Source organism: Gossypium hirsutum, chromosome A12, assembly GCF_007990345.1.
Source record: "Gossypium hirsutum isolate 1008001.06 chromosome A12, Gossypium_hirsutum_v2.1, whole genome shotgun sequence".
Taxonomy (NCBI): Eukaryota; Viridiplantae; Streptophyta; class Magnoliopsida; order Malvales; family Malvaceae; genus Gossypium; species Gossypium hirsutum.
The window spans coordinates 97,701,798-97,773,886 of record NC_053435.1 but is presented as its reverse complement, the minus strand read 5'-3'; the positions used below and the strand labels follow the sequence as shown (position 1 = coordinate 97,773,886).

The 72,089-nt window shown below is 34.1% G+C and overlaps 1 long non-coding RNA gene, 2 other non-coding genes and 1 pseudogene across 3 annotated transcripts; 2 read left to right on the top strand and 2 right to left on the bottom strand.

Annotated features, from left to right (window-relative positions):
* The first annotated feature begins 4,192 nt into the window (after positions 1–4,192).
* LOC121212031 (small nucleolar RNA R71) lies at positions 4,193–4,299 on the top strand. Its single transcript, XR_005907243.1, has one exon. It is a non-coding gene; the product is annotated as a small nucleolar RNA R71 (small nucleolar RNA).
* A 2,323-nt stretch (positions 4,300–6,622) lies between these two features.
* Positions 6,623–6,729, bottom strand: LOC121211776 (small nucleolar RNA R71). Its single transcript, XR_005906994.1, has one exon. It is a non-coding gene; the product is annotated as a small nucleolar RNA R71 (small nucleolar RNA).
* Positions 6,730–45,154: 38,425 nt separating this feature from the next.
* LOC107934260 (uncharacterized) lies at positions 45,155–45,988 on the top strand. The gene is made up of 2 exons (XR_001693849.2): positions 45,155–45,321; positions 45,623–45,988. It is a non-coding gene; the product is annotated as an uncharacterized lncRNA (long non-coding RNA).
* A 13,941-nt stretch (positions 45,989–59,929) lies between these two features.
* LOC121211452 (uncharacterized) lies at positions 59,930–66,641 on the bottom strand (annotated as a pseudogene).
* Positions 66,642–72,089: the final 5,448 nt, after the last annotated feature.

Genomic DNA, 72,089 nt, shown 5'->3' with positions numbered 1-72,089 from the left:
TTTTATCAATGTTTACCACAATATCACAAATTCACAATAAGCTGTCTTCCTGAGAAACAGTCACCAAATTATTCATAACTGGAGTTACGAAACTCCAAATCAATTGCCGTAAAATTTTCCTGAAAATAGACTCATATATCTTTTATCCATAAAATTTTCAAAATTTTTAGTTTGGCCAATCAATACCAGATTTTTCTTAAAATTTCCCCTGTTTCACTGTTTGACTAATCTGACCACCCTTTACTACGAATCAAATTTCTAATTGTACAGAAGTCAAAATATGTTCTCGTTGATTTCATTTGAAACTAGACTCATTCAGCTTTAATTACATAATTTATTCAGTTTCTAACTCAACTCCCACAATTTATGCTGCTGCTGTCCCAAGCACATTTATTACCAATTTACTCTTTCACAACTCTTTGCATTCATATTATTTAAACATGTATATCACCAATCAATTTCATCACAATTTCACTTAAGCATAATCTTAATACAATACATCGTGCTCAAATCATTATTCAAGTTCAAATTCGGCTAGCACACATATACATACTAGCAACTAAGTATTAACATTGCATTTCATACTATAACCGAATGTATAGCTCATCAAAATATATTTATTCATGTTCCCTTAACACATATTGGTCAACTAGATCATGTATTATTCTTTGGCACATTTGGTCATTAAAGCAATCACCTATTTAACTTTCAAGCATTTTTATACTAACATTTCTCCCAAGGCCAAATTCATATACAACCTTTAGTACTCATTTAAAGTTTATATTTTAAGTAATTTATATACACAACATTAGCCAAATATCCATTTACTAAGCATTTTAACTAATTTTTCTTCAACTATCCACATATTCGGCAATCACATAATCAAACACTAAACCTTAACTTCCAAGCCAAAACAACTAGCAAACTCAACACATCCAACATAAATTTCCATGTTAATGACATCAAAACAACTACTAAGAATTTCAAGCTCCTTGGCTGAATTTCAATCTTCCAAAATAACAAAAATTTGAACCATGAAGTAAGTAGAATTCAAACTAACCATTCAATTTATGCATGAATTTCTAAGAGTAGCATTGTACATACCTTAATCTAGCAATCTCCTTAGCCGAAAATTTTAACAACAAAAGGAAATTTCTTCTCCCCCCTTTCCTAGCTACAGCAATGGAGGAATAAAGATGAACCAACTTTGGTTTCTCCTCCCACTAACACATTATTTTTATTACCCATACTCTTTTATTCATCTTTAATTCATTTAATACATTTTTTTATTACATATTTCTCACCACTAATAAATATAATAATATTAAACCATGCATATAATGCCCATACTTATGAGCTTGGTCGGCCACTTGCATTAAAAGTGGCAAATTGACATGCAAACCCACTTATTTGCATCATTCAATAATTAATCACTTAAAATAAGCCACACATATATTCAAAGCTTCTCACATAAGTCCTTTTTATTTAGAAACACATTCAAATTGACAAAAATCAAAGCATTCAAATTTCACACATGCATGATCACATATTTTTAGACATAAAATATTATATTCAATTATTTCTGCAACTCGGTTTAGCGGTCCTGAAACCACTTCTCGACTAGGGTCAGAATAGGGCTGTCACACTAAGGCCACGCACGTCCACTCTGAAGGTGAGCCTGTGTTTTTCGAATTTGTGCAATTGAGGTCGTGCTTGGCTACTATCCTACGCCCGTGTGTCTTGGGCGTGTGTGGCACACAGCCATGTCGAACGGCCGTGCCTAGCCTTGTTCGCTTCTCCCACACCCGTGTTTTGTTGTCCACGGCTTAATGGCATGGGCGTGTCTCATACCCGTGTCAAAGAAACAGAATTGAGCCTTGCCCCTGGCACGCCCGTGGTCACCTATGAAGTTCACCCCCGGCCATGTCGCACGGCCGTGGGGATTTATCACATCCCGTGTTTTAGGGAAATCATGTCCTGCTTTCACACGGCCGTATCGCACGGTTGTGTCTCTTCCCCTGTTTGGCCACGGCTTTAGGCATGCCCGTGTGCCTGGCCGTGTGTGCTGAAAAACTTTGCAATTCAAAGATAAAGTTAATAATTCAAAGTGTTAGAAATTAAAAATAAAGAAATCAAAATATGTTGGTGCTTGGGTTGCCTCTCGAGAAGCGCTTATTTATAGTCTAAGCTCGACTTACCTCTCTAGTGAATGATAATGGTGGTTCGAGGAGTTTATACTCCTCGTTTCAGCTATCAATCTGAAAATAAGGTTTTAAACAAGTGTTGTTTACCTTAAAAGTGCCGAACTTGGGATGACTCACCTCCACTGTACTGAATGGGAAAATGCTGAGTACTGTAAAAAAGATTTCTTTATTCGGTGTGGTAGTGACAATGTGGGGATCTGTGGCATCTAACAACACTTTATCTCCAATTTGAAGTTGATTTGGAGAGGTAGCAAGCTCGTTCTGGCGTAATTTTGGTTTATCGCGTGTTTTCAGTTTATGTGTTCGCCATTCATCTAGCTCCTTTATTTGCAGCCGTCGTTTCTCATGGACATCTTTGTTCTCTACATGATAGTAGTGCACTATCTCTATTGTCTTGATTTGAGGAGGTTCCTGCAAGGATGTTTGAATATTAGTTTTATCATCAACAGGTTTTATAGCATTATCTTGAGTTTTAGAGGTTTTGACTGAGTCACGTGCTTGGAGTGTTACTGCGTTGTCACCTGCACGAAGTGTTAGCTCTCCTGTACCTACATTAATAATGGTTCTGGCAGTTGCTAAAAAGGGGTCGTCCTAAAATTAAAGGTACCTCTTTATCCTCATCCATATCTAAAACGACAAAGTCTACTGGGTAAATAAATTTATCAATTTTAACGAGAACATCTTCAATAATACCCTTAGGAAATCTAACTATTTTGTCAGCCAATTGTATGCTCATCCTAGTCTGTTTGGGTTTATCGAGACCTAGTTGTTTAAACATTTATACGGCATAACATTTATACTTGCCCTTAGATCAGCTAAAACATTATTCACAGATAAACTACCAATTAAGCAAGGAATTGTAAAACTCCCTGGATCTTTTAATTTGTTAGGTAGCTTATTCTTTAGAATAGCTGAGCAAACTGCGTTGAGTTCCACATGCGATGTAGCGTCTAATTTTCTTTTATTGGTTAGAAGTTCCTTTAAGAATTTTGCTGAGTTGTGGCATCTGCGAAAGAACTTCAATAAAGGGTAAGTTAATATGTAATTTCTTTAAGAGTTTGACAAACTTACCGAATTGTTCTTCTGTTCTGTCTTTCGCCATCGTTTTAGGATATGGCACACGAGCTTCATAATTCGTACTTACCTGTTTAGGATCATTATTGTTTACCTCTTCTCAACCTTTGTTCATCGCGTTGTCGTGCTGTAATTCTGGCTCCGGTGCAATGAATCCTTCCTTATTTTGAGTACTAATTGCATTGAGGTGTTCCCTCGGATTAGATTCAGTATTACTTGGTAAGCTACCTTGTGGTCGTTCGGAGATTAGTTTGGATAGTTGGCCTATCTGAGTTTCGAGCCCTTGGATCGATGCTTGTTGATTCTTAAGTGCTATCTCGGTATTTTGGAAACGAGTTTCTGACACTGATATGAATTTTTAGAGCATCTCCTCAAGGTTTGGTTTCTTCTCTTGTTGATAGTGTGGCTATTGTAAACCCGGAAGATGTTGTGGTCTTTGATTTCCTGGACTGCCCCATGAAAAATTTGGGTGGTTTCTCTAACCTGCATTATAAGTATTATTGTATGGGTTGTTTTGAGATTGGAAGTTATTGTCACCCATATAGTTGAGTTCTTCTTCTTCGGCTGTAGGATTGAAGGATCAATATTCTGTATGTACACCTCCGCCACTTGAGTCACACCTCATTACTGGATGTACCTGCATAGAACTAAGTAAACCTTCAATCTTTTTATTGAGAAGTTCTACCTAATTAGATAGCATGGTGACTGAATCGATATTATAAACGCCGGTTGTTTTCGTTGGCTTTGTCCTCATAACTTGCCACTGATAGTTATTCAGTGACATCTCCTCTATAAATTCATAAGCATCTTTCGGTGTTTTATTGCTGATGGTTCTGCCAGCAACTGCGTCAACCATTTACCGAGTCGAGGGATTCAGACCATTGTGGAATGTTTGTACTTGCAGCCAAAGTGGTAACCCATGGTGAGGGCACCTTCTCAGTAAGTCCTTGTATCTCTCCCATGCATCGTAAAGTGTTTCTAAATCCATCTATACAAAAGAATAGATATCATTACGTAATTTAGCCGTTTTAGCCGGCAGAAAATATTTTAGGAAAAATTTCTCGGTCATTTGTTCCCAAGTAGTGATAGACCCTCGTGGTAACGAGTTCAACACTGTTTAGCTTTGTTTCTCAGTGAAAAGGGAAACAACCGAAGACGTATGGCATCATCAGAAACGCTATTGATTTTAAATGTATCGTAAAATTCTAAAAAGTTCGCTAAATGAGCGTTGGGATCTTCATCCTGCAAACCATCAAACTGAACGAATTGCTGTATCATCTGAATAGTGTTAGGTTTTAGTTCAAAAATATTTGCAGCCACAACAGGTCTAACTATGATAGATTCAGTTCCTATTAAAGAAGGTTTAGTATAATCATACATAGTACGGGGAGCAGGATTTTGATTAGCCGCAATTGCAGGAGGTAGCTGATTGCCTTGGTTTTCAGCCATCACATCGGTTGGAGGTTGAATATTGTCTCCTTGCTCGATCTCTGTGTATCTTAAGCTGTGCCTTATTTTTGTTTGATTTTTTTGAATTGTACGATTGATTTCTTCGTCAAAAAGTAATGGTCCTGACGGGTTTCTTTTAGTCATAAACTATAAAAACCTGCCAAGAGAGAGAAAAAGTAAATTAATAAATAATAAAATAAAATAAAATTGCAAGAAAAATAAATGGCTAAAGTAAAAAAAAATAGAGTTCCTAATATTTCAGTTCCCCTGCAACGGTGCTAAAAACTTGATCGCGTGATTCGTAACAAGTAATAAATATTTGTAATGAATATCAAACTTAGACTAACTATTATCACGACGAAAAGGCAAGCGCACCTATCGAACAATAGTATAGTAATGGCAAGACCGGGATATCGTACCCAAGGGAACCAAAAGTACTAGTAATAACTATCTTTTTATTATCTAACCTAGAAATAAAGAGGGGTTGTTTATTAACTAAATTAAGAACGCACAGAGAAAAGAATTGGGGAATTGCTTTTAGGAAAGTCGAATTGACTTGAGACAATACCTAAGGAAAAATCCACCTAGACTTTTCTTGTTATTCTGGCTTCGAACCGGACTATGTATTCATTCAACTTGTTCCGTAGAGATCCCTAAGTTATGTTATTATCCCTATTCAAGACTAATAATGTCTAATCCCTAGATTGAATAACCGAGACTTTTCTCTAATTAACATTCTAGGGTTGCATTAACTCGATCTATGGATCCCCCTATTAGGTTTCACCCTAATCTGGTAAAATCTTGTCACCCTATTTCTAGGCGCGCAATCAACTCTGCTTAATTATGACGAAAGTACTCTTAGACAGGGTCTATTCTTCCTCTGAATAAGAGCATATCTTGAATCAGTGTCCTGGGATATCAAAACAAGAATTAAGAACACATAATTAAGAACAAGTTAAATATTTATCATACAATTTAGAAAATAATAACAAGATTTGTCTTAGGTTTCATTCCCTTTAGGTATTTAGGGGTTTAGTTCATAACTAAATAGGAAAACACCTCAGAAGAATAAAGAATACAAAACATAAAGAAAACCCAAAACTCCTGAAGGGAAATTGAGGAGAGATCTTCAGTCTTGATGATGAATACGGCTTCTGAGATGGATCAATCGACTTCCCTGGGGTAATTCCTTACCCCCCTTCTCCGTCTCTCTTTTCCTCCTCCTCTAGTGCGTATTTATAGGCTTTGGAATGCCTAGAGACCCTCAAAAGTAGTCTTTTCCGAATTGGACTTAACTTGGGCTCAGCAAGGACACGCCCGTGTGACGTGATTGCCACACCGTGTTCGATCCGTTAAACTGCACACGGCCGTATGGGTCAATGGCCAGGCCGTGTGAATCGTGAAAACCTTGGTTGACACCCTCGAAAGACACGAGCGTGTGAGATGCCGGTGTGGTAAGGCTTAGGCCGTGTCATCTTCTCGATTTGGTCCATTTTGTCCCTTTTTGGCTCGTTTTTGGCTCCTTTTGACTCTTGGTGCTCTCCTGAGTGCAAAACATGAAATTAAAGCATTAGGAGTATCGAATTCACCAATTTTAATGAGAAATCATCTATAAAATGCATTAAACATGGGGTAAAAATATGTATAATTTATGGTTTATCAATGGTTTGCAGGACGAGGATCCAAATACTCATTTGGCAAATTTTCCGGAGTTTTACGACACATTTAAGATCAATGACGTTTCTGATGATGCCATTCGCCTTCAGTTATTTCCTTTCTTGTTGAGGAATAAGGCTAAACAGTGGCTGAACTCATTACCACAATGGTCAATCACTATATGGGAACAAATGGCCGAAAAGTTTTTACTTAAATATTTTTCACCGGCTAAAACAGTTAAGTTGAGGAATGATATCTCTTATTTTATGCAGATGGACCTAGAAACACTCTATGATGCATGGGAGAGATAAAAGGATCTATTGAGAAGGTGCCCTCACTATGGGCTACCTCTATGGCTACAGGTTCAGACGTTTTACAACGGTGTGAACCCCTCAACAAGACAACACATTGACGTATCCACCGGTGGAACTTTGAATAACAAAACACCTGAAGAGGCTTACGAATTTATGGAAGAAATGTCACTGAATAACTATCAGTGGCAAGTCATGAGAACAAAGCCAACAAAAGCAGCCGGTGTTTTCAACCTCGACGCAGTTACTATGCTATCTAACCAGGTAGAACTATTAAATAAAAAGATTGATGATTTGTATGGTTCTACTCAGGTACATCTAGTGATGAGGTGCGATTCAAATGGAGGAGGAGTACACATAGAATATCAATCCTTCAACCCTAGCATCGAGGAGGACCAAGTTCAATATATGGGTAACAATAATTCTAGACCTCAAAATAACCTATATAGTAACCATTATAATGCAGGTTGGAAGAACCATCCCAATTTCTCATGGGGTGGTCAAGAAAATCAAAGGCCAAAACATCCCCCAGGTTTTCAATAACCACCTTACCAGTAGGAAAAGAAGTCGAACCTTGAGGAGATGCTAACGAAATTTCTCTTAGTGTCAGAGACTCATTTTCAAAATATCGAAACAGTACTCAAGAATCAACAAGCGTCGATTCAGGGGCTCAAAACTCAGATAGGCCAACTCGCCAAATTGATTTCTAAATGACCACAAGGTAGCTTGCCGAGTAACACTGAATCTAACCCAAGGGAACAGCTCAATGCGATTACCATTCAAGATAAGGAAGGGTTAGTTAAACCTGAACCAGAATCGAGGCAAGGAATTGTGGTAAGTAAAGGTAAAGGCGAGGAAGACCACAGTGAGCAAAAACCAGTAAGTAAAGAGTACAAACCTCGCGTACCATATCCTAGTGCGACAAGGAAAGACCACACAGACGAACAATTCAGTAAATTCCTTAGATTATTAAAGAAATTACACATTAACTTACCATTTATTGAAGATCTTTCACAGATGCCAAATGTAGTTAAATTCTTAAAGGAGCTTTTAGCAAATAAGCAGAAGTTAGATGAGACGTCGCATGTAGAGTTGAACTCAGTTTGCTCAACCATTCTACAGAATAAGCTACCCAACAAATTGAAAGATCCAGGGAGTTTTAGATTCCTTGTTTAATTGCTAGTTTAAACGTTAACAATGCTTTAGCTGATTTAAGGGCTAGCATTAGTGTCATACCCTGAAAAATGTTTAAACAAATAGGTCGTAGGAAACCCAAACAAACTAAGATGAGCATTCAATTGGCAGATAAGACAATCAGACTTCCTAGGGTATTATTGAAGATGTACTTGTTAAAATTGATAAACTTATCTTCCCTATTGATTTTGTTGTTCTAGACATAGAAGAGGATAGTGACGTGCCTTTAATTTTAGGAAGGTCCTTTTTAGCAACTGCTAGAACTATTATCAATATTGGTACAGGTGAACTCACACTTCGTGTGGGTGATGAAACAATCACTTTTCAAGCTCGTAATTCGAGTAACAAATTGACTATTGATGGTGGTTGTATAAATCATGCTACTAATACTAATCATGTGGTGTAACCTTTTTTGCAGGAAACACGTCTGAAGAGCATACATGATCCATGTTCAAGTAACAACAAAGGACTCATCTATGAAGAATGAAGGCGAAACGGCCGTGTGCACCTGGTACATGATATTCGCAACAGGTTTTAAAAATTTATAATTAAGCGTTCTTGAAACTAATTATTATCACGATGAAGGCAAGGGTACCTATCGAACAGTAGTATAGCTTTAGCAAGATCGGATTGTCGAACTCAAAGGAACCAAGAGTACTAGTAATTACTTTCTTTTTATTATCTAGCCTAAAAATTAAGGGATTTGTTTATCTAAATTAATTAACTAAACTAAGAGTGCACAGAGAGAAATTGGGGAAAAGCTTTTGGGAAAATTCGATTGATTAAGACAATACCCAAGGAAAAATCTACTTAGACTTCACTTGTTATTTGACTCTGAATCAGGCGATTTATTCATTTGACTTGATCCATAGAAATCCCTAAGTTATGTTATTATCTCTCTCGAGACTAATAATGTCTAACCCTAGGTGGATTAATTGAAATCTCTTTTTAATTAACACCTATTATTGTATTAACTCGATCTATGGATCCCCTTATTAGGTTTCACCCTAATCCAGCAAAATCTTATCACCCTATCTCTAGGCGTGCAATCAACTCCGCTTAATTATGACAAATTTTCTCTTAGACAGGGTCTATTCCTCCTTTGAATAAGAGCATTAACTCGAATTAATATCCTGGAATATCAAAACAAGAATTAAGAACACATAATTAAGAACAAGTCAAATATTTATCATACAATTCAGATAATAATAACAAGATCCGTCTTAGGTTTCATTCCCCTTAGGTATTTAGGGGGTTTAGTTCATAATTATAGAAGAAAAAATCTCAGAAGAATAATGAATAAAAAACATAAAGAAAACCCAAAACCCCTAAAAGGAAATTGAAGGGAGATCTTCAGTCTTGATGATGAATCCGGCTCTTGAGATGGACCAATCGGCTTTCCTTGAGTAATTCCTTGCCTCCTACTCTGCGTCTCCTTTCTAAGTGCCTCCTCAGGTGTTTAAATAGGCTTTAGAATGCCTAAGAGCCCTCAAAATTGGCCTTTTTTCGAATAGGGTTATACTTGGGCTCGGCAGGGACATGCTCGTGTGACACGCCCGTGTGCGATTATTTCAGCCCGTGGTCAAGGCTGTTGAATAGGCACGGGTGTGTAGTCTACCCGTGTAAGTCGTGATTCGATCCTGCCAAAGGGACATGGCCGTGTGACATGGCCGTGTGAGGAAGTCCAGGCCATGTTAATTTCCCATGTAGGTCTATTTTCTCCATTTTCAGCCCGTTTCTCGCTCTTTTTACTCTCCTATGCTCACCTAAGTATAAAACATGAAATTAAAGGATTAGGAGTAATGAATTCACCAAATCTAAGGAGAAACCATCCATAAATGTGCTGAGCATGGGATAAAAATGTGTATAAATTACGGTTTATCAGCACCAACACGCCCAAAGAACATAGGCATGGGCCGAATTGCAAATGCGCCTAAATTTGAAAATCACGAAACATACGGGCTGAAATAAGGGCACACGGGCGTGCCCCACGGCCGTATGCCCCAATATCTATATAAACCCCCTACTATTCATCATTCCCTTCCTCAAAACCCTAACCCTAACTGCCAAAATCTCTCCCCTCCCACCGACCGACCACCCCTAAAATTTTCATCCTTCTTTCATTCTCCTTCCCCTTTCCCCTCTTCTCACCCTTGCAAGAATCACACGGCCTCAATTCCCACGCTCGTGGCCGACCCCAACCACACCCCACAATCACGCTGCCACTCCTCCGGCCATCAGTCCTCCACTAATGGTTTTCTCATCTCTTTTACTTCTTTTTGATGCTTACTATCATGATAATATCAATTTTTAACCTATTAGTTACATTTTGCTACTAATTTTTTATCATATCATCCTCATTCTTAGGATTTATTTCATGTATTTTATACCATTTTCTTACCATTGTTAGCTACTTTAATCTTTTTCGTGATGAATCTAGTCATGCTGTCACTATGCCATTTGCCATAACATTTCTGCCATCAAGTTTGATTGTTTTTGGTTGAGTCTTGCTAGTGTTAGTAGTTTTTGGTAGAATTTTTTAGTTTAATTCTTGGTTAATTTCTTGTCAAATTTGTTAGTATATGCTACATTTTCTATTCATTAGGATATAAAAGTAGTTCTTCTTACAGGTATATAATGTCAAATCCACGAGGCAAGAAGACTACCGTTCCCGCCTAGAAGAATTGCAAAGGAGCAACATCCTCCTCGGATCCTACCACTGAAATTTGGCACCCATTCCTACAGTTTCCCCTGGGACCTCAGGAGAAACTCTTTTAGATACTACGGGCCCGACCCCTAGGTGTGGACCATTGCATTAATTAGGCTGCACTCGAGCAGATCTAACTCGCTGACACTGTCCTGGCCCTCCTGATTACTGACCCGTGGGGGCTCTTCTTCGAGATCATCGAGCCGACGTACCTCGAGCTCACACTCGAACTCTACTCAACCTTCCATCTTCAAGTTGTTATGATAGAGTTGGATGATCCTGGAATGGTCCAGTTCTGTCTCGGCGGTTTAGTTCGCCAGCTGAGTGTGCCTAAGTTCGAAGTCGCACTAAGACTATATACAGAGGAGTTCATGGATGACGATGACTTCGACAGCCTCCATCGCCATATCCACTACTCTCCTTCAAACTGCTGGAAGGCCCTAGTCCTTGCTTTGGCCACTTATGACCCCAGTCACTCCAAGGCATCGGCTCTCGCCCCATCCCTAAGATACCTACACGCCATCCTAGCCCATACCTTGACAGGACGGTGAGAGAGGACCGACATCGGCAACACTAACAACGCCTATTTTTTATGGAACATGACGCATGGGCATGTATTCGACCTTGCCTATTTCATTGGCCTCGCCATTCGCCATCAGACGGAGCGGCATAGGAAGGGAGTCATTTGCATCGGCCCTTATGTGACTCGCCTGGCGCGGTACCTTAGTCTCCTCAACATGGCGACGTAAGTATCCTCCCTCACCCTCATCGGTCAGATGTCCCTACAGGGCATCTCAAGTATGTTCTATATGAGGATGATCGAGCGACAACGTGGATTTGATCCTCCTCAGTACCGCCTAGTCCAGTTAGCTGAGAAGGAGGACCCAGAGGACATTACTGATGATGTCCCTCCACCACACGAGGATCCAGCCTCTCAGCCACCACCTATTCATCACCCAGTTCATGCGGCTGCTTCACTCTCTGACAACTCTGAGTGCCTAACTCGATTCGAGCAGTAATATTTTCAATGCTTCGATCATATTGATACAACATTACATCAGATTTGTCGGCACCTTTACATCTCATTGCCACCCCCACCTCGCAAACCATCCGGAGATAAGGATTTTTAAAGACGTTACTTTATTTTTAGTTGTTTACTTTTATCTTTATTTACCTTTTTAAATTACTTTTTATTTTATTTTTAAGACCATTTTACTTTATCTTTAGGTTTTATAATTTATATTAAGTAATTTATATTTTCGGCCATTTTTTTACGAGTAATCATGCTACTTTATATTTCCTAAAGAGTTAATAATTCTATCGCAGTTATGTAGAGCTCCAAAGCTCACTATTACTTAGGAATTTACAACTCCACTAGAAAAGGTTCTCCACGACTGCCATGTCCTGCTCGACCACGACCATATTGATCGCGTGATTCATAACAAGTAATAAATATTTATAATGAAGATCAGACCTAGACTAACTATTATCACGATGAAAAGGCAAGCGCAGCTATTGAACAATAGTATAGTAATGGCAAGACCAGGATATCGTACCCAAGGGAACCAAAAGTACTAGTAATAACTATCTTTTTATTATCTAACCTAAGAATAAAAGGGTTTGTTTTAATTAACTAATTTTTTAAACTAAGAACGCACAGAGAAAAGAATTGGGGAATTGCTTTTGGGAAAATCGATTGATTTGAGACAATATTTAAGGAAAAATCCACCTAGACTTTACTTGTTATTCTAGCTCCGAATTAGACGATTTATTCATTCAACTTGTTTCGTAGAGATCCCTAAGTTATGTTATTATCCCTATTCAAGACTAATAACTTCTAATCCCTAGATTGAATAACTGAACTTTTCTCTAATTAACACTCTAGGGTTGCATTAACTCGATCTATGGATCCCCTTATTAGGTTTTACCCTAATCTGGCAAAATCTTGTCACCCTATTTCTAGGCGCACAATCAACTCCGCTTAATTATGGCAAATGTACTCTTAGACAAGGTCTATTCCTCCTCTCAATAAGAGCATGTCTTGAATCAGTGTACTGGGGTATTAAAGCAATAATTAAGAACACATAATTAAGAACAAGTTAAATATTTATCATACGATTCAGAAAATAATAACAAGATTTGCATTGGGTTTCATTACCCTTAGGTATTTAGGGGATTTAGTTCATAACTAAATAAGAAAACATCTTAGAAGAATAAAGAATACAAAACATAAAGAAAACCCAAAACTCCTGAAGGGAAATTGAGGAGAGATCTTCAGTTTTAATGATGAATCTGGCTTCTGAGATGGATCAATCGGCTTCTTTTGGGTAATTCCTTACCCCTCTTCTCTGTATCCCTTTTCCTCCTCCTCTAGTGTGTACTTATAGGCTTTGGAATGCCTAGAAACCCTCAAAAGTGGCCTTTTTTGAATTGGACTTAACTTGGGCTCGGCAGGGACACACCCATGTTAGATTACATCAGGCCGTGTTCGAGCCTACCAAATTGACACGGTCATGTGGTCTGCCCGTGTGAGGAGGTCCAGGCCATGTTGATTTCGTACTTTGGCCAATTTGCTCCATTTTTGGCCCGTTTCTCGTTCCTTTCGCTCTTCTATGCTCTCTTAAGAATAAAATATGAAATTAAAGCATTAGGAGCATCGAATTCATTAATTCTAATGAGAAATCATCCATAAAATGCATTAAACATTGGGTAAAAATATGTATAATTTACGGTTTATCACATAGCTACCACCAAATATAATATTCTTTTGGCGCAAGACTTGTGTACTAACGAACCTCTACCACCACCTAAGTATCCTCCTCCAGTCTCACACTTGCCTTAGCCGACTACTCTCCATGAATCCAATTCAAGGATTCCATTTAACATTCAGGAAGTTTCACTTCTCTCCTTATTTTATGATCTTATATCTATATTTTTCAGTAAATCTATCTTTGTACATTAAGGACAATGTACATCTTAAGTGTGGGGGGTTATTTATATCATTATCAGAAAAATCCATGAATTTTGTCTTGTTCTCACGTGAATCACTCATATCATTATTAGAATGAATTTTGATTAATTTATGATTTTTATTGATATGTATTAAATTAAAACATAAACATTTATGCATTGATTGTTTAAACTTTAAGGAATTAAAGAATCAAGCATGATAAAGTTGATTTTTGAGAATTAAAAATTTTTAGGTTGTTTCCCCAAGTTTAGGTATTATCTTGAGTTGAAATTCACAGGTTTAAGATAAAAAAGCCATAATGTTTGTGAGATCTTGAGCCTTTAGAGCATATATTATTTCTTTCATGCTCACTTTTATTGTTGCTTTGAGTGCGTCAATATTGAATTGTTATTTTAGAACTTGCGTCAATTATGTATTTTAAGACCACACCATTTGATTTGATATGTCGAGATGATAAAGGCACTTAGGTTTAACCAACTCACTCCATAAAAGCCTACCTTCATAATTAACCCTTAGTGAACCCCTTTGAGCCTAACAAGTCATTCATTGATTTACCCTCAATATTAACCCATAACCCATTATTGTTGAAATCCCCTAATTTGATCCTTATTTTTGTCGAGATTTGAATTGAATTATTGCTTAGCTATGTTTTATTTTTCTTTGTAATAGTTAGCAAAGTTCTATGTTATTTGATTTTATCTTTAAAAAAAATTACAAACATACATATTAGTAGTAATTCTTTGTTTTTGAGCTTAAGTATTTAATTCCATATTCCATGAAGAAAAGCTCAATTCTAGGATCTTCTAATTAGGAATGTAATTTGTAGTTTTAGTATTTTTATAGTTAAGTAATTTTTCAATTCAATCTCGATTCTAACCTTTTTCTTTCAGCTTGTGACCACACCCCCTAACCAAAGCCACGTTACAACCCTTTAAAGAGCTTTTGATTGATGTATCATTTCAATATATAGTGGTGGATATTTGATTTTCACGCAAGCCTATGGTAATAACTTTTCATATTGACTGTTGATTGCTAAATTTCTTGTCCTTAAACACCTCGAGTGATTTGAGTGAATCTTTAGTAAGGATGTGAAACTCTGTGATATTTTGAATCAAATGCCATTACTTAGATGAGGGGAGACACCTACGTTTTCATGATAAAATGCTCAACTTGGAATGTTTGAAACTTTGATGTTCTTCAAGTTGAATTTTCAATGTATGATTACTTATGGATTATTTTGAGATACTATTGATGAAAATTATAAGTTGAGAAGAATTTATTTTGATTGTGAGTTGAGGATTTTGCTTGAGGACAAGCAAACGCTTAAGTGTGGGGGTATTTGATAAGTCGTAATTTATACATATTTTTATTCCATGCTTAGTATATTTTTGGATGAATTATCATTAGATTTATGGAATTCGATGCTCCTAATCCTTTAATTTCATGTTTTATACCTAGGTGAGCATAGGAGAGTAAAAAGAGTGAGAAACAGGCCAAAAACAGAGAAAATGGGTCAACGTGGAAAATCAACATGGCCTGGATTTCCTCACACGGGCAGTTCACATGCCCGTGTCTATTTAACAGATTGTAACACGGCCAAAGCCACCTCACATGGGCTGTCACACGGGCGTGTCCTTGTCGAGCCCAAGTCTAATCCTATTCGGAAAAAGCCACTCTTGAGGGTTTTGAGGCATCCCAAAGCCTATATAAACACCCTAGGAGATACCTAGAAAAGACACACGGAGTAGGAGGCAAGGAATTACTCGAACAAAGCCGATTGATCCATCCCAGAAGCCAGATTCTCCTTCAAGACTGAAGATCTCCCTTCAATTTCCTTCAGGGGTTCTTGGGATTCTTTATGTTTTGTTATCATTATTCTTCTGAGATGTTTTATTTTACACTTATGAACTAAATCCCCTAAATACCTAAGGGGAATGAAACCTAAGACGGATCTTGTTATTATTTTTTGAGTTATATGATAAATATTTGACTTGTTCTTAATTATGAGTTCTTAATTCTTGCTTTAATATTCTAGGATATTGATTCAAGTATTGATGTGCTTATTCAGAGGAGAAAAAGTACCTGTCTAAGAGTAGATCTACCATAATTAAGCGGAGTTGATTGCACCGCTAGACATAGGGCGACATAATTTTGCCGAATTAGGGTGAAACCTAATAAGGGAATCCATAGATCGTGTTAATGCAACACTAGGGGTTTTAATTAGAATGAGATTTCAATTAATCAACCTAGGGTTAAACGTTGTTAGTCACGAGAGAGATAATAATATAACTTAGGGATTTCTAATGATCAAGTCAAGTGAATAAATCGTCTGATTCAGACTCAAATAACAAGTGAAGTCTAAGTGTATTTTTCCCTTGGGTATTGTCTAAATCAATCAGTTTTTCCCAAAAGTATTTCCCAAATTTTCCTCTTGTGCATTCTTAGTTTAGTTAATTAATTTAGATAAAATAAATCCCTTTATTTTTAGGCTAGATAGTAAAAAGAGAGTTAATACTAGTACTTTTAGTTCCTGTAGGTACGACATTTCGGTCTTGCTATAAACTATACTACTGTTCAACAAGTGCGCGTGCCTTTATCGTGATAATAGTTAGTTTCAAGTACAATCAATTATAAATATAAAACTTATCACACACATTAGGGACTAAAATGTAAAATAAATGAAACATATGGGCTTATATGAATGATATGAGAATTAAGGCTAACATGGGTATATGTAAATTTTATGTATTTTGTGATTTTGTGAAATAGGGAGTAAGTTGTCAAAATATGAAAATGTGAGGGCTAATTTGTAAAATGCCCTAAATATGTGTTTTTGGATTGATTTGAATGAATGTGAATTTGAATGAGTTAAATTTAAATTTATATAGATCAAGAACCAAAGAAAACATAATTAGATTGGAGAAAGTCGAAAGTCGTTGAGTAGCCGATTCTATTTATTCGAGTCTGTATGAGATAAGACTATATACAAATAAATGTATTTGAAATGGTTTATTTATGCTAATATGCTATTGAATTATGTTGAATGGCTATTTTCCTGGAATATGAGATATCTGAGAAAGTATCGATAAGGTTCCGGTGTCCAAAAAGCCTCGTACAAACCATAGGAATAGTTAGGATACATATGTCATGAAATAGGATTTTCGATATGTGTTATTGTGTAAGACCACGTCTGGGACGTTGGCACCGATTTGCTATTTACGTGTAAGACCACGTCTGGGACTTGGCATTGTATTTAATTTCATGTATGACCCTGTCTGGGACAGTGGCATCGATATTTGATTACATGTAAGACCACGTCTAGGACGTTGGCATTGTATGAGTTTTCTGAGCTATTCGCGTATCCTTATGGTTCCGAACGGTTCAACAGGCATTCCGAGAAATGAATGACTATGTGAATATGTATCCAATTCAGGTACGTTTGAAATGTACATTATGTTTGAGAATAAGGTAAGTACAAAGCATATGTATATATGTGAACTTATAGAAGAAGTATGAGGTATGTGAAAATGGAATATGTTAAGTATAAGTGAATTATGCATATATGAGCAAATGATTATGAGCCTTTGAGCTAAATGAAAAATATGAACTTATCATTATGATATGCCATGATTTATACAATTCAATTAGATTATAATTGTGGAATTGGTAAAAAATGTGGTGTGAAATTGAATGTAAATATCAAGGTTATAAATCATATAATTTGGTATGTTTTTGGCTTATGGAATGATATGATTTTGTATGTTTTTCAAGCATGAAATATGTTGATAATGATTTGATATAAATGGTATATGTTTTGGTTGAGAAATGGTTGAGAATTTGGCATAAAATGTTGTGGTTTTTATGATTGGAAGGAGGACCCTTAACGGGTGGCATTTTGGCCTTATAAAGGGCCTATTTTTTCCCACACGGGTAGGGATACGAGCATGTGTCTCAGTCGTGTTGCTCGAGGGTCATTTCTAAATGAGCCTGGGTAGACTACACAGTCGCACCTACGGGCGTGTGCTTGGCTGTATAGCTAAATCAGTTTCGACCATGGGCTAGACTATGGGCGTGTGACTGGTCGTGTGACCCAAGTCAGTAGCCTCCCTAATTTTCACATGGCCTAGCACACGGGCGTGTCATGTAGCTGTGTGGACAAGTGATAAGTCATAATTTATACATATTTTTATCCCATGCTTAGCACATTTTGGATGAATTATCATTGGATTTGTGGAATTTGATGCTCCTAATCCTTTAATTTCATGTTTTATACTTAGGTGAGCATAGGAGAGTAAAAAGAGCTAGAAACGGGCCAAAAATGGAGAAAATGGGTCGACTTGGGAAATCAACATGGCCTGGACTTCCTCACATGGGTAGACTACACGCCCGTGTCTATTTGGCAGTCTCTAGCATGGCCTGAACCAACCCACACGCCCGTGTCTATTTAACATATTGCAACACGGCCTAAGACACCCCACACGGGCGTGTCCCTGTTGAGCCCAAATCTAGTCCTATTCGGAAAAGGCCACTCTTGAGGGTTTTGAAGCATTCTAAAGCCTATATAAACACCCAAGGAGGTACCTAGAACAGACACACGGAGTAGGAGGTAAGGAATTACTCGAAGAAAGCAATTGATCCATCTCAGAAGCCGAATTCTCCTTCAAGACTGAAGATCTCCCTTCAATTTCCTTCAGGAGTTTTTGGGTTTTCTTTTTGTTTTGTTACCATTATTCTTCTGAGATGTTTTCTTTTACACTTATGAACTAAATCCCCTAAATACCTAAGGGGAATGAAACATAAGACGGATCTTGTTATTATTTTCTAAATTGTATGATAAATATTTGACTTGTTCTTAATTATGAGTTCTTAATTCTTGCTTTAATGTTCTAGGATATTGATTCAAGTATTGATGTGCTTATTCAGAGGAGCAAAAGTCCCTGTCTAAGAGTAGATCTAGCATAATTGAGCGGAGTGGATTGCACGCCTAGCATAGGGTGACGTGATTTTTCCGGATTAGGGTGAATACTAATAAATGAATCTATAGGTCGAGTTAATGCAACACTAGGGGTTTTAATTAGAATGAGATTTCAATTAATCAACCTAGGGTTAGATGTTGTTATTCTCAAGAGAGATAATAATATAACTTAGGGATTTCTACAGATCAAGTCAAGTGAATAAATCGTCTAATTCAGAGTTAAATAACAAGTGAAGTCTAGGTGGATTTTCCCCTTGGGTATTGTCCAAATCAATCAGTTTTTTCCAAAAGTATTTCCTCAAATTTCCTCCTGTACATTCTTAGTTTAGTTAATTAATTTAGATAAAACAAACTCCTTTATTTTTAGGCTAGATAATAAAAAGAGAGTTAATACTAGTACTTTTAGTTCATTTGGGTTCGACATCCCGGTCTTGCCATAAGCTATACTACTGTTTGATAAGGTGCGCTTGCCTTTGTCGTGATAATAGTTATTTTTTAGGAATGGACATTCATAAATTATAAAACTTATCGCGATTTGTTCACATCAACAAGTCAGTATGTATGCCCTGTTTTGACACGGCCTAGACACACGGGTGTATCTAAAGTCGTGTGAGTCACACGGCCTGTTCACACAGGTGTGTGACCTGTGAAACTTTAAAAATTTGTTTAAGTTTTGAAAAATTTTGTATGAGCTCGATTTAGTCCCGACCCCTTTCTAATGCATGTTTAAGGTCTCGATGACCTATATAAGAGACTCTATATTTATATTTGATCTTCGATGCTATGATTTTTGTGAAATGATTTTTGAATGTTCCGATATGTTCGGTAACGCCTTTAACCCTAGTCCGGCGACGACTACGGGTTAGGGGTGTTACAAAAATATACCAAACACAAGCCGTATAAGTGGCTAATCTCAACAAAACAATTATATGCCAACATTGACCAAATTAACCTATACATGGCATTATAACCGGAATTAATTTACTGAAAGTATCAAAAGGACTGATGGATAGTGTGAAATAGCTCCGATCAACTTTCAACTCGTATGAGCTTCTAAATTACTATAAAACATAGAAAATAACACAGAGTAACCATTTAAGCTTAGTAAGCTTGTATAACACAGGATTTAACTTACCATATATCCATAAAATAGGTAAGTAAACAAAACATATCTCAACCAATTTGGCTAAAAGCCTAAACACATGATCACCAACATATTAGTCATGAAAGTCACATATAAGATCCAACACACATGGTTGAATTCATCAAACAATCATATTTCATGTACTTCATGTAAATATTAGTAATAGCTCATATCGAACTCATATAATCTCGTAGCAGAACTGTTCCCGTTGAACCATTTAGAATATCGTTGGATACATGGGTAGTACACACGAAGTGTACTGAACTGTAATCCGTCAATTTATGTACATGTATGCTCATACGAGTTGTAAACGGTAAGCTTCTTCGAGCCGAATAACGGGAAGATCATGCGAGCTGAATAATGGGAAGCTCATGCAAGCTGAATAACGGGAAGCTCATACGAGCTGAATAACGGGAAACTCATGTTAGTTGAGTATCAGGAAGCTCATAAGAGTTGAAATCGGTGACCCTAATGACATGTCATTTGTATCCTGTGGATTCTTAAGGTTCAAACAGGGCTCGGTAATTGTCGAATATACAACCGGTATTTATTCATGGCAATTATACAATTCACAAACAAATAATTCAATTAAAAACATATAAATTTACAATTTAATTAAACGAACTTACCTCGACAAGTATACGTAGATACGAAGGCGACTAATCATTTATTTTCTTTTTACTTCGATCTAACTCTGTACGAGGTCTGACAGGATCTATACGAATGAATTTAACTTGTTTCAATATAATTCTCATTCAATTTAATCCAACATAGAATTTTGACAAAATTATCATTTTGCTTTACACTCTTAATTCCATTGTAATTTAGTCCCTAGGCTCGAAAAATGAAATTCATACAATTTAATCCTTACTTAAGCCTAGCTGATTTTATATATAATAATAACAGCCCATGTATTTCACAAAATTCACAAATTTTACCATAAACTTATCATCTTTTTTAATTTAATCCCTAATTGATAATTTCATCAAAATTATCTTTAAAAAAGTTGTTTATCTAACAACAACCATTCATTTTCTATCATCAAACTTCAAAATTCAAGCATATTCATCAATGGAAAAACCCTAATACTTTAACAGTTTTGTAAATTAATCCCCGAACTAGTTAGATTAAGTTACTACGATCTCAGAAACATAGAAATCATAAAAAACAGGACAAAGATTCATACTTAATTGATCAAAATAAGCTTGCCTAAATTTTCAAGCTTCCATGGCTATTTTTTCTTTTGGTGGATGAGATTAGAATGGATTATTTTATATTATTTATTATAACTTTAATCACTAATTTCCAAAATTAACCTTAATATTTCATTCAATTTCCAATGATGAATATTTATACTTAACCACCAAGCACTTAAATGGCCTATTTACTATAGAAGGACCTCAAATTTAAAATTTTATAGCTATTTAATACCTTTTGGCTATTAGAACACAACCTTTGCACTTTATGCAATTTAGTCCTTTTTTATCAAATTAGGCATGTAAATGGTAAAATTTCTTAATGAAATTTTTATATTATATTTCTATCATATTGTAGACCGTAAAATAATATTAAACTAAATTTTCTAACTTCAGATTTGTGGTCCCGAAATCACTGTTCTGATTTACTGAAAATGGGTTGTTACATTCAATGTCATAAAGAAAATCAAGTTTGCAAAAAAAAAAAGAGACCAAATTACACAATGTGTAAATGTTGAGGGTTAAAGTTACTATTATGCATATTTTAAAAGTTGCCACCATTAGCTAACTGGTGACTAAAAAAGAAAAAAATGCATAGTTGGGTGACCATTTTGTAAATTTTCATAGTTAGGTGACAAAAATAATAATTGAGTGACTACTAGTGTAGTTTACCTTAATGTTTAGCCCGGATGGGTAACTTGATACTGATGTATATGATTAGCTTGGACGAGCATCAAATGTTATTTGCATATGCACATTGAGTTCTTTTACGAGGTTTCATCAGGTAAAATAAAGATAAGAATTGTGGAATTATGATCCCAGTGTTGACAAAGGATGAATATGAAATGCATATGTGAAGTTGTTGATTTGAATTTGGCCTATTGTCATATGAGGCTTATAAGTATGATCATAAACCAAAATCTCACCTATTTGATGTTGTTCTATTGTGCCATGATAGGGGAACTGTTTTGCATAATGTACTGTATGTATTAAATGATTAAGACAAGTAAATTGTTTATATTGTATGAGCTTACTAAGTATTCTTAATACTTACTCGATGTTACTACTTTTTTTTGTAGATTTTAGATGTTCTGAATGTGTCAATTAGATTAGTGAGAAGCTCAAACCCTTCGTCTCTCGATTCGGTAGACTTTTGATTGTTTCAAACTTGGTTATATGTGTCATGTACATAGGATGGTCAAGTACTTGTAATGCAATGTATGTGTTTTTGGTATTATTGAGTTTTGAATATATATATATATGCTAACTTAAAGAAATCATGAATGGTTGTTTGCAAAGTTTTGGTATATAGTAATGCAAATGTGAATGGCAAAGCTTAGAAGATGATATGCATATGATCTAGCTTATGGTATGAAATGATTAATAGTTATGGTATAATTTGTGATTACTTCTGTTTGAGGTTAGCGTTTGGTGCCAAATGTGGCATATTGGTTGTATACTTTGGGAGTTGTTGTAATTTATATTTTGGCTTGAAAATGTACAAGTTTTGGATAGGTTTACATTGGTTGAAAGATGCATTTTAGGTCAGTTTTAGAAGTTGAATTGTACTATGCATCAAATGGCATATTATTGCATTACACTGGCTGATATATGACCATGTACTCACTGGAATTTAGGGGGAATATGTACACACCATTTTTAATTGTCACACGGGCTAGCCACACGCCTGTGTGAGTATTATAGTTTTGATAACTTAACTTTTCACACAGCTTTAGTTAGTTACACTGCCTAGCTACACAATTGTGTGACTTTTGTTGAATTTTTGCACTTTGATCCACACAGTCATAGTTAGTTAGACGGTCTGGATACACGGTCGTGTGACTCCAATGCTACACGATTTCAACTTGTTAACTAGTCATGTGTCCCTTGTTTGCAAAAATTAAAATACTTTTTGTTAAGTTTTCAATTAAGTCATTATTTGTTCCGGGATTAACTTTAGAGTTTTCGTAAGCTCAATTTAAACCTGATTTTGTTTGGAAAGCATGATTTGTATCAATGTATGAGAATTATTAAATGTTTTAAATGGATTCTTGATTTAAAATTGCAAGTAATTGTTCTGTTATTTACTATAGCATCCTGTAACTCGACTCTGGCGATAGGGATGAGTGAGGGGTGTTACAATTCTCTAGTCAATTTAAGATTAAAATTAAATTTTTAATAAAAATAGTGAAGAAATTAACATTTATTTATAGTGTAAGTGTGACTATGTGAGTGTTCTTTAGCCAATATTGTGAGTGTTCTTTAGCCAATGTTGGATTAAACTTAACTTGTTAAGGGATTAAAATTAATTTTTAATAAAATAGTGAAGAAGTGAACTATGAAAATATTCTCTAGTCAATGTGGAATTAAAATTAAATTTTTAATGAAATTAATGAATAAATTATTATTTATTTATAAGTTAAGTGTGAGACAGTGCGTGTTCTATAGTCAATATTGAATTAAAATCAACTTTATAATTTTTTAAATTATATCTAAAATTATGTATCTTTTTTTCTAGGTTATTTCTGAGCCAATAGAACTCTTTCATATAAATATATTATTATATATCAATAATATATAAATAATTTTAAACTATAAGCTCTTCTCATAAGTTAAAAAAAAACTCTAGAAAGCTTATAAAAATAGTGAAGAATTTTATACTTATTTAATAGTGTAATTGTAAGCTACAAGAGTGTTCTCTATTTGATGTAGAATTAAAAATTGATTGTATAAATAATTACCACATGTCAATAAAATGAATATGACACATGTTAAAAAAATAGATTGTTCATATAAGTTGAAAACTTAAAATCTTGTAATATAATATATATGATCTAGTTAAAAAGATAATAATTTATTTATCATGTCATCATTCTGGAGCCCTATTTATTTGAAAAAAAAATTAAATATAGGGGATAGTTTCTAAAATAAATATAATTTTCTGTAGGATAGTTTTTAAATAAATATTATAAATAATAAATTGAAATGACAAGATTAGTTAAAATAATGATTAGAAAAGAGATGGCATAAGAAGTAAAGATGGGAAGAGAAAAGCATGAGTCTATTATATCTTAAATTATGAAATACATGGTGGAGCTTGAGTTTGATGAATACAGCCATTGCCCATTGTTGTTGAACAGCTAATGTGGGGTCTTTCAACTAAAAAAAAGGTTGATAAATCCTATCTCAATTTAGGACCAACCTTGGGAATCTGCAATATCCTCTTTCTCTTGCAATCTCTTGCCTTTTAATATCTTGTAATCTACCAATCTGTTTATGCCAAATTATCTCATATGCTTTACCCTGAATAAAATAGTCGCAAGACCTGATGATTTTAGTTGGAATTCACTGTTATTACCAGCATTGAATTGAGTAGCTAATTCAACCAATTATTTCAATTTTCGGCACTCCTTACTTAACATTAACTTTCTACCTGATTCCCATTTTGAATAATGATAGATATCATAATTTCTATATTTATATCACTTTTCTTAATTTATGTTTTTTTTATTTTAAACATCCCGTTTTGTATTAAATTAATTTAAATTTTAATTGATTAGGCATATATTATTTATAATGTGTATTTATACCCACTTAAAATTCAAACCTGCTTAAGGACAGATGGTGTGATCAAAGTGGATAACGGATTTATTGTAACTGGAGGAGTATTGCGGGATCGGAGTTAAAGGTGGATCATTGGTTATAATAGCTATTTGGGATTTTGTTTTGTTATTGAGGCTGAGCTATGGAGCATTAAAAATGGTTTAGAACTTCTTTTGGAACGGAGTTATGATAGTGTTCTAATTCAGTTCGATAGCATAGAGGCAATAAATGCAATTCAAGGCCAGGCTCCTAATGGTTCAGATTCAATATTGATTAGGAGAATTCACCAGCTCTTATCTAGAATAAAACATTGAATCATTTGACATATTCTTAAGGAAGATAACAAAGAAGCTGATGGAATCGCTAAATTTGTACAAGAAAAAGAAAGAAGGATTACAAGTATTTGAGGCTTCCCCTTTAGGAAATTAGTTTTATATTAATGTAAATTTTTTGGTTTTTTATCTTTTCACCAAATTTTTTTTCCAAACCTCAGTCTTATTAATTAGAATGATAACCAGTTCCATAGGTAAAAAATTTAGAATTGAATCATATTTTTTTTATTTCATTCAAAATTTTATTCATAGTTACTAAGATTTTTTTTTTTAATATTAATCTCATTATAGGTTTTTATCATATTTGGCTCTTTTTGATATAATGCCTAGAACTACTCATAACCCCTCCTCAAGCCTTAAATAGGAGGATAATGCGTCTCAACGCATTCAAACCCACGACTTCTTACAAGGGCAACAATGTCAATGCCATTTAACTCCTTGATTGAATTATTTTTTATTGTTGAGAGTATTACAATACAATCATAAGAATAATACAACTATAAATATAAGTGACCAATTATAATGTAGAATCAAATTAGTACAAAGTATAACAAATAAAGAATTAAACAACCGGACCAAACCAAAATAAAAATAATATAACACATACGTGACAACAAAAGATGGGATGAAGGATCACACTTCATTATCCACGTATTTTGTTAAAATGGTAAAATAAAAAATTACTATGAAAATAACCTAAAGCAAAGGGTGGAATAAATTAAATTAAAAATGAGGAGTGATAGGACTTTCTTGGAGGGGATGTGGTTGTATTGGGCAAAACCAAAGGAAAGAAAAGCATAAAGAGAAAGTATGAGTTTTGTTGAATGGAGAGAAGAGGTTGGAATTCTAAAGTTTGATTTATTTGTTAAATAAAGCTACTTATTTGTTATTCTCTTTATTTTGAGATATTACTGTTCTTCACCCTTCCATTCAACATCTCTACTTTTAATGGCTTTATTCTTACTGTACCAATATCGCTTTATTTATCATGCCAATTAAAGCTATTAACTACATTTCTTTTTATGTTATTTGCATCCTTCCATATTCTTTTTTTTAAACATTTGTATTCCACATATTTGAATCCAAATAATATAAAATTTCCTATCAGATTTCAGAACTAAACAAAATTTGTTTTTCATAATACCCAATATGATCCTTGATGGTTCAATACTATTTTATGTAGTTTCATGAATTTAAGGGATTAACTTGCAAAAACTGCACATATCTAAGCACTTACCCAAGAATTTATTGTATTAATGTTGCAATCATGGATATATATATATATATTAGAACATAGTTTGCGTTGTACTTAGTTTAAACTATAGAAAGAAAAAAAAAGAAATGAAGCAGCCACGAACATATGCCGAGCATAATTCCAGACAAGGAGCAAGTTCATGTCAGCATGGTCGGATGATGTGGCAAGTCGGCAGAGACTTGGTCTTTGTTGGTAAAAAAAGAACATTGGCAGGATGTTTGCGGAAATCGAATAATCCTATTGGTAAAAGAATTAATATTTTTGTAAATAAAAGAAATAATACTAAACCTATCCATTTAATGATCTACTAAGATGGAATCTATCACAATAAATCCAAAATCCTAGAACAAAACAAAATATTGATGTATCTTGGAATTCAAATTATGGTAAAAATGGAAAAGATACTTGTCTTCCCAAGGATAGTGTTCTAACTATAACTTTTTGTTCAAACCTGTCAGAGTCTTGTAATGAAAGTGAAACCTTTTATATTGCTTCCATGGCAGGCTTATGATTGGGGTGAATCTGAAACTTCCCTACATGGGGCCCCCCTAACATTGCTTTGTGCTTTTTTAGTCTTTCCGAATCCCATAAAAGATAAACTTCAGGCTCCATTCCCGCAGATCATATAAGCCCCTTCAACATAACCTGGTGGCTGCCTGTCTCAGACAGACAACAAAGTTTAATTTTTGCACATCATTGTCTTCCACCAACAGATACCTCTTGTCTTCTGTCTCTCATTCAACATTTAAAAGAAAACCACACAATGGGTTTTTTAGTTAATACCAGAGGGTTCATTCTTGTTTCTTGTATTGCTCTATTGGTATTTCAGACACAGATTGTTTCCGCCATGAGAGGCATTGATCTTGCTCTCAAATGGGATAAAGGGTTGTCTCCCTTGGTTGAAAACTCACGCATTCTCGGGGCTGTTGGTTCAGTGGATTCTTTGCAAACCCCACCAAGTTTGGCGCCGGCACCTTCAATCATCTTTGATCCAAATCGATCAAACAAAAGAAGTGTTAAGAAAGGATCCGACCCAATTCACAACAGATGTTGAGACATTCGAATATGTTTTTGTTTTTGTTATTTATGGCGAGGCTGCTTGTCAGCAGAAGGATATTTGTAGTTTCTACTATACGCAAAAGTGTAGCAAGCTTCCTAGTTTTCTTACTTAGTAGATTTTAGTTTTGCAAGGGGGGGGGGGGGCTGTGATGTTTTGAGTATTGAATTTAGCTGATGTTTTTTTGTTTGTCCGAAGAATCAAATGATGGAATTTGTGTAATTAGAAACACTAGAGTAGTGAGAAGAGGCGTTTATACTATAGATGTTCAACAAAACCATGTTTGTTTGTTTTTCATGATATTTAAATATAAAACCTACACCCAAATTGGTTTTCTTTTGATGTCTACCTTGGTTGAAAGAAACCAGACCACTTTGATTCAACTGGGGAGACAGGATGATATGAAAAACCTGTGCTGTATTACCATACTATACACAGACAGCTTATTTTCCTGATTTAAGGCTTCAATGTTAAGCCCAACTCAAAAGGTTAGGCTAGCCCTGCATATGCAAAGGCCCCAAGCCCTATGTACCCAATTATGTAGCTCTTACTTATATCAGTGAACAGCCATTTATGTAACCGTATGATTAAAATGCACCCCCTCTCAAAAAAAAAAACCACGTTTCGCATTGCTTATTTATTTTTTATATATGCATATATATATCAAATTATATAATAAAATTTTGAATAAAACATACTTCAAATCTTGGCTATTTTACCAATTTAACCCAAAAAAAATAATATTTTTAAAAATGACCCTGGTTAAAAAATATTCACCAAAATGACCTGAAATAAACAATAGATTTGGGTTTTGAGAACCCAATGATCGGCATTATCTAGTGTTTTGGCCCCATGATTGCATGATAATTGTGTCAGGCTTTAAAAAAAATTATTTTTTTGACTTTGGGAACCCAATGGCCGGCACCATGTTTTTTTTTTGAGTCCTTTCGATCTATATGATATAGGGAAAATGTTGTCTTCTCTGACAACGTGCCTCCACAGATTTCTGAGGAAAAATTCCCAAGACTCGAAGCACTCATGCTCCATAATGGCGAAAGCGATTGAAAGTACATTTTGATTGTCGTCTTGTGCAACATCAATTAGAAGTATTTGCGTGTATTTGCCATACAACCAGGTCTTGTCCACCTGCACCGTCGGCTTGCAGTGAGGGAAGGCCCCTAGATTATTTCTTATAACTATACTAGGGCCCATGTTCCTGACCGAATGGGGGTTTGCATTTTCACCCTCTATCGGCCTTTTCTTATCTATGTCTTCAGGGATGTCATCCAAATTGGGGTCATTGAAATTATCGTTGGGATCACGGTAGGACTGATCATCACTATCAGTGTAATACCTCGAAAATTTTTATAGTAAAATATTATCCATGATATAGTAAAATAAGGAAATAAAGTGACAAAAAGGGAAATTTTGAGTTATGTCAATATTGGGAAGTATATTATGACATATTGATTCAAGAAAGAATTAAATTGTAAAAGTGAGAAAAGTTTTGTGGCCCAAGAGTAAATAGTCAAAATTTGAAGGATTAAAGTGTAAATATAAAAAGTTGAAGGACTAATAGTGCAAATATTTTAAGGGTGGAATGATCTAGAAACCAAGGAAAATTGATTAATTAGGACCAAATTAAATAGGTGAAGAATTATAAGGGACTAAATTGCAATTTTACCAAATTAAGTGATGACTCAAGAATGGAATTTTAAAAGATCACAAAGGGCAAAATGGTCAATTGGAAGAGAGAGAAATCTAGAGACAATGATGATGTTGGACATATTTTAGATAAATTAAATAAATAAATATTAGATTATTAAACTTTAAATTAATTTTTAAATGGTATTTTATTATTTTATTATTAATTTATTTAATATATATATGTAAGGAAAGAAAGGGGAGGACGATCACCTTTCTCATGCAACTAACGTGAGAAGAAGAAGAAGAAAGAAAGTTTTCCTTTTCTTACAATTTAGTCCTTTCATCAAAAATTTATTATTTTCACCTAAAAATTGAAAGAATTTCCATAGCCATCAAGAGAGAAAGATAGCAAGGAGATGATGCGGAGCAAGAATATCAAGTTGGATTCAAGAAATAGAAGCTGGAAGAGAGAGAAAATCAAGTTAAAGATTGAAGTCAATAAGAAAAGGTAAGTACATCAAGATTTCAATATGTTTTAAAGTTTATTATTATTAACAAAGCATGGAAATAATGTTATAGTAGAGTTTTCTTACATAAGGTCCTATGTTCTTGATATGTTAGTGAAGAGAAAATAAGAGAAAGTGATGAGAAATGGTGTAAAAAAAGAAAATAAGGGTGTTATAACATGGTAATTAATATCTTGCATTAAAACAGTTCAGGACAGCAGCAGTAGTCTAACTTTGAAAAATCACAAAAAATTGTAAAAAATCGAATTATAGGATGAATAAAATATGATATTAAAGCTTATTGAGTCTAGTTTCTTATAGAAGAAATTATGTAAGCAATGAAATTGTAAATCATGAGATATAATAAATTTTGTGAGACAAGGTCAAGATGATTTCGAGTTCCCCTGTTCTGATTTTGAAAAATCATAAAAAATTGGATAAAAACAATTATGAGCTTAAATTTATATGTTTAGAATTATGAATGAGTATATATTCAATATAAATAAACAAGAACATCATTCAAATTCTGTACGAGGAGATAATTAATTTTTAGTGAAGAAGGGCCAGAACTGTCAGACAGCAGAACAGGGGTAACTTTAAAGAATAAACTGTACTTATTGGCTAAACCAAAAATTATGAAAATTTTATGGTAAGAATATATATAAGTCTAGTTTCAGGTAAAATTAGCATATCTTAATTTGGAGTTCTATAGCTCCAGATATAAATAATTTAGTGACTATGACGCAGATAGACAACTTGAATATTCATAAAAGTAAATAATAAAAATTATGGATAATGTTACTTACAAGTGTGTTATCTACATTAAGAATGTGGAATGGAGAGGAGGTGGAGGAAAAAATATGTATGAATATTCATCTAGCATGGCTAATTTGTATATTTTAGGCTCAGGGACTAGATTGAATAAAAGTAAAACTTGATGGGTAATTTTGTAAAAATGACAGAAATGACCAAATTGCATTAAATGGATTATTTTATTATTTAAACTACAAAATTGAATGAAATTATTAACTTAGTTCAAGATCGGGGGAAAACATGTTTTAGGGATTAAATCGAAAAGTGTTGAAATTATGGAAATTCTGATATTTTATAGAATTTATGGACTGTTATCAATACATATGAGAATAATAGCTGGAAATAAGAATTAAATTGCAAGAATTTTATTTTCCTGATCCTAAGGAAGAAATCGTCATTAATTAAAAATTTAGGGGCAAAATGGTAATTTTGCCTAGAGCATTAATTAAATGCATTAGAATATGAAATGAATGAAAATGATGATCAAATTTATTTATAAAGATCCGGAAGACTCAAATATGAGACTTGATCGTGGAAAAGAAAATATATCGGATTAATGAAATTATAAACACAAACAAGCAATGAGGTAAGTTCGTGTAATTTAAATTATATTTTAAATACTTGAAATATATGGTTATGTGATGAAAATATGATTTGAATGTTCAATTCATGATATTTGATGAAATATTGATAATACTCGATATAAATTGGAAATAAATCCCGGTTGAATGAAAGGAAAATTCGATGGATCTCTGAAAAGGAATTGACGGTAAAAAGGATCTAGCTCGGATGGGTGATCCTATCCTGATATAGCCCTCCCGAAAAATATGTGAAAATGGATTTAGCCCGGACGGGTAATCCGAATTAGGGCCTGAATTTAGCCTGGACTGGTAATTCAGATCCAAGCTCATTAGAGTAATTGTTGTTGCAGGGGATTTAGCCTGGACTGGTAATCCCGACAATACTCTATGAGTTTATATTACAGGGAATTTAGCCTGGACTGGTAATCCCACTGTAAGGATAAGGTTCGCGGGAGTGTGCTCTCTGATATGAAATGTGTAAGACCATGGTTGAAAGATACCATGGCAACCTGATATGAAATGTGTAAGACCATGGTTGAAAGATACCATGGCAACCTGATATGAAATGAATAAGACCATGGTTGAAAGATACCATGGCAACATGACAGGAAATGAATAAGACCATGGTTGAAAGATACTATGGCAACCTGATATGAAATGAATAAGACCATGGTTGAAAGATACCATGGCAACATGACAGAAAATGAGTAAGACCATAGTTGAAAGACACTATGGCATCATGTCAAAGATAAATAAGACCGTGGATGGGAGACGCGATGACATCTATTGAACAATTGATATTCAGGTAATATGCATTAGATGACGAATGGTTATATAAAATGGTTGTGTGAAATGTTTACAAGAACTGGTCATATGGAAATATATGTAGAAAATAGTTGTATGAAATAATTATGAAGATAGATAAACGAAATAAGAATAAGTACATGGAATATAATTTATGTTAAGTTTGATATAAACTTTACCAGAATAAATATACATAAAATATATGGAAATGATGGAGCATGAAATATTGATATAATGAAATGGGTTGATATATACTTATGAAGAAACGGTAAAAGAATGATATGTTTCATGACATGTACATATATGATTATCTTTGATATGTTGATACAAGGAAATTATGTAAGTAAAAACAATTATTAAACTCAAGTGTGACATGTCGAGAAAATAAGTATATCGATGTTGAATTGATGTGAAATATGTGCAAGTATACTAACAATGATGTGGTTTGACGCTTAGACAAGTGTCAAGCTATTGATTAAATGGTAACATGTTTAATTATAAGAAGCATTGAAATGGTAAGTACTTAGATGAAAATAAAATTTAAGATTTTACGAAAATTTTTTTTATGATCCCAATTTAATTTCGGTTGGTTTTTAATGTATGTTTGGGGTTTCGAAGGCCCAATAAAGAGACGTTATGATTATTTTTAAAATGTAAATAATAAATGACTCAGAATTATCTGAAAATGTTCAGTAAACTTCGGTAATGCCTCGTACCTATTCCGGCAATGGATACGGGTAGGGGGTGTTACAATCAGACCCTTCATCACCATCTTCTATGGTGGCCAACACCTCTGGATGGATCTCTAGACGAGTACACGAGTTTGGGATGTTATATGAACATCCACCAGTGTATGGATTTTTGAGAGTTAACATTGACCATCCAAAACCTGACTGATCTTCCCATGAGATGTTAAGATCAAAATCAATTCTAGAGTGTTAATTATGTAATACCCTGAAAATTTTTACAGTAAGATATTATCCTTGATATAGTAAAATAAGGAAATAAAGTGACATAAAGGAAAATTTTGAGTTATGTCAATATTGAGAAGTATATTATGATATATTAATTCAAGAAAGGACTAAATTGTAAAAGTGAGAAAAGTTTTGTTGTACAAGAGTAAATACTCAAAATTTAAAGGGTTAAAGTGTAAATATGAAAAAGTTGAAGGACCAATAGTGTAAATATTTTAAGAGTGGAATGATCTAAAAACTAAGGAAAATGGATGAATTAGGACCAAATTGAATAGGTGAAGAACTGTGAGGGACTAAATTGTAATTTTACCAAATTAAATGATAACTCAAGGATGGAATTTTAAAAGATAATAAAGGGCAAAATGGTCAATTGGAAGAGAGAGAAATCTAGAAAGTAATGATGATGTTGATGATATTTTATGATTATTTAATTATATATATATTATTTTAATGAGATATTTTATTATTTTATTATTAATTATTTAGTATAAAAGGAAGGAAGATGAAGAATTTTCATCATCTTTCCATGCATGCAACCAACGTTAGAAGAGAAGGAAAAGAAAGAAATTTTCTTTTCTTTACAATTTGGTCCTTCCACCAAAAATTTACCATTTTCACCTAGAAATCAAAAGAATTTCCATAGCTACTAAGAGAGAGAAATGTTAAGGATACCATGGAGAGTTAGAATATCAAGTTGGATTCAAGAAATAGAAGCTGGAGGAGAGAGAAAATCAAGTTAAAGATTAGTATCAATAGAACAAGGTAAGTATATCAAGATTTCAATATGTTTTTAAGTTTGTTATTATTGATAAAGCATGGAAATAATGTTATAGTAGAGTTTTCTTACATAAGGTCCTATGTTCTTGATATGTTAGTGAAGAGAAAATAAGAGAAAGTGATGAGAAATGGTGTAGAAAAAGAAAATAAGGGTGTTATAACATGGTAATTAATATCTTGTACTAAAATAGTTTTGGACAGCAGTAGTAGTATAACTTTGAAAAATCATAAAAAAATTGTAGAAATCTAATTATAGGATGAATAAAATATGAGATTAAAACTTATTAAGTCTAGTTTCTTATAGAAGAAATGATGTAAGCAATGGAATTGTAAATCATGAGATATGATGAATTTTGTGAGATAGGGTCAGAATGATTTTGGGTTCCCCTCTTCTGAATTTGTAAAATCATAAAAAATTGGATAAAAATAATTATGAGCTTAAATTTATATGTTTAGAATATTGAATGAGTCTATTTTCAAAATAAACAAACATAAACATCATTCAAATTCTGTACGAGGAGATAATTAATTTTTAGTGAAGAAGGGTCAGAACTGTCAAACAGCATAACAGGGGTAACTTTAAAGAATAAACTGTATTTATTGGATAAACTAAAAATTCTGAAAATTTTATGGTAACAATATATATGAGTCTAGTTTCAGGGAAAATTATCAGATCTTAATTTGGAGTTCTATAGCTTCAGATATAAATAATTTAGTGACTATGACACAGATGGACAGCTTGAATATTCATAAAAGTAAATAATAAAAATTATGTATAATGTTACTTACAAGTGTGTTATCTACATTAAGTATGTGGAATGGAGAGGAGGAGAAGGAAAAATATGAATGAATATTCATCTAGCATGGCTAATTTGCATATTTTAGGCTCAGGGACTAAATTGAATAAAAGTAAAACTTTATGGGCAATTTTGTAAAAATGTCAGAAATGACCAAATTTCATGAAATGGATTATTTTATTATTTAAATTACAAAATTGAATGAAATTATTAATTTAGTTCAAGATCGGGGGAAAACATGTTTTAGGGATTAAATTGAAAAGTGTTGAAATTATGGAAAATTCTGATAGTTTACAGAATTCGTGGACTGTTATCAATATATATGAGAATAATAGCTGGAAATAAGGATTAAATTGTAAGAATTTTATTTTCGTGACCCTAAGGACGAAATCGTCATTAATTAAAAGTTTAGAGGCAAAATGGTAATTTTGCCTAGAGCATTAATTAAATGCATTAGAATATGAAATGAATGAAAATGATGATCAAATTTATTTATAAAGATCCGGACGACTCAAATATGAGACTTGATCGTGGAAAAGAAAAGATATCGGATTAATGAAATTATAAACACAAACAAGCAATGAGGTAAGTTTGTGTAACTTGAATTGTATTTTAAATACTTGAAATATATGGTTATGTGATGAAAATATGATTTGAATGTTCAATTCATGATATTTGATGAAATATTGATAATACTCGATATAAATTGGAAATAAATCCCGGTTGAATGAAAGGAAAATTCGATGGATCTCTGAAAAGGAATTGATGGTAAAAAGGATCTAGCCCGGACGGGTGATCCTATCCTGATATAGCCCTCCCGAAGAATATGTGTAAAATGGATTTAGCCCGGACGGGTAATCCGAATTAGGGTCTGAATTTAGCCCGGACGAGTAATCCGAATTAGGGTCTGAATTCCAAGCTCATTAGAGTAATTGTCGTTGCAGGGGATTTAGCCTGGACTAGTAATCCCGACAATACTCTATGAGTTTATATTACAGGGGATTTAGCCTGGACAGGTAATCCCACTGTAAGGATGAGGTTCGTGGGAGTGTGCTCTCTGATATGAAATGTGTAAGACCATGGTTGAAAGATACCATGGCAGCCTGATATGAAATGTATAAGACCATAGTTGAAAGATACCATGACAGCCTGATATGAAATGTGTAAAACCATGGTTGAAAGATACCATGGCAACCTGATATGAAATGTGTAAGACCATGGTTGAAAGATACCATGGCAACGTGATATGAAATGAACAAGACCATGGTTGAAAGATACCATGGCAACATGACAGAAAATGAGTAAGACCATAGTTGAAAGACACTATGACATCATGTCAAAGATAAATAAGACCGTGGATGAGAGACGCTATGACATCTGTTGAACAATTGATATTCAGGGAATATGTATCAGATAACGAATAGTTATATGAAATAATTATGAAGATAGATAAACGAAATAAGTGTAAGTACATGGAATATAATTTATGTTAAGTTTGATATAAGCTATTACCGGAATAAATATACACAAAATATATGGAAATGATGGAGCATGAAATATTGATATAATGAAATGAATGATATATGCTTATGAAGAAACGGTAAGAGCATGATATGTTTCATGACATGTACATATATGATTATCTTTGATATGTTGATACAAGGAAATTATGTAAGTTGAGACTATTATTAAACTCAAGTGCAATATGTTGAGAAAATAGATATATCAATGTTGAATTTATATGAGATATGTGCAAGTATACTAACAATGTTGCTGTTTGATGCTTATACAAGTGTCAAACTGTTGATTGAATGGTAATATATTTATTTATATGATGCATTAAATTGGTAAGTACTTAAATTTTTTTTAGTGATCTGTAAATGGTTGTAATGCTCTGAAACCCTGTTCTGGCAGTGGATACGGGTTAGGGGTGTTACAGTTAACTTGCTGGAATTACAACTTGAATGGAATCCGGTTTAGCTATCTCCGTGAACAACTCAACCGGGTTGGGATTTTCTAACTCAGAAGGGCAATAAATTGCTACCATTGTTACTAGATCATCATCATCTTCAAGCTCCAATTCTGAGAACTTGATCGGATCTGTTGAAACCGAAAATTTGTAAAAGAGTCTCAACATTTGCTTTCCGCAACGGGTTGCTATTTTTGTACTTATTTTTTGTTTTAAATCAGCCAGCGAAACACTTTTGTTGAATCTTATTCCTATTTTTTTTCAACTTTGAAATACACAGCCTTCTTCAGTTGTATTTATCATTTCTCCATCGAAATGAACATAAACAAACAAAATTTGGGAATCCATCTTAAAAAAATTTTGCTTCTTTCTTAACAAAGAAAAAAACCAATATTTTTAATCTCGATTTTCAACTAATAAAGCAAACAAAAAAGCAAACAAAAACTCAAATAGAAGACAACACCTATATATATCTGATAAATTTGGAAGACAATTTTTTTTAAATGACAATGGTGTCGGCCATCAGTGTCCTAAAGTAAAAAAAAATGCATTGGGAGCTGAAAATTGTACTTGGTGCCGGCCATATACTGGCCATCACAAAATTTTTTTTATTAAATGTACTTGGTGTCGACCATTACATGGTCCGCACCTAATTTTTTTTAAATACACTGGTATCGGCCATCAGTGTTCCAAAAAAATGCATTGGGAGCCGAATTGTACTTGGTGCTGGCCATGTAAATTTTTTTTAAATACATTGGTGCCGGTAATCAGTGTTCCAAAAAAATTGTATTGGGAGCCAAAATTGTAATTTTTTTTAAAATACACTGATGTCGGCCATCAGTGTGCAAAAGTAAAAAAAAAAGTCTTGGGAAGCGAAAATTGTACCTGGTCAATCCATCTATTGGCCAGCACCAATTTTTTTTTAAATGCTGGTATATTTGTATACCAGTATGATACAATTTTAAAAAAAATACCCTGGTGTCGGCCATTGGATTCCCAAACTCAAAAAAATAAAATTTTTAAAGCCTGATACAATCATCATGCAATCATGGGGCCAAAACACTAGGTAGTGCCGGCCATTGAGTTCCCAAAACCCAAATCTACTGTTCATTTCATGTCATTTTGGTGAATGTTTTTTAACCAGGGTCATTTTTGTAAATATTACTTTTTTGGGTTAGATGGGTAAAATAGCCTAAAATCTCTGTTCGATTACTCATTTTTATTTTTCATATTTAAAAATTTAGATCTAATTTTAAATGATTAAATCAAATAAAAAATTATTGTGTCAAGCACATATGGTTTTAGGTCAAGATATGGTTGTTGTCTCAACACACTATGTTGATATTTAGGATAGTTTCTATACTTTAATTTTGACATAATTTGGTTCATGTATTTTTATAATATCATTAATTGGTTCAAATAGTTGACACTCTTAATTATTTCTATTAAATTGCAAAGATTAATTTTCTTAATACACATTTCAATTTATCATGTTGAAATAGATTTTCATTTTGTTAAGAAGGTACTTTAAAAAAAATCAAGTTAGCATTTTAATAAAAAATTAAAAATATTAACAATTTGGACTAATTAATGTTATTGTAAAAAAAATTTACCAAAAAATTATAATTTAAAAAATAAATAACCAAATAATGTTAAATTAAAATATAAAAAATAAATGTCAAATATGAGCATAAATAAAAGATTAAAATTATAATTTGACCATTAATTTATAAAGGCTAAAAATTAGAAATAAAAGAGTTATATACCTGTCATGGAAAAACGCCCTCAGGCATTTCTTTACATAGATAAATAATTTTTCTTAAATACATTTTTAAAAAAAAAAATCTATCTCTACATAATAAGTTAGAATGCGTATTTTAAAAGAATTTTTTTTTTCATTTTAACATTTTAACTGTAATAATTGAGGATAATAATCATTTGACTGGACTAATGTATAAAAATAGAGAAATAAATTATATCAAATTAAAATAAAAAATAAATTTCAAATATGATTATAATAAGGGACTAGAATTAAAATTTGATTGATATCAAATATATCCAAAGAAGAAAAATAGCACTACTTGTGTCAAGTAGTAAGGCCCTATATTATAAAAATAAACTATCACATTATATCAAATTTACTTAAATTATGATTCGCAAGTTTTTTTATAATATTATATATTTTAATTATTTTTAATAATAATTATTTGTATTAACTACATAAAAATTTTATTAAATAAAAAAAATGTATATATTCACGTGTAATGGACATGTTGCACATGAACAAAAAAATTTAATATATTCGAAAATATTCGTTCATAAAAACTAAATCAACTTATGTACTTTCTTAATTAATTGTAGGATTAAAACTTAGATTATTGAATTTTGCAATATAATCATACTCAATTTACATATAATATAACGTCTCCTAACCCCATACCGTCGCCAGAACAGGGTTACGAGACATTACCAGTCAGTACAGCCTAATTCTGGTCATTAATTAAAATAAATATTCACACTCATCCTAGTTTTAAGATGTCGTTCCTTTAATGGGCCCTTGCGGTCCAATATGAACAGTAAATTCAATTCGAGACTAATTTAGAATCACTACGAATTTTAAGTAAATTTCAAAATTCATATTATATACCGTTGCCAACCATAATTTACTCATTTCATCAATACTTCTACAACCTAAATGACTCTCATAAAACATCCTAGGTATATGCCATTACCAATACTCAACATACTTTACCTCATTGAATTCGGGATCGGCTTGGGATGCTGATTCAACGGTCTAGCCTTAACTTAACCTGCGCACGAAAACAAACCGTACGCTGAGTATACACTCAGTGGTATTTCTATAATCTGAACACTTAAACAATTATAAAACATATTAATTTATATATATTGAACTATTCAAACTCAATGAGAATTCAAACATTCACTTTCCAACCAATGTTTTGGTCTACTTTAAATTTCAAATCATTTATTATTTTTCAATAGCAATTAATCAATCAGTAATGTTCATTAACACTCAGAACAATTATTTATTCAGTAACAGTCAGTTATTCGGTAACAGTCAATTATTCAATAATAACCAGTTATTCAGTATCGATCAATTGATCGGTTATCCAGTAACAGTCAATTATTCAGTAAAATTAGATATTCAGTAACAATTAAGTTATTCAGTAGTAGGCATTCATTCAGTGACAATTAGTTATTCAGTAATGATCAATTATTCAGTAATATTCAGTTATTCAGTAACAGTCTAATATCCAGTAACAGTCAATTATCCGGTAACAGTCAATTATTCAGTAATAATCAGTTATTTTATACATTTATTTACCCCTATTAACATGACTCGAACTCAGACGGATACACGGATCCAACCAACACACCAGTACGGCACATGGTGCCTCATCGGCCAAAGCCGGAACAGTAACAGTAACAGTAGCAGTACGGTACACAGAGTACCTCATCGGAACAAATTTGGAACAGTAACAGTAACAGTATTCAACACACAAAGTGTTGAATCGGTAACGGTAACAGTAACAATATTCGACACACAAAGTGTCGAATCGGTAACGGTAGCAGTAACAATATTCGACACATAAAGTGCCGAATCGGTAACAGTAGCAGTAGCAGTAGCAGTAACAGTAACTAGCACATAAGTGCCTAAAATACGGCACATAAAGTGCCCGATCGGTAAAGTCGATAAATCCCGTACTCTTCCAATCCTATGGCATGCTAATTATATCCGACTAGCCCGACAAGTTAATAGGAAATTTAATTCTTATTCCAATTTTACTTAATATTCATATTTACCCCTATTAACAAGACTCGGACTTTGGCGGATATACGGATTCCAACCAAACACACCAGTATGGCATTCAGTGCCTGAACACTTCCAAATCCTATGGCATGCCAACTATATCCGACTCAGTCCGACTAGTTAATAGGGTATTTAAATCATTTTTCTATTTCAAATTTGCTTTTAATTTAATCACAATTTCTCATATTTCAATATCCAACCAATACACATTTCAATTAATCATAATTCCATTCCATTCCATTCAATTCAATTCAATTCAATTCAATTCAATTCAAATTCACTTTTCCACTTTCTAATCAGTATACAATTCAATACCAATACATATTTCAGATATTCACATATAATCATACTTCGGTTCAATTCCAACCACTTTTCAATCAATACACAATTCACATATTTACACATATTCATAATTTATTTTATTTTTATTCAATTCATATTTTTTATTTATTTATTGTCCAATCAAATTTAAAATCACTAATTTCTTTTCAATCAATATACATTTCAAATAATCACATTCAATTCAATTTGGTTCAATTCCATATCATTCAATCAAAGCCATTCCAATATTAACTGCTCATGTATTTTATTTGTTTCACTTTTCCAATCAATTTACATTTTAATTTCAATTTCAATTTCAATTCAATAACAATTCACATATATTCATAAATCAATTAAATATAATCAATATTCAATCCAATTCATATAATCATCTCAAAACACCTACTACATATATATATTAAATAATAAATCCAACAATTTAAGTATTAAGTTCGGATTATAGAAATACAAACCATAATTTCTGAGCTAACTCCCGTTGACTTTGTCTTGTCCTTTCTTAGCTGAGATTTCCGGTACCACATTGACTACGAAATTAATACAATTCATAATCATTAATACAATACTAATTTATATCTTGAGTTGCAGAATTCTAAATTAAGATCCGCTAATTTCTCCTGAAACTAGACTCACAAATCTTCTTACTATAAAATTTTCAGAATTTTTCGTTTAGCCATTAAATACAGTTTATTCTTTAAATTCACCCCTATTCTGCTGTGTGACAGTTTCGACCCTTCTTTACTAAAAATTAATTATCTCACAGTACAAAACTTGGATAATATTCCTGTTGATTCCAAATGAAAATAGACTTATTAGGGACTCTAAACATATAACTTTAAGCCTCTAATTATTTTTCTTCAATTTTTGGTGATTTTTCAAAGTCAGAACAGGGGAACCTGAATTCATTCTAACCTTGTCTAACAAAACTCATTATATCTCATAATTTATAATTCAATTGCTTACACCGTTTCTTCTATAAAAAATTAGACTCAATAATATTTAATTCCATATTTTATTCATCCTCTAATTCAATTTATACAATTTTTGGTGATTTTTCAAACTTAAACTACTGCTGCTATCCCAAACAGTCATAATGCAAAATGTTGATTTTCTACTTTAATTTCAATTTAATCCTAACTAAATTCATTTACTTTTTTATCTTAATTCATACTTTATTTCTACTCAATTTTTAACCAAACTTAGACATAATTATCTATTTTTCATCATAAAACTATAATTTCGAAATTCTTTCAATTTAGTCCTTAAAGCATAAAACTTATGAATCACTTTACAATTCAATCCTTATTTCATTTCTAACTTGAATTTCTATCAATTTAGCCCTTAATTCATCTTTTTGTTCAACTTAATCAACACATAAAAATTCATTAACTTCCTAACTTTTGATATAATTCATGTAGTACTCTTCTCTTGAATTCCATAAACATCAAAATTACAAAAAAGGGATCAAATTGACTTACCTAATAAAGCTTAAGGCTTCAAAAACCCCAATTTTCTTTTTATTTTTCTTTCTTTCTTTTCTTTCCCCTGTTTCGTCTCCTTCTCTGTTCTTTATCTTTCTTTATCTTTTGTTTTACTTTATATATATATAATAAAAATAAAAATAATAATAATAATAATAATGACTTTATTAAATATCTACTTAATATCAAATATTTATTTTACACTTGGACACACATATATTATTACATTTGTATTTCATCCTCATCATACACTTGTCATTTTACATTTATTTATCATATAAATATATTATAATATAATTATTTATTTAATAAATATCTTTCACTAAATAATAAATATCCATTTAATATCAAATACATATATTACAAATGTATGTATTTTTTATTAATACATTTGTACCAAATCATTACCATACACTTATCTTTATTTAATCTATTCATCATGTAATATCAATTTAATAATAATAAATACATTAATTATTTTCTTAAATAATAAGTAAATACATGTATTACAAATGTATGTATAATACTTATTACACATGTATTTTATTTTTGCCATACACTTGTCACTCCTTTGGCTTATTTACTTATTTAGTTCTTTCAATTTCTTTATCTTATAATTAAACTTTCACACTTCATTCAAGTTAATCCTTTTATCTAATTATCCTTTATTTAAGCTAATTTGCTTCATTAAACTTTAATTAATCACTCTCTTAATTTCGTAAATATTTTTAATAAATATTTACAAATCTATTTTTCAGAAACGGAAACCTGAAAATATATTTTTTCGATAACTGTAAAAATTCGAATCATTGCATATAAAATTTCAAAACCATTTAAATTTATATTCATGAAATATTGATAAGGTTGAATAATGATCACACAAAAATCCTCGTGGTGTAAATCATGATACTGATTATAGTTAGGATAATGTACAGTCAAACTTAATATATATCTATATCTCCCTACGGATAAATCATATTATACCATGATAAGAACAACCCAAACTAGATTATTAATATAAAGCTCAAATAAAATTTAATAAGAAGAGTAGAAATAGACCCTACCAAAACAACTCACACGACAATTTTGCAACATATCGTGGGACCAATTAGCTTATCTTTTAGATTAGTGAAGATGTGTATGCAAAAATTTATTCATCATGGTATATATGAATCTAATCCCCATTGTCGAAACCATTTTTGAAAACGGGGATCGACTTTATATTTTGAAAAGAAAACGAAAATTAGGAGTCGCCACCGATCTTTATTAAGTGTTATCGGATCACCTTTGTTTTAATAAAATATTTGAGTCTACTAAAACGACATTTTTGGTCTACGAAACTTGAGAGAACGGGTTCGAGAGTCGGTTACATGCGAGGAAGGGCTAGCACCCTCGTCACGCCCAAAATTGGTACCTAATAGATTAATTAACGTCTTAAAGTCGAAAGTTGAAAAGATTTTAAAATAAATTTTAAAATACGATCCATTTTTATGAATGTTTGGATAACTTGAAGTGGATATTAAAATTCTCTTGTTTCAAAGAAATAAAATATCACATCCAACACGTAGGACACAATATTTCGAACCTTCGATACCAAAATCATCTCGTAATTTCCAAAACTTATGCATTGAAATTTTAAAAGGATATTCGGTCGTTCGGTCAAACGATAGATCGAAACCCAGCACGTAGGGCACAATTTCTCAAAATTTCCAAACACGAAATATTACCTTTTTTTTGAAGAAAAATGCAAACGAAATTTTAAAGGGATGTTTGATTATTTATATAAACAGAAAATCGAAACCCAGCACATTAGGGCACGATTTTCCGAATTCTCAAACATCAATCATCGCTTTTGTTTTAAAGCTTAGAAAACGCGGATGAAATTTAAAAGGGAAATCTGATTATTTAGACAAATAAAAGATCGAAACTCAACACATTAGGACACGATCCCTCGAATTTCTAAGCATCAAACATTGCATTCGTTTTAATGGTTTAGAAAACGCAGATCAAATTTTAAAGGGAAATTTGACTATTTAGACAAACGAAAGACCGAAACCCAACACATTAGGGTACAATCCCTCGAATTTCTAAACATCAAACATCACTTTCGTTTTATAAAGTCGACTCAAAATACATTAATTTGACTTGAAATAAAGTGGAATCATTAATTGGATTAATAAGTTGAAAACTACAATGCGACAATTACGAATGAAAGGCGAATAAACATGGAAAAATATACATGGATAGCGAACTCTATTAATGAATGAAAATAGTATAAAAATAAAATAAAATAAAACAGATTAACGTACGCACAATAGTAATGAGCTCACATCCAAACAATAATAATCAAAATAATGAAAACTAAAAAACATAGCTATTTAAAGAAACAAATCAGAATAAAACTGTAACAAGTTGTCAAACATAGATAAATAAAATTAAGGTAGCAACACAAAAGACTAATGGATAATATGAAATAATATGAAAACAAAAAAAAACACATATAACAACATCATTTAAATATCAACACAAATAATCAAAGACCAATGAATTAAATAAATTAAAAATAATAATAATATGGAGCAAATCAGAATAAATAAATGTAAAACGATTTTGAAATGATAATAATGAGTTTTTAAAATAAATAATGTAAAAGAGTTTTAAAGTCCATAATATACAAAACAAAGATTTTTTCTTTAAAAAAATAAAAAAAAATAAAAAAATGTATATATATGTAAGTATAGGATAAATAATATGAAAGAAAGATATTAAAATGGGTAATAAATAAAATATTTTAAAATAAATAAATAGAGTTTAATATATATATATATATATAACAATTTAAAATAGATAGTTTAAAATATATAATATATAATATATAATATATAAAAGGAAATTTGAAGTAAAACAGTGTATATATAAAAAGGTTTACATATAAATATTATATATATAAAAACATTTAAAGTAGACAATATAATATATACATGTAAAAGTTTAAAATAATCATATACAAGAAACTTACAACAGATAATAAAAATTTTAAAAAATATTTTAAAAAAATAATGGATATAAAACTATTCAAAATAAGAGACATAAAACAGTTCAATATAAAGTTTAAAATAAATAATATAGTTTTAAATAAATAGAAAAAGTTCAAATTTACACGAATAAGGGCTTGATTGAAAATAAAATAAAAATTTAAGGTCCAAATTCGAAAAAGATAAATGCAAGTATATAAAAAAAGGACTAAATCAAAAGTGAAATAAAATTACAGAGACGAATTTAAAGAAAATAAAAAGAAAATAGGACTGGATTAAAACAAAACAGAAAAGTGGAAGGGCTCGAAGCATAAATAACCCAAAAGCCAAAGAAACGTGCGGATCCTTCATCGATCAGGTCGGGTCGCATGGGCATGGACTGAAACGGCGTCGTTTTGGCTCCTAAAGCTAAGGCCCAAAACGGGGCCGTTTTGCATCATAATATAAACCAATTTTTTTAAAAAAAAATTCATTTTTCTCACTTCTTCAAAAAAAAAACAGATTCTCTCAAATGCTCTCCTCTCTCCCTTTGTCTGCAAGCTCCGGCGAGAACTCCGGCGCCGGTACCTGCTGTCCACCGTCACGCCGGCCGCCGTGTCGCCAAATCTTCCCCTTTTTTCTCGGCGGTCTAAAAAAGGGTAAGCCCTCTTCTTCTTTCTTATTTTTATTATATATATGAGGAAACCGATTCGAAAATAAGGAAAAATAAAAGAAAAAATAAGAACCTTAACTCCCTTTTTTATTTTTTGGCTTTTTGATTCTGAAAATGCGTGTGATACAATATTTTTTGTATTCTCCAAAATCCCCCTATTACAAATGATTTCTTTTCGACTTTATAGCCGATTACAACATTAGAAAAATATTATTTTTCTTTGTCTCTGCTACTGTTTGCGTCTGTTGCTCCTTTTCTGCTTTGCGTGTTTCTTTTCCATTTTGCAGGTAGAGTCGGAGCTGGTGGTACGGGCTTTGGGACGGAGCTTATTTCTCGAGCGTTGTGCACGATGAGGCCAGCACATGAAGGAGCGACGCGAGATACTGGTATAGGAACCCTAGGGTTTCTTCTTTTTCTAATAAATTTGGACTAGGGGTTGGGCTTGTAAAATTGGGTAGTGCCTTGGGCCAAGCATACTTTACATTTGGGCCGCTCTTGTAATTGGACTGTTTCTTTGTCTTGGACTTTATTTATTTTTTTATTATTGTAATGGACCAGAGCAAATTTGGGCATTTACACCCATTTTGTGAAAAAAAGAAGAGGGAAATGGGTTGCTATTTGTCATAATGAGAACGGAAGATGAACCTTCATCACATTTTGTTCCTTTAATCCCCATTACTTTTACATACATATGAATCTAAAGCTGTGTTTCTTTCAATTTAAAGCAACCTTCCTAACCCATTATTGGTAAAAGTATACTGCAGGCTACCATGAATGTATTTTATCCATTTTATTTAATAAATAAATAAATTAGACTTTATATATTATATTGAAAAGTAAAATATTTTTTCTATTAAAATTTTTATTAATTTATATTGTTAAAAATTGGTGTAAATGACATAATAATCAATAATATGTGACATACCATGTTCCTTAATGGTTGTGTACAAGAACTTATTTTAAACTGTAAAAATAAATGAAACTTTTAACAGAAAAACTAATTTATTTCTTAATCTAAAGTATAGAGATTAATTTACTAAAATTTTTAAATTAAAAAAATAAAATACAAATGGATTTTTAGTACATTATTCATAGCATTATAAAATGATATTTTATAAAGTAATTTAATTGAGCCCGGAACTGAAAATGTGACTATTTCAATATCTTGAACATTGATTTTTGCTATTAATACTTGAGTGTCGGTTCTTGGGAATAAATAGAAAAGTAAAAATGTTTTTAACAAAATAATTTCAATGTTTAGACAATTTAAGAAGGTAAGATAGATATAGATTGTATGCGTGTAATAAATATTCATGTGGAATACTTCATGTTCTTCAACTCTTCTACAGTCCTTTGGGATACGGTCAGTCTTACAAATAGAATTATAGGTATCCAATGAATTGAGAGAGAGAGAGGGGGAGAAGTCAAACCCTTCACATGTTTTACATTAAAGAAGTACACTTTCTTGCTTATTTCCAATGAAATTTTGGGATTTTCTTATTCACTATAAATATGGGGTTCGCTAAAAAAATAACCCTAATATATTAAAAAAATACTTTAATAAATAACACACTTTTACTATAATTAATAATTAGATATTAATTAATATTCTTTTATTTTATTGATTGGTTAGTAATTTACATCTTTCTACTATAATGATTAAGAATTAATTATCACCTTTCCGCTCATTTTTTTATCTCATTTAATTGTTAAACATATTTTTATTATTGTATTATTATTAAATATTATAAGTATTATTATTGTATGATTGTTAAATATTATTATTATTAAAGTTATAAGTATTATTATTCAACATATTTTTTTTATTATAGGATTATTGTTAAACATATATATGAATACATAAATACAAAAATATGAGCAAAATGCTAAAATATAATAAATTAATATTATTCAACAATAATCCTCTATAGTTATAACAAGTGTTTTTTTTAAGAAGATATTTGGAAAATGTACTAATTTACAACAAAATTAAATTTTCCCTTTTTTTAAGATGTTGACTCTAATTTTTTGGACTAAATTAATTACACTAATTAATTTAAGATGTTGAAAATGAAGATATTTGGAAAATGTACTAATTAATTTTTTGGATCACATTAATTTCTTTGGACCACATTAATTTAAGATCTTGACTCTAATTATTGTATTAACAAAAAGACTCATTGGGAAAGACACTCATCCAATAAAATAAGAAATGCTATAATCAATCACACGAAAAAATGAGAATTAGGATGTTTTTTTAGTATGTTGGGGTTTTTTTTTAGCCAATCCCTATAAATATAAATTATTTTATTATATTGTGAGCAAAGCGCACAAATGTTTGTTTTCCTTTCATATTAAAAATTGAGAGGTAATTATAAGAAATCAAAATGGCATTAAAGGAGAGATGTAATTTCAAATTTTGTTAATAATATTATTAAGAAAAATAATCATAAATCTCAAATATGAATCTTAAAAAATAATTATATATAGAAAAATCAAAGTAGACTTTAATTTAATTGGTAACAAAAATAGAAAACCTTAAAACTCAATTATGTACAAAACTAATGCTGACTTATCTTTGGTGGCATTAATTATATTCAACAACCTCCATTACTTTCAAGTGAGGTTTCAACATCATACTTAAAAGGATGATTTCCTCAATGAAAATAGACAACAGTATTTCCTTATTATAGATAATATATATTAAAATATCTTAATGAAGGTGTATTACCAAGATTATTACTAATTGGATTAAGGTGTGTCTGCCTGATATAATCACCAGCAATAAGAGTGCTTTTATTGAAGGGAGGAATTTGGTTTATGACGTGTTACTTGCTTAAGAAATTGTATTTGGTTATGAGTGAAAGCATTTATCTTTTAGGTGTGCCTTAAAGATTGATCTTAGGAAGGTTTTCGATTCTCTCGATTGGAACTTCATTTTGCAGGTATTGCAAGTGTTTGGCTTTCCTCACTTATTCTGTGGTTGGATTAAAAGTTATATCACTGGGCCCAAATTTTTAGTTTCTATTAATGGAGGGCTTGAAGGTTATTTTCCAGGTTCCAAGGTGTTAGATAAGGGGATAAGCTATTCATATTGGGGATGAATGCCTTATCTGTTTGTTGAATTGTGCAGGTAAACATGTTGTCTTCAAATTTCATCCTAAATGCAAACGAATTCAGTTAACTCAATTGTGTTTTGTTGATGACCTTTTGGTCTTTACCAAAGGGACAGTGGAATCAATTGTTGCTATAAAAGAAATTCTTGATTATTTCTACTATGTTTTTGGTTTGCAAGTTAATAGATCCAAGAGTGAGATGTTCAATCAGGGATGAGTCAACTTGATCTTTAACGAATTATGGAGCTAATTAGTTACAAGCTCAGATCCTTACGGGTTACATATTTCGGGGTTCCCTTACTGGCTAGAAATTTGAAAGAAAATGACTGCAAAATTCTCATTGATAAGATTACTATTAGAATGCGAAGTTGGACTTCAAAATATCTTTCTTTTGCAGGGAGGTTGCTGTTGGATCTAGTGCCTTAAATGTAATATTTTCATTAATATATACTTGTAATTTTTTCGAATAGATTGGTTAATAAAACAAATTCATTGATTACATTAATATACTTTGTATAGTTTTCCTCATATGGTTTTTACACTCAAAGCAAAATGGAAGCAAATATTACTCATTGGTTGTCTAAATGTTTAACAAATACCAAGCGGTATTACGTGGCCAGATTGTAGTATGAAAATATAGCTTGTATTAATATACGAATCTAAACATATCCTTAGTCTAATAAAAAATGAGCAAATTGATTAAAAGACTAATATGTCGTCTATCAAGTCTAATTGGGGAGATGTCTTGTCTAGGCATTAGAGTGGATGACTCCAAGAAGATAGAGATATAGATGTGACTGACTGGGCTGATAGGACATCAGACAAGACCCAAGCATAATAAATCCTGAATTCGTTTATTGATTTATTCACTTGTGGCATTAAATAATTGTGGACTATATATGTATGACTCGTACACTTTGATATAAGTAAAAGCCTGAGTTCAAATAGATAAGGAATCAAAAGCTGGTGTGTTGGGTGTACGGCTTCTGTAGTATGTAGTTTCATTTGTAACAGCTCGTTTTCAATTAAATTGGAATTGTGGTTTTCGGACCACAAATCTGAAGTCAGAATAAAAATTATTTTAATATTATTTTTTGGTCTACTATATGATATAAATATCGTATGAAAATTTTGTTAAGAAATTTTACCGTTTGCATACCTAGCTTGATAAAAAGGACTAAATTGCATAAAGTGCAAAAGTTGAATTCTAATAGCTAAAGGTATCAAATAGCTATGAAATTTAATTTGAGGTCATTATATGACAAATAGACCATTTAGAGGAGTTAGTAGATAAGGATGATTATTCATCATTGGAAATTGAAGAAAATATTAAGGTTAATTTTGAAAAGATAAAATAATAATGATAAATGAAATAAATAATTAAATTAATATCATTTTCATCATCTTTCCTAAAATGAAAATAGGTAAACCCAAGCCATGGAAGTTGAGTTCTAGCAAACTTATTTGGCTTAATTAGGTATGCATTCTTGTCTTGTTTTTAATGATTTTTATGTTTATGAGATCGTAATAACTTAATCTAGCTATCTCGGGGATTAATTTGCAAAAATATTAAAGTATTATAGTTTTCCCATGGATGAGTATAGTTGAATTTTGAAGTTTTATGGTAGAAAATGAAAGGTTGTTGTTAGATAAACAACTTTTGTAAAGAGAATTTTGATGAAATTATGATTTACGGACTAAATTGAAAAGATGATAAATTCATGGAAAAATTCTAAATTTTATGAAATTCATGGGTTGCTATTTATATATATGAAAATCGGCTAGGCTTGAATAAGGATTAAATTGTATGAATTTCATTTTTCGAGCTTAGGGACAAAATCGTAATTAATTAAAAGTATAGGGGAAAAATAGAAATTTTTCCAAAAGATGTGTGTTGCATTGAATTGAATAAGAATTATATTAAATTGAGTTAAATTCATTCATATAAATCCAGATAGACCTTGTCGAAACAATTTTTTTGAAAACGGTCGACTTATTTAAAAAAACGAAAATGGAGTCACCACCAATCCTTTTTATGAGGTGTGATCGGATCACCTCGTAATTTGATCATTTTAATAAAATGTTTGATTTATTAAAACAACGATTTTTGGTCTACGAAGTTTAGAGAAATGGGTTCGAGAGTCGGTTACGCACGAGGAAGGGTTAGCACCCTCGTAACGCCCAAAATTGGTACCTAATTGATAAGGACTTGAGTATTGCGAAATTACCGCTACTTGCTCGAGGTAAGGACTTCGATAGATTAAAGGGAGTGTTCCTTCTAATGGTAGCTTTTATAATCACGAATTAAGTGATTAATTGAATGGTATTTGGTCAAATATAGGTTCTAGAGTGTTCGGGGTTTATTTCAGTATCAAACTGTAACAGGTGTGTACCCGAAAACGCAGAAAATGGGATTCAACGAAAGCCGAAAAAGTATACTGTCACTGCCACACGGGCGTGTGGTCGTCCATGTGGTAGGTCGTGCGGGGGAAGACACAGTCGTGTGATTGACGAGTCCGACCGTGCGCGTACGACACGACCGTGTGATGGGCAGATGAGGCCGTGTACGACACATGGGCTCGACCAATTAAGCCGTGTGGGCTCCAAGGCCAATTTGGGCCATGTGGCTCACACTGGTGTGTGGGCCCACACGGGCAGGCCATATAGATGTGTGAACCCATTTTTCTGAAATATTCTGTAAGGTTGCACGGGTCGTCTAAGTTGGCTTTTGACCTACTATAAGGTCGGTGAGCTTTACTTAGACCGCTAATTATGTGATCTGATTATGTGGTGTCTGATTGAGCAAGATAACTATACTGAACTGAATGTATGTTCTATTATTAGCATATTTGCATGTCATTTATGGTATGTTGCATTGCATCGGGGTGGGTTGATAATATTTGGAGGAAATATCTGAAAGGTTCTTAAGGCTGTTATCTGGCAGCTCAGCTACAATATTCTGATTATGTGTCACATTTCGATACAGCATTGTATGTAGGGATGGGTGGGTTGATTAAATCCCCACATGGCGTGTAGGGCTAGACGGAGACGATGTGTAGAGGCTGGTGGGTAGGATTCTGATTTACTGTATTTGCATTCTGTACCTGATATGGGCCAACACCCTAATATAATTCTGAGATTGTATTTGAATGAGTTAAGGCCCAAATAGATCCTGTAATGGGTTTAGGCCCGAACTGTAAATGACTGTATTCTTATGTATATTTGTATACATGACTTTTTGTGGGGATTACACACTGAGTTTGCGAAACTCACCCATTTCTGTTTAATTTGTTCAGGTAATCCCCAAAATTGACGAATCAGTGCAGTAGAGGACTCGACGGTGCCCACACGTAAATTTTAAACCACTTCCATTAACTTTTTGTTTTATTACTTATTTTGGGTTTTGATGTAATTTATAGACTGTTGGTTTAATTTGAAGTTTTATACTGTTTTATGGATGATTAAACTGCAAAACCTAACCAAATATGGTTTTTCTAAAAACTAAGGTTTTTCTAAACATGAACGGTTTTCTTAAAATAAATGGATATTAAAGCTTTCGCTAAAAATGATACGTTTTAAGGGAACTTAACTAGTAAGCGTTTTTCCAAGTTAAATAGAAGCTGATAAACTGAAGTAATTTTAACTTAACAATTCGTTTTCGAATCCCACTCCATGTGACATCACCAGATTCGGCCATAACGTCTAGGCCGGGTTTGGGGTGTTACATATCTGACAAGTTATAAGTCTTGTTTGAACATTAAAAATTCAAAGGATACAAATGGCATGCCATTAGGGTTCCTGATTTGGTTGTGATCCTGCATGTGTTGCGGACACACCATGATTCTCACGAGTTTCTCATTATTTAGCTCTTATGAGCATCTTGATATTTAGCTTTCACGAGCTTCCCGATTAATGGCTCTCTTAAGCTTCCCGATGTTTGGCTCGTATGAGCTTCCCGTTATATGGCTCAGAAGGTCCCGTTAACATGCTCGTATGAGCACATATATGTATATGAATTAACGGATTACAGATTTGTACACTTCATGTGTACTACCCGTGTATCCAACGATATTTTAAATGATTTTTGATATAAAACAATATGAGTTCGAAATGAACAATTACGAGTATATACTTGAGTTACATGGAAAATAATATTACATGATATGTTGAAATATGATATGGATGATACATGTATATGAATCTTACCTAGTGATTATGTACAACCATGTTTATTGGTTATGGAAAGTGTTACATGGCTAACACGTTGAGGGTATGTGTTTAGGCTTTTGGCCAAAATACTTACCTTAAATGTGAGTAACTGGTAAGTTAATTTCTTTTTTATACGAATTTACTAAGCTTAAATGCTTATTTTGTGTTATTTTCCATGTTCTATAGTACTTCATAAGCTCATTTTTGTTGGAAGCTTGTCGAAGCAACTTCACACTATCTAGAAGCCTTTTCAGTATAATTAGTAAATTAATTTTGGTTATAATGACATGTATAGGTTAATTTTGCCAATGATAGCATATAAATGTTTTGCTGGAACTAGCCATTTAAATGGCTTGTGATGGATAAATTTTGATGTGTATATAAATGGCCCTATCATGTTTGATGTGTGTCTGAAGTGGTTGAATGATGGAAATCTTATAGGTATATTGATGATTGGGTTGAATAGGTATATTAGGTAAATTATACATACATGTATTTGATTATGTAGGTGAAATTAGTTATTAGATTGATATAAGTTATGTTGTCATTTAAAGAGCCTAAGGGCATATTGTTGGTATGTGATAGTATTACATGTTTAAGTATTGATTTTAGCTTGATTTGATTGCCTTGTTATGGCTTGTTGATGTCTAAAATGTTGATTCAAGTTGATAACAAATTAGGTGAGAAATATGGCTAGAAAAATTGTAACGCCCCGATTTTTGGGCTTGGAAGTATTAGGCCTTGAGTTTGGGATCGGGTAGAAGACGGCCCGAATAATTTGGATATTATTATTAGAAAAATATTACTGTATATATGTTTAAAATTTTTTATGAAAATTATTATTACTATAATTATTATTATTAGATAGGAAAAAATATATATATTTATTTATTTTTGCCTCATAGAGGGAATCTAGGCATAAGGCTTATAAAATAAATTGGGCAAGACTGGGCATGAAGAAGCGTACCTGGCCTAGTGGTTAGCATGCTAGGTAGGGGGAAAGAGAGCTGGGGTTCGACTCCCAACATGTGCAAAAGTGTTTTATTTTTCTTTATATCAGGGAACGACGCAGGGAAGCCTTATATATAGTTGGGGTTAAAAGGTAACACAAAGGGAAGCTCGGTCCAGTGGCAAAGGCGCTGGGAGTGTGGTATAGTGCCTAGGTTCGAAGGTTGGCGCACGCAAAAGCTTATTTTTATTTTAGAAGCTAGGTTGCACTAAAGTAGGGTTTAAGGATAGTTACGACCGAGTTATGCCACAAGGAACACCTGTGGCGCAGTGGCAGCAACGTGCTGTGTAACACCCCTTACCCGTATCCGAGGCCGGGCTAAGGTACGAGGCGTTACCAGACAAACATACAAACATTAAACTAAAATACGAGCCATAAAATTTTATTCATATTTCAAAGCGTTCATTCTCTTACACATAGTCCCTTATTTGAGTCTACGGAGCCCAAAACATACTTTAGAAAGGGTTTGGGACTAAACCGAGAACTTACGAAAATCTTGGAAATTTCATGCTTTAAGGCTCCACATGCCCGTGTCCCAAAGTCGTGTTCCATACACGGCTGAGACACATGGTCGTGTCTCTGCCTGTGTGGAATATACCTAGGCTATTTTCCAAGCTTTGGTCAACCTTGATCTCTTACACACTTATACAAAATCAAAAGCATATAACATGGTATTCATTTAATGATTATACATCCTCAATTAAACCACAAACATATCATTTGTATGTCATCATACATGTGTCTCTCATACTCATTTTACCTTGTTTATTATAGTACCACTTATACATTTATACCAAGATTATCATCTTACCAAATATCTTCAGCTTAATCATCAAGCATTCATTTTTAAAGCTAGATCATATCTTTATAAAATACCACGATTCAGATGCGCAGAATAACATGTTTGCCTGAAACATTTCAATTCAATTCCATACCCAACAAGCATTACATTGAGACTAGTCATATATATATACATGTCATGATACATAACATTCTCTTTTTGTTTTCTTATAAACACATATCATTTATTTCATTATATCAATATTTCATATACCATAGTTTTCATGTATTCCACATATATTTATTTTCCTCCTCCTCCTCTCCATTCCACATCCTTAATGTATATAGCATTCTTGTAAGTACGATTTCACAATTTACTAATAAATGATCACATCAAACTGTCCACACGAGTCATAGTCACTTAATTATTTATAATTCAAGCTAAAGAGCTCCAAATTAAGATCTGTAAATTTCCCCTGAAACTAGACTCACATATTGTTTCATCATAAAATTTTTATAATTTTTGGTTTAGCCAATTAGTACAGTTTATTCATTAAAATTTCCCCTGTTTCACTTTCTGACAGTTCTGACCTCTCTTCACTAAAAAATAATTATCTCATAGTACAGAACTCGGATAATGTTCTTGTTGATTTATCTTGAAAATAGACTCATTATGGATTTTAAAAATATAATTTTTAGCCTCTAATTATTTTTCTCCAAATTTTTGTGATTTTCCAAAGTCAGAACAGGGGATCACGTAATCATTCTGAATCAGTCTCACGAAAACATAAATATCTCAAAATATAGAACTCCTTTGCTTTCTATGTTTCTTTTATATGAAAATAGACTCATTAAGATTTAATTTTATATCTCATTCAGTCTCTGATTCAATTTATACTATTTTTGGTGATTTTTCAAAATCATGTCACTGCTACTGTCCAAAACAGTTTTATTGCTAATTCACTCTTTCACACTTTCTTTGTATTAACCTGATTTTAACATACATATCACAAATCATTTTCACCACATTTCATACATCACAAGTATAGGCCCATGATCACAAGGTCACCATAAAATCATCCTCATGTATAACTTACTTGTTTATAACCTTACCACATCCTGGTCACTTAATGAACACATCATTCACATAACCAAGTTCCTGCACATATTCATCACAAAACTCACAAGGCAATACATAGAGAGTCTCCCGTTGAACACTTCGGATCAATCCTCGATACTTGGTGGTTTCAACACATAGCTCCATCCATCATATAGTTCGGCTCTCTTGTACACATGGTGAACACTTAGTACCACCCATGTGACCTAGCAAGTTTATCTCGTAGCTCTCTTGTCTACATGGTGTCCTTCACTTGGAACCACGCATGCGACCTAGCTACATATATCCCGTAGCTCTCTTGTCTACATGGTGTACACATAGTATCACCCATGCGACCTAGCTACATCATAATGTCTTGTAGCTCTCTTGTACACATGATGTGCACTCAGCACTATACATGTGACCTAGCTACATACCATCTGTATCATCCAATCTTTCCGAAGGTTCAACCGGGGAACCACGCATGCGACCTAGCTACATATATCCCGTAGCTCTCTTGTCTACATGGTGTACACATAGTATCACCCATGCGACCTAGCTACATCATAATGTCTTGTTGCTCTCTTGTACACATGATGTGCACTCAACACTATACATGTGACCTAGCTACATACCATCTGTATCATCCAATCTTTCTGAAGGTTCAACCGGGATTTCTCTCTCTTTTCCAACAATTTCACCAATCAAGTAATTATCCACAAACATATTTCCAATATTTTTATAACATATCATAATACAAGTAATAGTGATGTATTACTTACATATAAACTTACATCTCATTTAATATCAACGCAATAACATTAAATTACACATTGTCTTATTAAAAATCATATGAACTTACAATTTCCCATAATACCCATAATCATAGAAATCACATTTATGTATGATAATTCAATGCACTTCATGTACCATAGACATATTTTTAAATCAATTCATAAACTTGGCACCATAATCATTTAATTTAACATAATTCAATTAATTCACTAAATTTAACTTTCAAATATAAATTACAGCATTATTGTTGTATTATTATCATACCAACTTACATACTTTCAACACCTCGGAGATCATAGTAAATATATCAATTTTTACATTGAAACATGCATAAATTAATGCTTATTATACATATGAACTTACCTTGATATTAAAACGGCCATTTTACCAACTTTCCTAATTTTCGATTTTTCTCTCATTCTAGGTTCAAATCTCGTTTTTCGGGATCTAAAACATCATATTTTACTTGTTTAATTAATGTACTATTCAAAAAATATATATATTTTTTATTTTCTTCCTATTTTTTTTATGCTTAATAGTTTTTATGTTTTGATATTTTTTAGTATTTTTATGTAAAAAACAAACTCAAAACAGTAAAGAAAAAAAGAAAAAAAAAGTCACCTTAGGTTTTAGATTTGATTCTCCGATTTGGTGTTAGAGCCCCTGATTGTATATGTATTTTCGAATGGTTCTTGTATTTAATCTGTTGATATTGAAAGAAAATCTTTGTTTTCATAGCAAAAAAAATCCCCCTTTACAAATGTTTATTTCTCAGCTTTATAGCCGACTACAAAACTAGGAAAATATTGTTTATCTTTTGTCCCATTCTGTTTGGTCTACTTCTGTCTTTGCAGGGTATGGAGGAGCTGGTGGTGGAGGAGGAGCATGCGGCGGCAGATGGTGTCAGACGCGTAGGGGTATGGGGCTGCTATAGTGGAGCAGTGTATGGGGCTAAGTACAAGTGGGGAAGGTTGCGGCTGAGTAGGCTAAGGTTTCTGAAACCCTAAGTCTGGAGTTTGGGCTTCTGGGCCTGGGTCAAGTGTTGGGTTTTGGGTAGTTGGGCTAAGGTTTGGGCTTGTTTTGTTTAATGGGCTTATTGGGTTAGGGGTTTTTGGATTAGGGTAGGTTAGTTATTGGGTTTTGGGGGTGGCCCAAAATTGGCCTGTACAGTTGCCCCTCTTTGCTCATTGTCGTGTAACGGGAATGGAGCAAAGACATAATGAAAGGCCAATTTTGCCTGGTCTTGCTGGGTCTTGACTTCATTGGTGCTCTTCTAGTTCAGATAATCTTCTTCCAGTCCACTGCATCTTGTAGCTTTAGATTCAATCCACTACATCTTCTGACATATGCCTTGTAGCTTCAATCTACTCCAATGTAACTTCAAGGATATGAGATTTGTGGCTTTGATCTGCTTCCATGTAGCTTCATAAAGATAAGATCTACAGCTTCAATCTGCTCTTTTATCACTTCAGTGAGATGAGATTCGTGATCTTCTCTTTGTAACTCTAGCAAGGCAAGATCTGATATTCTCGATCAGCTCCACTCTGCAACTTCAGGGAGTCAAGACTTGCAACTTTGACCTGCTCCATCGTAACTTCAGGGAGGCCACATTTGGTGTCTTTCATCAACTTCAATCTTTATTCTTACTTGGCATGTGATCTTGAGCCCAACTCATTTCTCGCAATATGAATTGACTCTTTAAAAACAGACATTAAAAACAAAAACTAAAGATATCTCAACATGTGAACCGAGGCTCAACTCATTTCTCGCAATATGAGTTGATTTTTTTGACAACAGAAATTGAAATTACCTCAGCGTGTTCTGAGGTTCAACTCACCTCTCACAATATGAGTTGATTTTGAAAAAGTAGAAATTAAAAGGTTCAACCCACCTCTCGCAATATGAGTTGATTTTTTTTTGAAAGTAGAATTTGAAAATACCTCGGCGTGCCCCGAGGCTCAACTCACCTCTCGCAATATGAGTTGATTTTGAAAAAACAGAAATTGAAATTACCTCAGCGTGTCCTGAGGCTCAACTCACCTCTCGCAATATGAGTTGATTTTTGAAAAACATAAATTGAACAGGAATTGAAAATACCTCAACGCGTCTTGAGGCTCAACTCACCTCTCGCAATATGAGTTGATTTTCTTGAAAAGCAGAAATTGAAAATACCTCAATGTGTCTTGAGGCTCAACTCACCTCTCGCAATATGAGTTGATTTTTTTTTACAACAGAAATTGAAATTACCTCAGCGTGTCCTGAGGCTCAACTCACCTCTAGCAATATGAGTTGATTTTGAAAAACAAAAATTGAAATTACCTCAGCGTGTCCTGAGGCTCAACTCATTTCTCGCAATATGAGTTGATTTTTTTGACAACAGAAATTGAAATTACCTCAGCGTGTCCTGAGGCTCAACTCATTTCTCGCAATATGAGTTGATTTTTTTGACAACAGAAATTGAAATTACCTCAGCGTGTCCTGAGGCTCAACTCACCTCTAGCAATATGAGTTGATTTTGAAAAACAAAAATTGAAATTACCTCAGCGTGTCTTGAGGCTCAACTCATTTCTCGCAATATGAGTCAATTTAAAACATAAATTAAAAATACCTCGGCGTGCCCCGAGGCTCAACTCACTTCTCGCAATATGAGTTGATTAAAAATACCTCAACGTGTCTTGAGGCTCAACTCATCTCTCGCAATATGAGTTGATTTTCCTTGGAAAGCATGAATATCAAAATACCAAAACCAGTCCTTTGGTAGAACTCGGGTATCTTTTCCTTTGATTCAGTGCGACTCTCATTCAAGATTTCTTGCTTTACTGGATTACCTGTATATGCCATGCATGATGTCATCATGATATGCACATGTTTGTCTTAAATGTCTTTATGCCTACATGATTATGCAGTGTTCCTTAAGCATGTTGGTCGTATGTCATTTTCGCCATGATTGTTGAGGATCTGCGTTCATTGCTTTGATTCTCGACCTTCTCTACAGGCCTCATACCTGTCTTCGAGCTTTACGAGTAATCGACGTTTCTCAGATATCACCCTTTTGCCTTTGGTTAAACTTTGTTCTTGCTTTGAAGATCTTGCACTTATCAAATTCTTATCCCGGTAATGCTTGACATTTCTTTTGTTTAGATTATGTCATTTCACTATTTATAATTAAATAAACACATAATGAGATGCATGAAAATGGTCAGGTAAGGACAAAAAGGATATCTCATATTCCTTTATTTCAAATGCGGCAAACAAAGAAAGTTAACCAATGAGAGTAAAAATGTCAAAAAGAAAGAAAAGGCCGTATTCAACGGATACAAATGCTCTAGATATTCAACACATGAACTCTTCCACGTTCCTCAATCAATAATCTTTTCGAGCATGGCTTCTTGCGTAGAAAATTTTGAGCTTTCAGAAGTGCTTCAAATACTGTAGTCTCACTACTTGACCTATCGTTCGACCGCCAGGTTTGTTTCATTAGGACGCCCTCTCGGGTTTTCATCCTAATCTTTTTGTACTAATCAAGACGCCCTTTTCGGGTTTTCGCCCTGATCCCCTTTTTTTTAGATGCCATTTTTGGGTTTTCATCTTAAGCATAATATTTCTTCACCGCATCTGAATTCACCGGATTCGGTAACTCCTTCCCGTCCATCTCGGTAAGGATTAAAGCTCCTCCCGAGAATGCCTTTTTTACAACGTATGGTCCTTCCCAATTTGGTGCCCATTTTCCTCGCAGGTCTTTTTGTATTGGGAGAATCTTTCTCAGAACGAGTTCTCCTTCATGGAACTCTCTTGGTCGTACCTTCTTGTCATGGGCTGCGATCATTCTCTTTTGGTACATTTGCCCATGACAAATTGCCCATAGACGTTTTTCTTCAATGAGGTTCAACTGATCATATCGAGCTCGAACCCATTCTGCTTCTTCTAACTTTGATTCCATCAATACTCGCAGAGAGGGGATTTCAACCTCGATAGGTAGCACAGCTTCCATTCCATAGACTAGAGAGAAAGGAGTTGCTCCCGTAGATGTTCGTACAGATGTACGATATGCAAACAAAGCAAATGGAAGTTTCTCGTGCCAATCTTTATATGTCTCAGTCATTTTCCCAATGATCCTCTTAATGTTCTTGTTAGCTGCTTCAACAGCCCCGTTCATCTTTGGGCGATAGGGCGAGGAATTATGATGCTTTATTTGGAACTGCTCGCACACTTCTTTCATCAGCTTATTGTTTAGATTCGTGGCATTATCTGAGATGATTCTTTCAGGCAAACCATATCGGCAAATGATTTCTTTTTTCAAAAACTTGCACACTGCAGTCTTCGTCACATTGGCAAACGAAGTGGCTTCAATCCATTTTGTGAAGTAATCGATAACCACAAAAATGAATCGATGTCCATTTGAAGCTTTTGGAGAAATTGGCCCTATGACATCTATGCCCCACATAGAAAAAGGCCACGGAGAAGTCATGACATGAAGGGGTGAAGGGGCTACATCAATTTTATCGCCGTAGATTTGACATTTGTGGCATTTTCTGGCAAAATTGATGCAGTCACTTTCCATTGTCAGCCAATAATAAACGAGTCTCATGATCTTTCTGGCCATATTGAAACCATTGGCATGCGTTCCGCAAATTCCCTCATGGACCTCTTCAAGTATTTTTCTGGCTTCAATATCATCCACACATCTCAAAAGCATCTGATCCTTTCCTCTTTTATACAGGATATCCCCATCAAGAACAAATCCCGCTGCCATTCTTCTAATTGTTCTTTTATCGTTCTCATTCGCTTGTTCGGGATACCTTTGATTCTTGATATATTCTAAGATATCATGGAACCAAGGCCGTCCGTCTACTTCTTTCTCAATGCTACAACAGTGTGCAGGGACCTCGTATATGCTCATTTTGAGGGGCATTATTTCTGCTTCTCTACTTGCTTTGAACATTGAAGCCAAAGTGGCTAGGGCATCAGCCAGTTGGTTCTCTTCTCGTGGGAAATAATGAAAAGTTATTTCTTTAAATTCCTTGATCAATCCAGCCACTAAATCGCTGTACTTAATCAATTTTGAGTCCCTCACTTCCCATTCTCCACGGATTTGGTAAATCACTAGGGCTGAGTCCCCGTACACCTCTAAGATCTCGATGTTTCGTTCGATAGCTGCACGAAGCCCCATGATACAGGCCTCATATTCTGCGATATTATTGGTACAGAAGAAGTTCAGTCTTGCAGTGAACGGATACTGATTCCCATCTGGTGATACCAGGATTGCTCCAATTCCATGCCCTAAAGCATTTGACGCACCATCAAAGCACATCTTCCATGACTTCTCTTTTGATGACTCGGATTCTATTTTTGTGATGCACATTAAGTCTTCGTCTGGGAAATTGAATCTTAAAGGCTCATATTCCTCTATCGTTCGAGTTGCTAAGAAGTCAGCTATTGCGCTCCCTTTTATCGACTTCTGACTTACATAGGCAATGTCATATTCCGAAAGGAGGATCTGCCATCGTGCCATTCTTCCTGATAGTGCCGGCGATTCCATCATGTATTTTATTGGGTCCAGCTTTGAAATTAGCCATGTCGTGTGATACAACATATATTGTCTGAGTCTCCGAGCTACCCAAACCAGAGCGCAACAATATTTCTCAATGGACGAATATTTTGCCTCATATTCAGTGAACTTTTTGCTGAGGTAGTAAATCGCCTTTTCTTTTCTCCCTGACTCATCATGTTGCCCCAGTACGCAACCCATTGAGTTTTCAAACACGGTCAGGTACAAAATTAAGGGTTTTCCAAGGGTCGGTGGTACTAGCACAGGAGGATTAGACAGATACCGTTTTATCTTATCGAAGGCCACTTGGCACTCCTCATTCCATTCTCCCGGGTTATGTTTTCGAAGGAGTCAAAAAATTGGGTCGCATTGGTTGGTAAGTTGAGCAATGAATCGAGCAATGTAATTCAACCTCCCTAAAAATCCCTTGACTTCCTTTTGTGTGCGCGGGGGAGGTAATTCTTGGATGGCTTTTATTTTATCTAGATCAACTTCGATACCTCTTTCACTAACAATGAAGCCTAGCAATTTTCCCGAGGTAGCCCCGAATGTACATTTGGCTGGATTAAGCTTTAGCTGAAACTTTCTCAGCCTTTCGAACAACTTCTTCAGGTTCATCACATGTTCTTCTTCTCCTCGAGATTTAGCAATCATATCATCGACGTAGACCTCTATTTCCTTATGCATCATGTCATGGAATAATGTCACCATAGCCCTCTGATATGTTGCCCCAGCATTCTTTAACCCGAATGGCATCACCTTGTAGCAGAACGTTCCCCACATTGTTATGAAGGTAGTTTCTCCATATCCTCAGGGGCCATCTTGATCTGATTATACCCCGAGAATCCATCCATGAAAGAAAACGATGAATGTTTTGCTGTGTTGTCCACCAACGTGTCAATATGTGGCAAGGGAAAATTATCTTTTGGGCTTGCTCGATTCAGGTCACGGTAATCTACGCACATTCGTACTTTTCCATCTTTCTTTGGTACCGGGACTATGTTAGCCACCCATTCTGGATATTTGGAGGCTTGTAGGAAGCCAGCGTCAAATTGCTTCTTGACTTCCTCTTTTATTTTCAACAGCATTTCGGGCCTCATCCGTCTTAATTTTTGCTGGATGGGCTTGCATTCTAGCTTTAATGGGAGCTTATGGACCACTAAATCTTCATCTAGCCCTGGCATGTCCTGGTATGACCACGCGAAAACATCTTTGTATTCGCGGAGTAAAGTGATCAAACTATGCCTGGTACTTTCTGAAATAGAAGTCCCAATCTTCACTTCTTGTTTCCTCTCTTCAGTGCCCAAATTTATTGTTTCCACAGATTCTTCATGAGGCAGAACCTGTTTATCCTCTTGTTCCACCATTCTTAACAATTCAGGAGACGAGACATAATCTTCAGCATTTTCTTCGGCTTCAAATTCTCCTAAGCAAACAGCCTTCTCAAAATCAATTTCAAGATTCGTAACGGGCTTATTCATGTCGTCAATATCTGAGCACCTGAAAGTTGAATGGAAAAGGAAGCTATAGGGGGACATCCAAGTATTGGAAACAACAAACAAATGTTATGTCATGGCAAGGAGGCAAATGTAAGGATAGGCTATGAAATGAGAAAATGATTATGAAATTAGTGATAATGCGAAAAATCGTGACAAAATGCATCTTCATTGATATTCATTTAAATGATAAAGAGCGAATGCAAACTCTTACAAAAGAATTCTATTATATCTAAGGACACAATAGAAGGTTGATGTTTAGCATTACTCTGAAGGCTTATAAACTACAAGAAGCTCCTCAGCAATCCAATTGTTCAACATGAAACCAGGAGGGCAAGGGCGTATCCTCGAGACATCTTTACTTGCATCAGCTTCTTTGTCAATGACATTTATACTGACATTCTGAAAATCCCTTTCAATTAATCCCAGCATGTTTCGTGGATCATCTTGTCCAGGGTACATCATTCCCGCAGATATAAATGTTTTTGACAAAGGAGGGTACTCTATTGGTTCCCATTCTGGTTCTCGGTCTAACTGGTTCTCGGCCTAAAGTTCTTGCAATTCTTCTCTCTTGATCCTTCTTCCACTGTCTTCTTCTTTGGTGCATGTCAGGCTGGAACCCCAAACCGTATCGGGCCTTGTGGTGCACTGGCTTTAAAGCCCTCACTATTCATTGCAGATGTCTCCCTAAACCTCTTCTCGCACGAGCTCCCCTTCCTACGGTCAACTTGACACCCATTCTGGTATTTCTCGACAGTTTTGGCATCGGAATTCTATTTCCCTCAGCGACGAAAGTGGCATTGATGAATTCAAGGGATCGAAAGGAACATTCCACTGCGTCCTTGCTTACTTCCAGGTATGGCGCATCAGCAGAGATAGATGCGACGATGTTTCTTCGCCCTCGACTGTGACCAAACAGCCATCCATGATGAATTTCACCTTTTGATGGAGGGATGATGGGATTGCTCCAGCAGAATGAATCCAAGGTCTTCCCAAAAGGCAATTATAAGAGGGTGTAATGTCCATGACTTGGAATTCGACCTCATAGATGTAGGGGCCCACTTTCAAAGGGATTTTGATCTTTCCCATGACTTCGCGCTTCGTCCCGTCGAATGCCCTTACCATGGAATGACAGGGCTTTAAGTAGGACAAATCCATCGGTATTCTGGAAAGTGTAGCCAATGGCATAACATTTATCGCTGACCCATTATCGATGAGTACGTTCGGTATTATGTAGCCCTTGCAGCGGGTCGTGATATGCAGCGCTTTCACCGAGCCTCTACCATTTGGTGGTATCTCATCATCACTAAAAGAGATGAAGTTGTCCGCATTCAGATTGTTTACCCACCTATCAAGCTTTCCGACAGATGTGTTGTTGGCCACGTAAGCTTGATTTAACACCTTCAATATAGCGTTCCGGTGTGGCTCTGAATTTAATAGTAGAGATAGAACTGAGATTCGTACTGGCTGCTTGCTCAATTGTTCCACCACACTATATTCGCTGTGCTTAATAAATTTCAAGAATTCTTGAGCTTCTTCCTCATTCACAGGCTTTTTAGTTTCTTGCACGGGTGGAATTTCTTGCTCGACTTCGACCTCGTACATCACTGCTTTCCCTTTTTGCTTCGAGTCGCTACTTTTCTTTACCGGTTCAACTTCTTTAGAATAGCATCGTCCACTTCGAGTAAAATGACCTACCTCCCCAACATCTTCAGTTATGGCTTTGGACTTTTCAACTTCCGGTGTAACGATATTAACATCATATTTCCACGGTACTGTTTTGTTGTCCTTATACGGGAAAGGAGATGGTACTTCAATTACCATCTGTGGTTTCAATGGCTCTCTCATCGCGTCGTAATAAATTACCAACGGTCGATCAGCACTATAAGGGGGCCCTGATGATTGGCTATCAGAGACGCATACTTCTCTTTCGTTGGCATCTTCACTCTTGTTAAGGACCTTGATCTCCTTATTATCCATCCGGTCTTGAAGTAACCTTTTAAAGTCCTCCATGACTGAATGTCGTGCCCAACAATCCCATGAAAATTGCAAAAACTTTGACCTTCTTCTCCAAAAACTCTATCAGAGTGATAGAGCAATCCTTTCTTAACCAATATCTCCCAGATTTTCTGCAGAGGCGTCCTTATTTCTGCCACACATCTTCTGGCCTTCCATTCATCCTCTTTCCCCACTGTGCTCACATTCCCTTCGGTATGGTTAGGAAACGGGTTCCCCGTGGCGTTACTAGCACTATCGAATCGTAGGATACCCGCGTCAATGAGTCCTTGAACTCTCCTTTTGAAAGCGAGACAGTTCTCAGTAGAGTGCCCTTGGTTCCCTGCGTGGTATGCACAACTAGCGTTTGGATCGTACCACTTTGGGTATGGAGGTTTAAGGGGTGCCATGTAATGGGGAGAAATTAGCTATTTTTCTAAAAGTTTTGGGTACAATTCCCCATACGACACAGGGATGCAGGTAAATAGCGGTCTCTCGGGATTATGCCTTGATTGGCTTTGGGCGGGTACCGTGTTTTGTGGGAAAGTAGTGACGGGTCTTTGGTTGTTCGTGGCGTATACGGGGCAGGACGGATGTGGTGCTTGGTAGTAAGGGGTTTGAGGGGGATAATAGGAATTCGGGGGTGGATAATTTCGAGGTCGGGGTTGGTTAGGATACGAATTGGGAATGTAACGACTCCCAGTTCCCACCATGTGGGCTTCTGGCTCTTTCTTCCTTAAGGGTGTTGTTTTTCTTGAGCCTTCTGATCCTTCCATTCTACCGCTCTTGACGGCATTCTCTATGAGTTCACCGGATATTACAATATTCGCGAAATCTTTCGTGGCACTTCCCACTAGTTTGTCATAAAACGGTGCCTTTAAAGTATTGATAAAGAGAACGGTTATCTCCGTTTTTGTTAGTGGGGGTTCCACTTGAGCTGAGACGTCTCTCCATCTCTGCGCATACTGTCTAAAAGTCTCTGATGGCTTTTTTTCCATCATTTGCAAGGTCATACGGTCTGGCACCATATCCGATACATGCTTGTACTGTTCGCAAAATGCTGACGCCAAGTCCTTCCAGGATCGAATCTTTTCTCTACTAAGTTGATTGTACCACCAAAGAGCTGACCCTGTTAGACTATCTTGAAAGCAATGTATGAGTAGTTTATCCTCGTTCACATAACCGGTCATTTTTTGACAGAACATAATGAGATGTGCTTTTGGGCACCTTGTTCCATCATACTTCTCAAAATCAGGCACTTTGAACTTCGGGGGAAAAATTAGATCAGGTACCAAACTGAGTTCCTTGGAACCTAGTGCAGAGAAGACTTCAGTGCCTTCTATTACTTTGAGTCTTTCCTCTAGACTCCTATATTTTGCGTCATGGTTATCCAATTTCAACTTGGCTACCTCTGCTGGGTCATCCAGATCTGGAACTAGTGGATTAGCAGAACTAGCCCCTGGGTTCGACGCTAACATTCCTTGCCCCAAATTAGTGGGTGGAGCAGGTGGCATGGGTCGATGCTCCAAGCCAGTGGGTTCCTCTTGAGTATACCCTCTTTGTATTGTATATGCGGGCGGTGGAGTGAATCCCGGGGGATAGAGTGGATCCTGATCATGGTGAATTCTTGACCGAGGTTCCATAACATCGGGGTTCTGCATGAGCCATTTTCCTTTGACCAAAGTTGTCATCATCTCCATCATTTTAGCCATCTGATCTCTTTGCTCGAGTGATTCCTCTCGAGATATCACCATTAGGTCTCTCGTCTCTTTTTGCGATTTGGCCAGTTGCTCTTGTAATTCCTTTTGAGCTTTTTCCATCCTTTCAATTCTCTCATTGAATTCATTCCCCATTACTCTAGCTTGTCGGCGCGTTTTATACGGATGACGTGGTTCCAGTCTTGAAGTCTGGCAACTGCGAATTGTACGTTTTAACCTCAGCGAACGAGTATGGGATATGCAATGAATGAATTGATGCATGAATGAATGCATGAATGTCAAATGAGTGTCAGTTATGAATGAAATGCAAGAAATTGGTGTTGATTTCAAGATAGCCCCATATTTAGGCATTTCATTTATCAACATAGTCTATTACACAAAGTTCTCATTTTTCCAACAGTTACACAAATTTCCTAGCCACATTGCCTTGTTTCTTCACTTGCTCTAAAAACTCTGATATGCTCGATCTTTGGCTTGGGGGAATTGGCAACTGAGAACTTCGGTTTCATCAGATAATTGAACAACTTGCATAGCCGCTTTACGAATTTCATTGATCAAGAAGTCAAGTTGCATTTCTTTTTCTTTGAGGGTTCCTTCATACGCGTGAATGTCCTTATCGTACTGCTCACTCTTTTCTTCTAGAGCCTTCAAGAGGTTATCTAGTTGTTGTTGACGAGATTGCAGCATATTTTCTAGATCTCGTGTTTTCCTTTTTAATTCTTGATGTTCAGACTGACTATTCGCCAATTTTGCAGCCACTATTTCATACTCGGCATTCTTCCTTCTTAACTCTATCACAGCGCGCGCAGCCTTTTCCTCCTCTTTCTTTGCTTTTCCCTTCCAAAACTCCATTCCTCCCTTGATATTGCTAATTTCATCCTTCCATTCTACTGTCGACTTGCCCAACCCGCTATTCTTTATAGTGTTTCTTAATTTCTTGTTTTCCAAATGAAGGTCCTTTAAGTCGTTTCTCACAATCTCGGCTTCTCTTTGTACTTTTTCAGTCCTGGACCTTTCAACCTAAACTTCAATCTTCAGTTGATAGTTTTCTTCTTGAAGGGCACTAAGGTCCCGAGACATCTTGGCCTTTTCTCGTTCGAATTCTTGTCTTGCCATTTCTAGCTCAGATGGCGTTTCCTCCGAGAAAGGATTCTGGATGGTGTAGTTTGTTGATGAGATTTGCTGACTATTTACCCGTTGCTTCCTCCATATGTCGTAATCTTGGGTAAGGGTATCAGCATACAAAGCTAATTCCATGAAATGAATTTCCTTCCAATACTTTGCAGTGTCTCAGACTCTCTTCATATATCCTTCACCCGCGAAAGTGAACTCGAACTGTGCTAATCCTCCAGTTGCGGGGAGGAATTGTCGCGAAGAAAACTGCCTTTGGACTAATAGCGGGGCATATCCAACTCCTCCCCATAACCCGAGTAAAGGTACCCAATCTTGGCTTCCACATTTGTATAGCAGAACTGAAGGACGGATCCAGGGTGCTCTCCATGTTATATTCTCGGCACGAAGATTCTGAAAAACTGATACCCAATGTTGCTCGGTGACTTCCTTCGGCCATTCTTTCTTGAGGTAAGCTTCTAGCGGGGAGAATTGTAGAAAACATATGGAACGGAGTGCGCTCTACCTTCCAGAAGTGACTCAAAATCCAAACATTGAGCAACTGCGCGCATTCAATAAATCGTCCCTCCCCTTTTCTTCGACAACTACTCAGGGACCTGAAGGTCTCGGCTAGGATGGTCGGGACAGGGTTGATTCCTTGTTTTAACCTTTTGAAGAAATCAACTACTGCAACTTCGAGATGTCCGAGAACTTTTGGGAAAATGACCAAACCGTAAATGGTCAAAGCGAATAGATTTACCCTTTTCAGCATGTTGGGATGGTTCAGAGCCAAATCTCGTAGGGAAGACCATGGAATGCAAATGGTTTCATTCTTCTTCTTTATCTGTTTTTCGGCCCATGCATCAGTCATGTCTGTCAGTCTCACTAACTTTTTCTTGAAGGTCATCAGCTTAGGCTCCTTCACATATATTTTGCCGAATTGTACATTGTCGATGCGGAGTAAAGCAGCATACTCTTCTATGGTTGGAGTCATGTCTTCTTGATTGAAGGTGAAACACTGATAAGCTGGGTCCCAGAGCTGAACCATGGCTTGAATCAACTGTTCATCTACACGGATGGTGATCAGGTGAGCTATATCCCCATACCTCTCAGTGAAAATGTCTCTAGTGTCAGAATCCCACTGATTCCAAATTCGAACCAAATCCTCAAGGTTATTTTGGCGAACATTTACAGTTATATGTTCGGGCAAATTGGCAATACACCCTTCCACTAGACTATCCCCCTTTTCTTTCTGAATTTTTAGAGACCAGTCCCGAACCACGGCACTCTTCTCGATTATTTGTGTAATTGACTCCTCCATCAGAAACCCGTTTTTTGGCAACCAACTTTTAATCAACACCTTCCTAATATGATGCCTATGATGCATGATGAAAATAAAAGTAAAAACAAACAAACTTGGTTAGTAAACACAACAAATATAATTTGAAAAACAAATTAAACTACCCAATCCAATTACTTTGCATAAACAGTGTAAATGAAAGGCAAAAGGCATTTTCCCCGTGTACTTATTTTGGTGACTATAAGCGGACAGAGGTTCGGCATGGCTCTAGTTAGGTGGCTCGTATGGTTCACTATATGCGGTTTTGGTTCTAGATAGGTACTCGAATTGCCCGTACTATCATCTGCTGAGATTAACACGGAGCCTCGGTCATAGCCCATCACAGGCTTACGAGATCAATTCGAGGGATTACATTTACTTATGCCTATGCGGAGGGACAAGTTAACTCACGAAAGCATAAGTCATATGTAACCCGAAAGTATTCACTAGCCTGTGCGGAGGAACGAGTTAACTCACGAAGGCGTAGCGTTTACTTTCTCTTAACAGGGACGGAGCCCGGGTATAAAGCTCATGTTATGCAACAAAAAATGCACGTGCACGGTGTGTGGAGAGAAACTTGTAAACCTTTACGTTTTATTTAAAGAAACTAAACCAAAATTAAAACCATAAAAATTAAAAACTGAAAAACAACCAAATAAGCAAGTTAGAAGAAATATTTACAGCACGATATAAATGCATGAATTTTGAAAACGAGATTTTTCGGATCATAACCAAATATTTACTTTGAACAAGGAAATTTGAAAATTTTGACAAAATGTGTTTAATTCCAGACACGACTCTCAACAATTTATCCCCAGTGGAGTCGCCAGCTGTAGCGACGTAAAAATTTTGGTTTGGGGTCGCTAATTGTGGCAATCTAGTGAAAAAGTTTAAAAACTGAAGTTTGATTTTAAAATAAAGAGGGAGTCGCCACCGATCCTTTTCCTAGGTGTGATCGGACACCTATTAGATTCATTGTTTTTAAAACAAAAGGAGGGCTGGATTTAGGTCTACGTTAAAAGCCAGAGGAAAATTAGGGTTCGAGAGTCGGTTACGCGCGAGGAAGGTATTAGCACCCTCGCGACGCCCAAAAATTGGTATCTCATAAACACATGTTGTCTTAATTTTCAAAAATGCGAACTCAATGTAAAGTTTAGTTATGATCCGAAAAAAACGAGAAATTTTAGTTTATTCCGGTTTTTGAGAAGGGCATGCCTTTTTAACACGAGTCAATTGACGTTCACCCAACATAGCGATGAACTCGATGACTTAATGTTAAATCGGTATATTGCCTTGATTATTGAAATTGATTTAAATCATGAATAAGAATATTTTTGAAATAATGCAAAGTAAAATAATATGAAATAAAAATCAATAAATGAAAGAGCTAGGAATATATTGAAACAAATAATCGAGGTGACAATAATATTAGAAAAGATGAAGGTATAATGTAATAATGGAATTGAACACGAAATGAAAATAATGAATGTATACACATAATAATAATATTAAGAATGCGTGCGTACGATGACATATGTATATATAGCAATATTAAAAATTCATACAACACGCATAGAACATGTACAGTATATGCATACCTTAGAAATGATAAGAATAATAATAAAACTATTTTGTACACTACACAAATACATACACACACATATATATATAAACAATAGTATATACAATAAAATATTAGAAATATGTGTACAATAGTGTAAAAGAAAAATATAACTAATAATATTAAAATATATACAATGATAATATATATATAAAAGATATATGTATATATAATTATATATTATAATATTAAAATATAATAATACAACATAAAAAAACATGACACAAATAAAGTATAGTATTAAGAACACATATATATAATACATGAAGAATATACATAATACTAAAATATTTAGGTAATATATGCGTATATTGAAAACTAGTAATAATATTACCGAGGTATATACAAATATATCAAGTATATATACGTATTATAAATATATAAATATATAACAAAGCATAAACTAATAAAAATAATAAGAATAATAATAATGATAACATTGGAATATAAAAGAAACAAACATAACATTAATAAAATATTAAAATAAAGTGAAATAAAAATATTAAATATGAAAATATATATAGGTATACACGTACATAATAAAAATATATACTAATACATAATAATAATAATGGTAATACTAATAATACTAATAATATAAAAATAACAAGGATATTTAATAAAGATATAAAAATCAACAAAAAAGGACTAAAATTGAATTAAAAACAAAGTTGTGGGGCCAATTTGAAATGAAAACAAAGAAAAGGGACTTAATTGTACGCGCGTGAAACGTTGGGGGACCGAAACAACAATTATTCCTTTCCATTAAAACGCAGCACATTGGCGGGGACTAAATCGAAAAGCGCGAGAAATTATAGGGCCAAATTGAAAACCTTAAAAAACTTAATTGTGAAGCATCAGAAAAGCGGAAGGACTGCGCGCATAAATATCCCATTCAAACGAAAACACGCGGATCCTCTAG